Below are 72,089 nucleotides of genomic sequence, written 5' to 3'. Positions count from 1 at the left end.
CGCAGAGCAAGGTATACTGCTCAGTCGCACGCAATATGCAGCCTATGAAAAGTACATGCAGAACATGCTTAGGTTAGAGGAAGAGAAGAGAGTGCACAAAAGAAAGGTAAAAAAGCGAGAAGACGAGGAAAATAGAAAGACAAAGGAATGTAGAGATGAACGGATGAGGGAAGTTGATGAGACTAGAAAGGAAGCGAAGAAGCGAAGAGAAATGGATGAGGAAGCAGAACGTAAACGCAGGCAAAGGGCACGAGATTTAGAATATTTGCAACGTGAAGTGAAAAAAACCAATCCTGTTGTAGACTGGAAAGACATAGAAGAGTTCTTCCCTGCAAGCGATGCGGTACCAGGTACAAGCGGGACAATTATTGATGATGACTTCGACACCAGAAACATCGGGGGAAGCAATTGATAAAACATATGATTAGATGGTACTAGAACGAATCTCCCAAGAGGGAAGGGAAGATGAGCGCTTTGAGAGCACTCAGCTATATGACACTGAGGATGTCACCCAAAGTAGTGGGAGTAGGGACGTTCCCTAGATAGACTAGAAGTTGGGCAGAATGAAGTTGATGCAAGAAGCTGTGTAAACTGGGAGTATTCAGAGTCAGACTCCGATGGAGAAGCGGAGGAAGTGGCGTATGACGAAGGGAGGCGGTGCGAAAAGCAGCACCCAGGGAACCGAGAGATACGATGGTCAGATGCAAGCGGGTCCATAGATAGGACACCAACGTCCGCTGGACAGTCCAGCCGACATGAAGCGACACCTCATGGTCAGAGGGGGGGCGTCGGTACCTGCCTATACAGATAGGCTAAGGGCATTGCCAGGAAGAAGGCAAGGCGGGAACGCCGCCCAGGCAAGAGACTGAGGAGGAATAGAGAAGGAAAAGGAGGATTGCGCATTCCAATTCCCACTGTTAGAAAAGGGGGGGAGCCCCCAGTATATTCCATGGCCACACATGGACCGAGAGAATCTTAAAAATAAGCTTCCAATGCTGACCTCGGGAGCCGGAAAGTGGATACATGAGCAAGAGAAAATGACGGGGGGCGTCACTCTAGCCATAGGGGACATTAAGGGTCTTCTAATTGCTATACTTGGTGAAAGAGCAGACAACGTGTGGAAAAGGGCAGGATACCCCAAGGTAACCATAACTAACACCTTCCATGACGGAGCACCATTTAACAACTGTAGAGCAGCAGTGTGGAAAGCACTGCGTACGCTATATCCAGACACACCTGATATGGGGGCTATAATGACTCGAAAAATGAAGGAGTCAGAGGTTCCTTTGCTTTATATCCAGAATTTTCAAGACGCGAGGGTGCTCGAAATGCATGAGTCTTGGACAAAATCTATCCCGGTATTCTACCATATATTGTGCCAAGGGTTGCCTGAACCAGTGCAGAAACAGTTCAAAAAATTGGTAGGAGTAGAAGCTAAACCATGGGCCGAAATCCAGTTGACGATTGCCCATTACTGTAGATTGTTGCAAGAAAAGAATCGGAAGAAAGAGGCAACACGTAAGGGAGAGGAGGCGAAACTAGTGCAAAGGAAGCTCTCAAAGTATGCTCTCGAGGGAGCCATGCTAACAAGCCCAGCCGAATAAATTGCACAACGTGCAACTAACCCACCGCAGACCAATCAGGGTAACGCAGGATATTACCCGAGAGGAAGGGGATTTGGAGGAAGAGGATGGCAGAACAACCAGGGAGGCTTTAAAGGTAACCAAGGAGGTTTTCAAAATGTTCAAGGTGGTATCCAGAGCGCACCAATGGGCAGTCCAACTATGCCATATGGACAGATGGCCCGACCACCGCCAGTGTGCTGGCTATGTGGAGTGACAGGACATGTGGCGCGCATGTGCAGAAGCCAAGGCATGTGGAAGAACAACCAAGGGATGGGGACAGGCATGGTGAATCAACCTGCTACCCCACAACAGGGTAATGCACAAAATTATACGTGCAGCAGCAGGCAGCTGGCTTGCAGCAAGGTGCACAGCAAGTGGTACAACCACAGAACATGGGGAATGTACCACAAGGGCAACCCCAGCAGACCCCGCCGCAAGTGTCTCAGGGCACTAATTCAGGTGGGCGAAACCCACAGGTATACAATGCACCGAACCTGTATATGAAATAGGACGGCTCACAGGGAACTCTGATGTGTTCTATCCTATCAGTGACACCAGACCCTAAAAGGTAACATAGGGTAAATGTCACCATAGGGGGGAAAGAATATTTCTTCTTAGTTGACACGGGTGCAACACGCTTGTGCATACGAGAAGGCAAGTTCTCCATGTCTGGCAAGGCAATAGATACCCAGAGTTTTACTGGAGCTCATAGCAGAGTTCCCTTTACTGATGCACTCTCAGTCTCCGTGGGAGAGTGCGACATGAATGTACCTTTATTGTATTCTCGTCAGTCCCCAGTAAATATCATGGGTCGGGACTTGATGACAAAGTTGAATATGACCATCTCATTCACTGAGGATGGCATAGTGTGCTCCACCCCAGGAATGCATTATTCAAATGTGTGCAAAATTATTAGAGCATACTCCGGACGTGCAGCCATAAGAGCCATACCACTAGAACCAGAAGTGTTCTCATATGGCGTACGAGTGCTTATGGCGGGGTTGCCAGGCCTCGCAGACAAAACTATGAGAACTCTGGATGAGTTTCTATTCAGGCCAAGAATACCCATGCACGAAGAGGAGGGACAAGTGTTTCCCTTAATGATACAATCTGCCGCAGTGCGAGGAAAAGTGGTATTGGTTGAGGGATATGACGATGAGGGCAGACCATGGTGTACGATTGTCGCCATCGAAGAAGGGTATCGAGTGACTGACGTCACCGATGACGATCTGTTCGAAGAACACCCGACCTAGAAGAGACGCGGGTGGAAGCGAGTCTAATATTTTGGGTGAAAATGATCAGGTGGGAGGTACCGCAGAGGATGATGTTGGATTTAGTACGTCCAGAATACTTTGATAACGACATGGCCCTGGTGCCGGCCAAAGTATGGACTACAGGGCCCTATGATGTAGGTCTCCTGAAGGGGGCCAGCGATGTAAAAATTAAATTGAAACCAGGAGCAATTCTGCCACGGGCACGACAGTATCTCATGTCCAAAGAAGCAGATGAAGGGATTGCAAAGACAATCTCTGCCATGATGGAGCAGGGCATCCTTGTGACGTCAGAATGCTGTGCAACACAGTGATATCCTGTCAAGAAATCAAAGGGAGGGTCTTGGTGTTTAATCCAGGATTTATGAGCATTGAACGGCATAGTCGAAGCCGAATTCCCTCTAGTCCTGAATCCATCCACAATTTTGTGCAACATACCCACTGAGTCAAAATATTTCACGGTGATCGATTTGAAAAATGCATTTTTCTCGATTCCATTGCACTGTGACTCACAAGACCTGACGTCATTTACTTTCAGACAAATGCACCTGAAAAGTACGAGGCTGCCACAGGGGTATTGCGAGTCTCCATCCATTTCAACAGAGTCCTGCAAATGGACCTAAGCAATATTGCGGTGGACAGTGTTGTTTTGCAGTATGTAGATGACATTCTAATCTGAAGCATCACTGAAGCGCAATGCCGACAGGACTCTGTCCGGCTATTGACTATGCTGGCTGAGAAAGGATACAAAGTAGACAAGGACAAGCTGCAGTACTGCCAACGGGAGGGGTTGTACATAGGGCAACTAATCTCACATGAGGGGAAAAAGGTAACCCCAGAAAGGGCCGAGGCTATCATGCACACGGCCATGCCGCGCACAATAAAGCAAATGCAAAGCCTCTTAGGCTTGTGCAATTATGTCAGAGCATGGGTCTTTGACTACAGCTCATATACCAAGCCCTTGTTACAGGCCCTTAAAAAGGCCCAGGCAACAAGAGAAGAAATTGAATCGAATGAATAAATGGAGAAGGGGTTTACAGAACTCAAGGGGGCAATTTGTAAGGCCCCAGTCCTCGGGATTCCTAATTATGCTGAGGAATTCTATCTGTTCTCTCATACCGATGGCAGTTTTATGACAGCAGTGCTCGTGCAGCGAACCTCATTGGGATATAAACCCCTAGCATATTACAGCGGGAGTCTGGACCCGGTCATGAAGGGCCACTTCCCATGCGAACAAAACCTAGCTGCTGCTGCTTTCGCCATTGAGAAGGCGTCATCCATTGTGATGGGATGCTTCAAGACAATATATGTTGAGCACTCGCTATTCGCCATACTAGAAAAGCCAAAGGGCATGCTGACTTCGCAAAGAGCATCAGCCTACGAGGTGATTATCTCTAATCCATCAATCAAAATAGTGCGATGCAAAACTGTGAACCCTGCTATGTTTATAGCCGAGCCAGTCACAGAGGGAGAACCTGTGCATGACTGTGCAAATTATTAGGAATTCTATGACGAGATCCCCTGAGTAAAGGAAAATGCCCTGGTAGGTGGAGAGATCGTCTTTATTGACGGGTCTTCTAGAATCGACCAAGAAGACGGGCAACGGTATACAGGCGTGGCCGTGATCAAACACATGACGAATGGAGAGTTCCGAGTATTTTTCAGTGCGCGAATACCATCTCACTATTCGGCACAGGCTGCAGAACTAGTGGCACTGATACTCGCCATTGAGAACCATACAGACAAGGAAGTAACAGTGTACAGCGACTCCACCTATGTGACATCAACAGTGCACGCAGGATTAGCGCGCTGGAAGAGGAGGGGCTACCTCCGAGCAGACGGCACGCCAGTGCAACACGCAGCCTTGTGGGACAGGCTGATAAAAGCACTACAGCTCCCAGTGGGCATAGCGGTCGTAAAATGCGCCGCTCATACCAAAGGGACAGATTTTGTGTCACGTGGAAATCATGAAGCGGACACGGAAGCCAAACGTATGGCATCCAAAACTAAAACAATCATGGACGTGGAGTTGGCACGTACCCATGAACGAATGATGGTAGCACAAGCCATTCCAGAAGCCTATAGCAATATGGGGCATTCTCAATTGATGGAGCTCCAGGGGGAGGCACCTCAGGAGGAGAAACATTTATGGAAGCGTCGAGGGTGTTCTTTAAACCCCTCTGATGGATTGTGGAGGCAAGACAGCACTGGTAAACCAGTAATGCATGTCGCCCTTCTAAATGTAGCGCTAGAACAGCTTCACTACCCCATTCATATGTCAAAAGAAAATCTTGCTGCAATGCTCACGGAAGACTGGTTTATACCGAATTTAGCCGAGCATGTTGCATTCTTTATGGTAAATTGCATTGACTGCCAGCAATTCACTTCTGGGCACACATTAAAAGTAGTGAGAGGAGTCATCCCCAGACCAAATGGACCTTGCCAGCACCTACATATGGATTATGTCAATATGATTCAGGTGTGTAATGGGTACAGGTATCTACTTGTGGTGGTTTGTCCCTTCTCCAGATGGGTAGAAGCAGGCCCCTGTACACACCATGATGCTGCCTGTGCTGCTAAATTCCTGGTGAGGGAGGTTTTCCCTAGATGGGGGGTGTGTGAGGTAATGAGATCTGATAATGGGGCACATTTTGTAAATGCAGTATTTGAGCAGATTAGCTTGTTGCTTGGTATAAAGCACAAATTCTCATCAGCGTATCACCCAGAGGGAAACGGGATATGTGAACGTATCAACGGCTTGCTTAAGGAAAGGATAGCCAAGTTGAAGCTCACATTAAGAAAGGGATGGATTCACTGCCTACCACTGGCATTGTATGCTCTTCGGAACCAGCCAGGCTCTGACCATCATGTAACGCCGCACAAAATAGTCACTGGGAGAAGGATGAGGACCCCTCTTACCCCCCGAGACAGAGCTATATGTGATGCCCAGTCAACTAGGGAGGTTCTGGGAGAGGAGATGAAGGCCTATCTGGATTGTCTCACATCCAATTCCACTGTCATTTCAGGCCAGATGCAGCCATGGCAGAAAAGAGACGACACAGCACAAACCACAACAGACAGTGCTGATGCCGACGCAGCTCATAGCCTATGCGTGCCTCTTGTCTTCCCTGGAGATCGCGTCCTCATGAAGAATTTCACAAGAAAAAGATGGGACGAGCCGAGGTTTTATGGCCCGTTCATCGTAGAGGACTGCACCCCGTCAGCTGTCAAGCTCAAAGGCAGAAGAGCCTGGATCTTCACAAATGATATAAAACTCTTTATAGGAGAGAGCACCCCTACTACATCTATTGCCGAGGAATCCACAGACAACGGGGAAGGACCGCAGCACGTGCAGACAAGATCTATGGCAAGGAAGAAGGACGCATGCACAGACAAGTTACAAGAACGAGAAAAAAATATATAAAAGTGAGACTTTCAAAACAAGACAGTTCTTCAAACCAAGTGAAAGGTGACAAAAGGACAATTAAATGAACATTCAATGTAGCCAACAAAAGAACTTTTGTGAAAATCTTGTCCACGCTGAACCTTTCTTTAGGCAGAAAAAAGACAATAAGAAGCACGCAAACACACTGTGCAGCCAAAGGTGCAAGGTAAAAGAAGAAAATTGCGTACTCATATCAACAGAAGAGCTAATCTCATGAACATTGAAAGACACACAAAGCATTTAAAGCCTAAGACTCTGATAAGAAGTAAAAGTAGGATCAAGACTTTGTTCATGGACATAAGTTCATCCCAGCAGAAGTCTCAAGTGGGATGTGCCCACATATTTTCAGCTGGTAGTACTGTCCTATCCTTCACTTATAGGCAGAGAAGCCAGCGTTACTGAATTTATTCAAGACCCTGTAAACAAGAAAATAATCCGACAACTACTGACTGTCATAACAGAAACTTTCATTACACTACCCGAACACAGCGGAAAAGACACAGATGCTTCCACCACAAGTAATCATTGACGAGATCACATATACTTTGTTCTTCCGCATCATCGAAGAATGTCCAGGACTTATCGGGAGAACTACAGATACATTGACATTTATTAGAGATCCAAAAAACAATTACATTCTCAACCAAGAGTGGTACAAGCTGAACCACATGGTTGCAAATCATGCAGCAGGAAAGTGCAAAACTTGTTCGCATCAAAAGAAGGGACTGTGATTAGGTCCCAGCAAATGAGGCAAATGTACCTATCACCTGAGGATACACGGCTGGCACACAATGTTTTATTTCGATTAGTGAACATATGAAAAGGTAGGAAAAAATAAGAAAAAGGTTAAAAAAGTTAAAAACGGCAGTGAAGTTCGTGTCTCTGTTCCTTTCACTTGCTCGTTCTGAGGAGATTTCAGTGAGACTAGTCGACGAGGGACAGATCGAAACCCCCCCGCCCCCAAAAAAAAACTACTGATCACAAGGAAAGAAAACAAAATACACAGTTCTTCATGCTTCCAACATAGGACAGATCGAAAAGAGCAGAAACTAGGATAACTACATCCGTTCTTATTTTTCTTGTTTTGTGTTTTCTATTTGTTCATAATTATCGCGCAGGAGAATAAATGGGTGAGAGAGAGACTGTTCATCAACTCGACCTCGAATTGAAGTGAAATAGCAAAATCACTCAATAGAACAGAGGAAGCAACGAAAGAACTCACTGAGAAAACACATGCAGTAGTTGAGTATGTGTTTCCACTCATACTTAGAGCAAAGAAGCTACAGGAGGAGCGGAGCAAGACAACCACCACAACTGTGATAGCGAGCACGCCAGCTCCAACACCAGAAGTAACTACCAAGCCTACGACACAGCCACGTGTTGGATGGATGATAAATCACATGCGGTGGGAGGAGGTCTACAAAAGAATGCAGGAGGGAAGGAAAAGAAGCGCAAAACCTCCCCCTATTACTGCAAGGCAGGAAATGAGGATAATGCCCCTCCAAGGATAATGCCTGAGAGTCTGCCTGAAAGAAAGAGCAGTACAGAGGCATTCAGAGACATAGTGATAGCCAACCACAGAAAAACTCTAAGGATCAAGAGAAGTCCATATGAAACCGATAACGAGTTAAACGATTACTTGGACAGCATGGCCCATCTTGCAAACAACATATGGTACCAGCACATGAAGGAAGTGGGACGAAGTCAATCAGAAGGAGAATGTTTCGTCTGTGCACTCCTGCCGTACAGCATGGGCAAGTCCAAAATCTTTGTGGCTGTAGAAATAGATGACCCCATAGCACACTGCATGTCACATGTGGCAATGTGTAACACAAGAGGACAATTCATGGGGAGAGGCACCTCGTTGATATGGGCCAATGAAAAGGACTACCCTGATAAAGACGGATATGTCCAGGACATCAAAACAAGAAACAGGCACACCAAGAATCATGTGATTAGATATGAAAACCCTGAAGTCAAGGGATCAGGAATAAGGTGGGAAATAAACTCAAGACTGAACGTCCAAGGGAAAATGGCAGAAGAAGCTCAAATATGGAAGAACCAAGGACAAATGCAGATCTGGGGATCAGTAGTCTCCCCAGACAGATGGGAAGAAGGAGTAGTAATCTGCCGAGCTTGGATGGTCCTTGGAGCCTGCAAAGAAGCAATAGAGAACTCACAGAGTCTATGCAGACCATTGTGGCCAAAATTGGTAAAGCTGTTGACATGGGTCAAAGACAGAGGAGGACCCTTGCAGATAGTACCACTTGAAAACCCGAAACTATGCTTTAGAAGCAATGGCACAAGGAAAATGGGGGAGAATCAAACCTGTGAATGAATATATGAAGCCCCAGGGATGATGCAAGGAACCGCAGTCTTAATGGACCATTACTGGGCATGTGGATGCAAGGCATACATACGGCTACCGAGGAACTGAGGAGGCATATGCACACTGGTGAACGTTCACGTTCCAGCACTAGTGATTCCACAAAATGAACTGAATTTGGACAGTTTCCCGAAAGCGGATGCTCACCTGAGGAAAAGGAGGTCTGTGGGAATAATGTCAAGGATGAAGAGAGAGAATTACTTCGCCAAATCAGAAGACGCATTTTACGCCATTCCCTACGAACAAAGGCTGTTCAGCCTAACTTCATCAGTATTTATAATAATACTCTTGCCGCATATCCAAGTTGGTGCAAACACCAAGTGGTTGCAGATAACGAGATGGGAGTTACTGCAGACCATCAACAACACAATAAAAGGATTCAATGCGATCAAAGAAGAGTTGAGAGCAGTCAGACTGATGACCCTCCAGAACAGATATGTGCTTGACATGATCACCGCAATGGATGGAGGTGTTTGCGCAAAAATTGTAGAATCATGTTGCACATTTATACCATCGCACGATGAAGAAAATGGAACCCTCACAGAGGCCACAGACATGTTAACAACCCTGAAAAACCAGAAGTCCGATGAGACAGATGAAGTGGACGATGACAGCTGGTTTGGGAACCTATTCTCATGGGTCCCGCAATGGATGGCAGATATATTCAAGTTCCTGGGAGCTTTGCTAGCAATGGTGCTGCTAGGAGTCTGTGTTATCAAGATAATCATCACACAGTGCCAGAAAACAGCAAAGAAGGCCATTGGGATGAGAATTATGGTCGATGTCGAGCCAGGCTGGATGCCCAGAGACCTGACAGATGAGGAAATAAAGGACTTTGTGAAGGCCAGTGAATTTGCACCAGAAGGAACAAAATTCACTTATCCCAAGAAACGAAGAAGGTACGAGGGTAAATGGATGTACTGCAGTCCAAATGGACAATGCCAGTTGATGACCTGGAACAAAGATGAGCATGTGAGAACAGCAGGAAGCTTGAAAGGGGTGATAAAGATATGGACACCAAAATTGCATACTTTCACGCCTTCTTGTGTAAACCCAGGAGACGATGACCAAGAAGCTGAGGAATCAAAGAAACTGAATATAAAGGAGGAAGTAGGAGTGGTCGATGAACTGACCAGAGGAGGGAGTGTAGAGGAGGTCCCAGATATGACCTGCCCCCCTGACCCCCATTGCGACTTGCCAGTAAGGTACACGCCATGGTACGTGACGTATGAGGAGCAAATTAACCAACAGAGAGCTGCACTGGGACTCTGCCCCTTGGACGTAAGGAGATCAATACCGGTTGAAGCAACCATAACGCGACAACCCTGGGCAGCACGATACCCTATCAGACAGCCATACCCGCCACGGATACGAAATGAGGAATACCTGCACACGGTCCACGAGGAGACCCCTAAAGCCTTGATGGAAGGCAATGAAAATTAACCAAGGGCCTGAGCAGCCCTGAGAACAAACAGACTTGGCTACTACTGAAAGCACGAATGCCAGTACTAATAACTGCAAGGATAATGATAATGGATGCAGGGAAGAGACACTGTTAAAACGTAAGAGAATGGTGCCATAAGTCAAGATGGAAGCAACCGCCCTGCTGAATGTGTGTAAATAAGCTTGAAATGCAAGAGGCTCAGAAATCGATACTGCTTGCAATGCCTAGTAGAAGAGTAGAGCGGCAAGCGCCAACCATACATCTACCTCAATACTGCACAATGTACACGTGCGACTCCATTTTGTGAAAACAGAAATGTACCCAGCCGGCCAAAGGCTGACAGGCCGAGTTTAGAAACCCAGCAAAGACCAGAGAAGGAGCAGAATCGAAACTCAACAAAGAGAGGCTTATGCTCAGACTTGAGAGGTGCTGAGAATTAGTCAAGACACTTGAAAAAACGAGGTTTGGAGGACACTGGAAGATGCAGAACTCACAAGCCTTGAGTTATTGAAGTCTAAGCTGCAGAAGATTCATCCAGTAGGAAGAAACATGAAGTGCAACGCAAGGTTTCCAAGAGCTATACTTTAAATATGTGAATGATATATTGCGCAACGAAATCTCCACCGCAAACAAGTCCATCATAGTAAGAGTGTTTTTCTTTTGTAAGGAGGGCTGTACATTTTGAATCCAAAGAATAGGGGAACAGAAGGAAGAAACCCAAGAAACACAGTGAAAGCAAGTAAGTGGGGCACCAGAGTTAATACATTAAATAATGTAAGTTTAATGGAATGAGACCATATTCTTTGCAAATTGTAAATGTAATTGTTTATTTGTACAGTGCTTATACACAAGTAAAGTGCTTCAAAGTGCTTCAAGGCGGGAAGGGAACAAGGGAATACAGTAGTCATTCTCAGGCCTTGATGTTTCCGAATGATCTAACAAAAAAGTAACTAGGGTACTAGGCCTGATGGCATTTCTCCCAGTGCGAGTGCATGAAGTGAATCAGGCGCAACCAGAGAAGGGCGGGGAGACAATGGGGGGACAAGACAGAATTCACTAGGCCAAGTAAATTCAGGTCAGGCAAGAGTACAGACGGAGGTGCAAGGGAGGGGGGAGGGGGAACAAGTGCGCCCAGTCCAGCAGGGCCCTGGGTTAAGTGCAGAGAGGGTACCCCTCTTATAGAACGGATGCTGAAAGTGCAGCATTAGTGCAGAGGCCTGGAGGCAAGTGCAAAGACTGGCGGGGGAGCCTGGGACCTGTGAGGCTCTGGAGGTGAACCAGGTAACCTGTCAGCAAAAGCTGAACAGAGTTAGGGGAGAGGTGGAGAAGTGAGGCGGAGAGAAAGAGAGAGGAGGTTAGCAGGGCAGAGAGAGGGGGGGGGTAACACCAAAGATGGCCCCTGTTCCACTGTTCTGCTGATCCTGCGGGCAGCCTTCACCCTGTCAAGGGTCTGCCTGCAAGGGCCTGACATATACCCGGGTGGAAGTCTCCAAGTCGCAGCCTGAGCCTTCTGCAACTTCTTTCATTATGGGTCCCATTGTCCTCAGACATTCCTTGTCCTGGTGTGTTGGAGTCTGGGGTCAAGAAAGCTTGCATCTCTTTAAGCAACTCTATCCCCTTTGACTTTATTTATAGCATTTGTGTAACACCAAGACCCGGGGGTATCACGGCATTCGAGATAAAATCCTTAATGAAAAGGTTTCTAGCTTACCAGGTTAATGGGTGGTGGCGGAACCGGTAATCCACCACCTCCACAGCTGGAGGACTGATTGGGAACATTCAAATTCTACAAAAGCCTATTTGATAAAGACACATCTCTGTAACAGATTGAACTCTGAACATGGTAGGGATGGTCTTTAAAAGTATTGCTCTTCTGTGTTAAATCATGCTAGCTATGTTACAGGCATGGGAACCTATGTTTAACCTTTCCACACCCACATTAGCCAATTTATATTGAATATACCCATTCCTCACTACGTGGACTTGTAAAGTGGTAGGTAACCCCATCATGGCCGGTGCTTGGGATATGATATGATATGGTGTTTATAACACACCTATACACAAGTGTTTCAAGGTGCAACGAGGCAAGGGAGGGGAAACAAGGAGAGGACAAGACAACGATCTTACTGGGCCTAGTGACATTGAGATCTTGCAAGTGCTGGGGAGAGGGAAGGGGAAAGTGATGGAGAAGGGGAGGAGGAGAAGTACAAGACACAGGATCAAACATCAAAGAACAAGTAGTGTGGCCAGCAGGTGGCAGTGCAAGGTTAGGTGCAGATAAGTATGTCTGATAAGTGCAGGTAGGGGGACTGTAAGGATGAAGATACAGACCCAAGTACAGGGTTGCTAGGAGGCAGATGCTTCCGAAACCGGAGATGGTTTTGCCCAAGTTTCAGAGAGGCAGGGAGACTGTTCCAAAGGGATTTGTCAGCCGAAGAGAGGGATCTGCTCCCAATTCTTTGCTTGGAAAAGCGACTGACCCTCAAGGAGTTGGAAGTGGAGGCACAGTGCTCGAGTAGGAAGGTACTTCCGAAGAGAGAGTTGGAGCTATTGTGGTCCCAGGCCCCAGATGGCTGTGTGGACAACGCAGAGGGTCTTGAACTTGATTCCTGCAGTCACTGGGAGCTAATGGAGAGGTTGCAGGGCTGGAGAGATAGGATCCGTGTGCTTGAGGCCAAGGACAAGTCTTACAGTCCTGTTCTGGATGTGTTGCAGAGGATGGAGAGCAGAGGCAGGCAGATTTAAAAAGAGGCTGTTGTAGTAGTCACGCCTAGAGAGAATCAGAGCTCTGCATACAGAGAGCTTGTGGGGGAAGGAGAGGAAAGGAAGAATACCTCTGAGGAGGTGCAGTTGGTAGTTTGACATCTTAGAAATGTCAGAGATGTGAGGAGAGAAAGAAAATGTGGAATTGAAGATGGCCCGAGGTTCTTAGCATCACATGTGGGAGCAGGAAGAAGGCCAAGGGAGGCCGGACAGAGAGTGGCAGGAAGGAAAGGTGCAGGTGTGCCGATGAGGGGGATCTCTGTCTTACTGGCGTTCAGAAAGAGATTGTTGGTGGCATAACACTCCTGGATTGCAGAGAGACAATCCAGGATGAGAGGAGAAGAGTCGGCACAGGGAAGACTGAAAGTGAGCTGAGTGTTGTCCGCATAGCACTGGAAGTTGGAGCAGAAAGCAGCAATGTGATGGGCGAGAGGTGCCAGGCATTGGTTGAACAACCATGGAGAAAGGTTATACCCCTGGGGAATACCACAGGTGGAGAGAGAGATAGAGCAGAGGAAGGACCCAAGTTGGACCTGGGAGGGTCGGTCCAAGAGGAAAGACATCAGCCAGGCCAGAACCTCATCAGTGATACCCAGGTTATCACGGAGCCGGTTGGGCAAGATGGCATGGTTGACTGTGTCAAAGGCAGAAGAGAGATCAAGTAGAATGAAGACAGTGGGGAGATTAGCATCAAGGTTACAGAGCAGGATTTCATGGATGTTCAGGATCGCAAGTTTCCATGCTTCTGGATGCTCTGAAGCCAGACATATAGTCATGGAGAGAACAAACATATTCAGTGTGAAGATTAAGCTGGGAGATGGCCAGATTTTCCAGAAGTTTTCCCAGGGAAGGAGGGATGGAGATCAGCGATAATTAATCGGAAGGGAGGGGTCGGCTGAGGGTTTCTTGAGAAGTGGGTGCACAAGAGAGTGCTTCAGAGGGGAAGGGAAGGTTCCAATAGCAAAAGAGTGGTTGCAGAAGTCGACCAAGGCTGCAGCGAGAGTGTCAATGTGGCCCTTGAGGGTTTTTGAAGAACTGGGAAGAACCTGTTTTGAGAAGGTTTTCATAGATCAGACTTGTCTAGAGACCTCGTCAGGGATGACGAGAGGAAAGGCAGAGAAGGTGGTGGCTGCAGGGGGGTCGGAGGAAGAGGATAGAGTTGAGGGAGAAGCAGGAGAGGAGGAAAGGGTGGAGAGGATGTCTTGGGTTTTAGAGATGAAGGGAGAAGCCAGGGCCATACAGAGGACCTGGAAGGGGACAGGAGAGGTAGAGACTGCAGGAGGATTGGCCAGTTCCTTGCAGATTTTAAAGAGTTCAGCCAAGTTTTTAGATGCTGCAGAGACGTGGGCTTGGATGTAAGCTCTCTCCTTATTGAGGACAGAGAGTTGGTAGTGCCAATGGAGCAGGTGGCAGGCCAGTTTGTCAGAAGATGTACAAGATGCCAGCCATTTCCTCTCATCCACGCTACACTTGCGTTTAAGAGTGACGAGGTCTGAGTCGTACCAGGAGTTGCACTTGGTTTTAGTCTTTATGCGGATCCTCATGACAGGGGCAAGTACATCGAGTGTGTTGAAGATAGCAGAGTGGAGCATGCAAAGGGCTGTGTCAGGGTGTGAGTCAGCCAGAGGTGCAGGAGGGGAGAGAAAGATGCAGCGAAAGCTCCAAGTGACACAAACTTCATGTGTCAAATGACTGAGAAGGTGGGTGTTGGCTTGGCCTGATGGGTAGAGGGAGAGAGTGTTACGCTCACCTGGTCTCTGCGGAGGTGTTGGGGCACGGTTGCAGCCCTCCCTGTACTTGAATCACCCCCTTCAGGCCTCTCCCTCAGTAGAAAAGCTGTGAGCGGTGGCACGTGGTGATACTGCTCCTGTGAATTATGGAAGATAAACTCTCCGTCCTGCTACTTCTGGCAGGGGTACGTCGAATGGGATCTAGTTCCTTCACTGATCCCTGATAAGGATTAGTCCAGTCCAGCTGCGACTATGCTTCTCCCTGTGATTGGTAAGTCTTTCTTGAGCTCTTGTGATGCTGTTCGTTCTGTTTAATGTCTTTATATGTCGCTCCTATTTATGCCCACAATAATGTCTCTCTTCAATTTTCTTCCCTTAGATGGAAATGCGGCCTCAATGCAGCTGTGAGACGCGAGGCGCGGACGGATGGAAGATTGATGCTACCACAATGTTCGACAGCAGGTAAGTGATGGTTTAAGGAAAAGCGCGAAGTATGTCAAAGCGCAACCTTAAACTGACTGTTTTTTCAATGTCTAACCTTGTCTTCTGTTTTTCCTTGCAGGCGCTACTGTCGACGATGGAGCGTTTCGTGCTGCAGTGCCGAGATGAAGAAATCGGCGTTCCGGAAAGTGTAAAAATGAATACTTGGTTCCCCGAAGAGATGTACAGGTAAGAACAGCTTCCCCCAGTTGGTAAGTATGCTGGCAGGAAGCAGGATGTCCAGGAAGCAGGATCTTCAAAGGTAAGTCTGACCTCAGGCGACAGTGAGGGTTACGCTGCTTGCAAGTGCAGAATAACGCGAAGCATCTGCCTTGTGGATCGGGGCAGCTTATATAGCTGAGATCGTGGGCACACCCATTAAGGCCAATTTACCAGTCACACTCTGCCACTCCTAGAGAGTGATCTCGTGCAAAGGCAATCCATCAGCAGCCACACCCAAGAATACACGCGGGGCTGCTTAATGGATGGAATGTTCAAGATTAATGCATCCTGCTTAATGGATGGAATGTTCAAGGTTAATGCATCCTGCTTAATGGATGGAATGTTCAAGGTTAATGCATCTGAAGTGCTATGTCCATAATAAAAGCTTTTTGGTGTTAAATGGATGTTCTTGTTTACTTTTGTTCATGAGCCTGGCGCCAAAGGCGCCAGGACAGTGTCCACCCAGGTCTCCTGTGCATGCGATCCCTGCATGCCTGTGCCCCTGACTTTATGACCATGACAGAGAGAGATAAGAGGAGAGCAGACAGTGGTCACTCCAGGAGAGAGGAGTGGTGAGAGGGTTAGAGAGGGGGTGGTCTGAGGAGATCAGAGCATCAAGCGTGTGCTCTGCGAATTAGTCAGGCCAGAGGGAAGAATGGAGAGAGAGAGAGAGTCGCAAGGGGTCACGAAAGAATCCTGTGGTGGGACAGGAAGCATCCAGGTGGAAGTTGAAGTCTCCTAGGAGGAGGAGTTGAGTGGTCGAGGCCAGGATGGAGGAAGAGAGGTCCGCCAACTCAGAAAGGAAGGAGGAGATTTGACCAGGTGGTCCGTAGATAGTAGTCATGGTGAGAAAGTGGCCATGGGAGAGAGAAAGCCTACAGACCAGGCCTTCAAAGGATGAGTAGGCCTACATAGGAATGATAGAGGCAGGAATCCACTCCGGGAAGATCAAGGCAACACCCCCACCGGAACGGTTGGATCTGGGCACAGAGAGGATCTTGTAGCCATCAGGGAGGAGAGTGTGAAAGCTTGTGGCAGAGCTGGCCGTGAGCCATGGCTCTGTGAGACCAAGGACATCAAGGTCAAGTTCTTCCAGGAGAGGGCAGATGTCAGAGGAGTGTTTGACAGCTGAGCGACAGTTAAGAGTGACAAGGTGGAGAAGATTGCCATCCTTAAAAACCGTCCGGGGTGGGGTAGAAATCAGAGGTACTCCCTGTGGAGGTGTAGAAGGAGCCTGAGGGTGGGCAGAAGAAGTAGGAGGAGAGGGCATGGTAGCCGAGGAGAAGAAGAGGGTGCCAGAGGGCTAAAGCCCTCCCACTTTGAGGCAGCAGACATCACTCTGCTTTGATGCCCAGCCCAGGGTTTAGACAACAAGAACCTGTCAAATTTCTCAACTCGGAGAGCAGTTTATTTACTTACTTTTAAACATAAAAGTAAGCAAATACACCACTCTCCTTGGTGAGAAAACAGTCATTAATGTGACTGCTGGCAGCAGATGACATACAGAGGCAAAGGACAAAAGCCTGCCCAGTCGATATCAATATACCCTCTATGTTGCAGCTAAAGGCTTATCTGCTGGCATCAGCTTTTAGATGGCCCGCCCCTACAATAGTTAGCATTAATTAAAAAGCCTGTGAGTTGCAGAGGCGTAGTAGACAGGGTAGGGCCTGAGCAGTCCGGAGTGAAACAGGTAAGAACAAAGAAGTGCTTGTTTGTTGTGATAAACCTGAGGGCGTCCTCACACCTACTTCTCGTGCATCTTCTTCTCAGGTTGCCAGGGAAAGGCCATCACTTTTGGATCCTAACCCTGGGGGTGGAGAAGCGAGGGAGGATCACCGGGGTGCAGGGTCCTTTGGGATTAGGGCGAGGACATCCCTGGGGAGATTGTACTCCCCCTTCCCATTCCATGATTAATCTATAATGCCAGGTGCATGTTTGGGTTGTATGCTAATTGACCTTTTCACAATTGACCTCGGGAGAATTTACCTAATTTAGAAGGTCAATTAGGACATATATGCGGGGGGAAACCCCCCGCAACCCGCCAACCAATCCAAAACCCTCACAACCCCCCACCCAATCCCCTTATATTATTTATAATCCAAAACCAACCCAATACATATATAAAATAACTAAAATAATATAAAGGTCAATTGTGCAGAAGGTTAATTAGGACCACGATAATTCGGTCAATTGTGGAAAAGGTCAATTGTAAAAGGTCAATTTGGGTAATACCCATGTATGGGCTATTGTTACCGCTTTCCCTCTAGGCAGGATAAGGTCAGAGAAGATACTATCATTCTAGGAGCCACGGAAATAGGGTGGAAAAAGGAGGGTTAAGAGTGAGACATGGCATCCCTCTGTAACTTCTGAGAACAAACCTCCCCCTCGCCCGGCCTTTGTGGTTGCGAGAGATCTCCCCTCATTCATCCCACTAAATTACTGGGAGGAGGAGGAGGCGACTAGGAATAATGAACACTAGTAAGTCATTTGACCACTCTAGTCCTGGACACCCATGCAATTACAATTGGGAACTCACAACTGCAACCTGTCAAGTGGTTGCAGGTGTATAAAAAGGGATGAGACCAGCAGCAAAGAGACCAGCAGGGAATCCTGTATGCTAGGAGGCAGCCAATGTGTGTCCTTCAGGAGAGCCAGGATGCCGCAAGATGACCCCAAGGAACTGTGGAGCCAAGGACCAGGCCAACCACGAGAAGGCTGAAGGTGTGAGAGCCTCAATAGTCAGAGGTTCGCAGCAGAGATGCGAACGCAGAAGAAAGAAGCAAAGCAACTGTCAGCAGAGAGAAAGCAGAGCTGCCGACGGGAGACGTAGAGGAACCAAAGTGTAAGCGGGGGTTGCGGTTCAAGGAATACGTGCAGGCGGAGCTGGAATGGAAAGCACAGCTGCCTGGAGGAGACGCCAGGGACCGGTGAAGGGGGAAAGTCACTCAAGCCGAGGGACTGCTGGGGGCTGTGGGGGAACCAAAATGAATGCTGAATGAATGAAAAAGCCGGCTCACGAAAATCCAACCCAACATCACCAGTTGAGAGTAAATTAAGGACAATACAATCTGCAAGCAGCGGAGTAAAAGATCACTGATATTGAATACCGAACTAAATGAAAGTTTTTGGCGAATGTATGACCTGATGACAAGTGTGTGTGAAATTGAGATACTGCCTATTTGAAAGCAAAGTTGAAGTCGTTTAAACACAGAAGAAAGCATTTATGGAAGATTGAGTGAGTGCATGAAAGCAAGGTGGTGAAGCCAACAAAACCACCGCAGTGTGGCAAGACCCAAGACTGGTAATGGATATGTGAACATTGTGACAAAGCCAAGAAGCTGACAAGGCGAAAACAAGTGAATGTGAATCTTCACACAAAGTCAAGAGGCTGGCAAGGAGAAGCCAAGAGAGTGTGAACCTTCACACAGGTGCAGATACAGAAGATCCTGTGTGGGCTAGGGGCGTAGGGTTCCTGCTTGCATCACATATAATGAGTGGACCATGTATCCGAGTACTGCGACTAGACCAGGGAACCCCAATTGTGAAAACCAAAGAAGTTTCTGAAGTAAAGTAAGAAAAATCAATATGATTGAAGTATTAAAAAACTGCAAAGGAGTGTAATGTTGATCTGGAGCTGTGTTGAATACCAAAAGATTGAGAATAAATATAAGTTGACTGTCCTGAACTTGGGGAAGGGAAACCCAAGGTTTTGTGGAGCTGCCTTGAAATTGGGGAAGGTAACCCCAGCTTTTGTGGAATTTATTTGAATTTTGGGATGGGAGCTGAAAAGTAAGCTAGGAGCTGGAAGAAGCTTGGAACTTTATTTCAAACACTATGGGCCTCATTATGAGTCCGGCGGTAGCCGTGCCGGAAAAACCGGCAGGCTGCCGCCGGACCCGAATTACTATACCCAAATTACTATTCTGCCTCCGTGATTGCCAAAATTACTGGGGCATTACAACCCCGGTGACCCGGTAATTCCGGAGGCGGAATTCCGTAAATCCCCATTCCCATGGAGTCCAATAGGACTCCATGGGGATGGGGACAATAGAAACACTGGTTCCGACTATGACGGAGCCGGTATTTCCATTTGCGCCTGCAGGCGGATGGCGTTACCCCCGCCAGGTCAGACCTGGCGGGAGTGACACCTCCCACCTGCAGAACTTGGAATCAGCCAGTCCGGAAACAACAGTGGCAGCGAATTTATTGCCACTGTTGTTTCCGGACTGGCAGGGTCATAATGAGGCCTATTTGTTTTATTGCTGATGTCCCCACACAACATTTAGCTTTAGTTGGGAGGGCAAGCATAGGTTTTGGACACAGACAGACGTTTAAGTTGAACACTGACTCAGACTTTCCTTAGTTTCATTCAGGTAGAGAATTCCCAACTTAGTATAGGGCAAGGTAGGCCTTTATCCATCCTGACATTTGAGTTAATAAAGAGCGAGAGTGTAAGCGCACGTGCGTTTGTGTTGAATTAATGCAGTGTGAATTATGTACATGGTTGCAAGAGTGTGTGTGAACGAGAGTGCAGTGTGAATGTTGTGGGTGCTGGTGTGAAGGACAGTTAAGCTGTATGGGTGCGTGACCGGTGGGTGAATGTGTATACATGTGTGTGTGTCTGTAATCGTACGCAAGAATGGGGAGCATGAACATTTTTTGGCATGAGGATGGCATTACTAGTGTGTTTGGGAAAAGCCAATTTGAGTGTTATTATTTGACGTACGTGGGTTTCAGGGGGGGAGAGGGTACAACAATTCAGCTGGCTAGCTCCTACTGAGGCATGAAATGTGGTACTCGCATTAAGAGCAAAGCTAACATGATGAGTGTTTTCACATGGGGGAGCGGGAGGGCATGTTTCCTTGCTGTGGCAGGGCATTTCATTTACTGTAGTTGAGGGCAAAGACAACATAAGCGTTCTTACATGGGGGGGGACATTTGTTGGAGCCCGCAAGGCAATGTTTCTCTCACTGTGACATGGCATTTTTTACTGATGTGATGGTTAGGTGGTTAGGAGATAAATACAACATGTTGAGTGTTCTTGTTTGGGTGGATTTGTATAAGGATCATGATATTATACTTACATAGTCCTTTCACAAAGTGCTGTACAGAGAACATATTTACATACAATTATCACCAAACCGAAATGGGTACTCATTTATCAACCACGGCAGGATGAAAGACTGAGTTGGCCTTGCTGGGATTTGAACCTGCAACCTGCTGATCACACTCAGATTGCAACTTTACTGCCATTAAAGCAAATCCAACAGGTGTATGTTCTTATGTGGAAATACTGGCATATATAGGAGCACCAGAATGGAAATGTGCGCCCAAAGCCAATATGTTTTGTTATAGTTTCATTACTGGCATTATGGGTAAGGCCAACATGAGTAGTTTCTTATGTGGGAATACTGGCATATATAGTAGCCCCAGAATGGAAATGTGCGCCCAAAGCCAATATGAAATAGTATTGGAACCCTGAGTGTTTGAAATTGTAGTAGTTCCTACCGAGCATGGATGAAATATTGGCTGATTGTATGATGGCCCAAGATGTATGTAATGTTATCTTAGAGGGGGATTTAAATTTGCAATGTTTGCTGGAAATACCCAAAGGGTCTGAGAACTTATCCCGGGTTAAGAATGGAGTGACTACTGGGATCTGAGTGTGGCCAATGGGAATACTGAGGGTGATTTAGAGGGTAAACTGACTTGGAAAAATTGAATATCTTTCTCAACTATAGATTATATTGTCCTCTCTTCGTCTATGTTCGAGTTGTGTATGTTTTTCAAAGTAATAGCAATAGCGTAAAGTGATCATAACATGCTCTCTGCTGATTTTAGGTACAACCTGCTGTCGGAGCACACCTTACTGTATAAGGGCCTTACCGTCAATCAAGGTGGCATCCGAGTGTCTCAGTGCTCAGCTGCTAAAAATGTACCGGCCTTTCTAGAAAATTCATCCTGGGAGGAAAAAGAGGAGGCTTGTATTGCAACTAATTTTGTGCAGTTCCTATGGAACCAAGAACCAATTGGAGATGCTAGTGCCAGCCGAAAAGCCTCGCCTCGCTACTGCTTCGATCACTTAGTGGTAGATAATAAGAGGATATTCGGAAGAGACCTTAGACGCTTGAAAAAGTCTGGTTTAACTGATAACACTTTTTCTAGGGAAAAAAGCATTTGATGCAGGGTTATAACAAATTGGCTTAGTTACCATTGTTTTGATGGTGCAAAGATAGGGGGGAACAGAGGTAAACTGTGCTTGTTTTGAAAAATACTCGTAATTTGTGGGCGTCGGTAAATCAGATGAGTAACCCCGAATCTTCCCCTCAGAGTAATCCCCGACTGAAAGCTCATGGAAACCACATTTTGAGGAGATTTGTAAAAGCCCAGTTGGAGAGGTAAGGGATATTTATGATTGACCTGTTTGGGAACTAGATTTTGAGGTGACAGATAAAACATTATATATTACTAAGTCATCAAACTCTAGGACCCCTGGGCTTAATGGCCTTTCGAATTCAATGCTAAAGTCTGTTAAGGATCTTTGGTCTACTGTTCAAACCCTGCTTTTTAAAGACATTATTAAAAATAGGCTAACTCCTTTCTCATGGAATACCTCTGTTATCGTCCCCGTCTATGAGAAGGGCGATCGAACTGATCTGGTCAATTATAGGCCGATCTCCCTTCTAGATGCGGACAGTAACATTTTTGAAGCAATAGTATTGAAGGATTTGGAGTATTGGGCATTAAAAGCTAGATTGTTGCAGAAATTTCTAACTGGTTTTAGAAAGGACATGTGTAAGGGTATAAATTGTTTGGTGATCAATTGTCTGTGGGCAAACTCCTGGCCGACAAATAATCCACTCTTGCATGTTGCCCTTATTGATTTTACCCAAGCGTGTGATACCATTAATAGTAGTCTCTTATGGCAAAAGCTGGAATGGAGGGCTATTTTTATTTATTTATTTATTTATTTATTGCATATGTATATGGCACCTATACACAAGTGTTTCCAGGCGCCACAAGACAAAAGGGACGGGGGAACACAGCATAAAAACAATAACGGTCCTACTAGGCCTTGTGGCATTCGGATTGTGCAAGTGCAGAAGCAAGAAGTGCAGGGAAGGGGGGAAAAGAGGAGTGGGGGGAGTATCCAGGGATGGGCAAGTGCAATGGGGGGCGCAGGGGGCAGGTGCTGTAGGGAGCTAAGGAGGGCAAGTGCATGAGGGATGACAGGGTCACCAATCAAGGGAGTGGAAGGGGGGTGGACCGGAGATAGGAGGGGTGCCATGACTCAGGCTGGTCAGGGAGTGGGCCAGGTAAGGGAAGGGCTAAGTTGGGAGGGTGCTGAGAAAGACTGGAGGAGGTGGGCCTGATGCCTTGTAGGACTCATATGGAACCAGTCCGCCAGTCACAGCAGATAAATGGTGGGATTAGCACGGGAGGGCAAGAGGGAACGAGGAAGAGAAGAGCAGGGTCTTCAGCTGCTTCCGGAACTTAAGGAGATCTAGCTCAAGTCTGAGAGAGGCAGGGAGGCCATTCCAGAGGGAGGCTCCTGCTGAAGATAGAGATCTACCCCCCACTCTATGCTTGGAGAAACGACGGATCTGCAGAGAGGTAGAGACAGAGCACTGGAGGACTCTAGCATGGAGGTTTCTAAGGAGAGAGAGTTGAATGTAGCGAGCTCCCAGGCCCCAGAAAGCCTTGCAGATGATGCAGAGGACCTTGACTTTGATCCTTGCAGCCACCGGTAGCCAGTGGACAGATTTTAGGGCAGGAGAGATGCGGTCCCTGGGCTTGAGACCAAGGATAAGTCTTGCAGTCCCATTCTGGATAAGTTGGAGGGGCAAAGAGAGGAAAGAGGCAGATTGAGAAAGAGGCTGTCGCAGTAGTCCAGCCTGGAGAGGAGGAATACCCATGCTTTCATTGGTGATCATTTAACATCTACATGATGGCACATGGGTACAGATAAGGTTAGATGGTGAGGGCAACCTAACGGGCATGATTAATACTCAGACAGGGCTTCACCTGGGCTGAATTCTGACCCTGTGTCTTTTTAATTTGCATTTATCGAATATTGGGGCTTTCTGGAGAAAGCAGCTTTTGTCATTACAAAAATTGGTTGGTTAAGAGCTTTCTGGCTGGCCTACGCTGACCATGTTTTCCTGATTGATTCAACCCTGATGGGCCTCCAGCGTATTTTGAATGCACTGGTATCTTATGTGGCTGTAAACGAATTGGTTATCGATGCCAATAGGTCACATATTATTCATTTATCTAAAAAAGTGGTTAAGCCGTATGGATTTAGGTGGATTCTAGACACAGTGGAAATAATTCCAGTGGGAAAGGTGACTTACTTAGGATTTGAGATTTCTGCGCACCCAAACCATAAACTGATCCTAGCTAGAGTACAAGATTAAATAGACCAATTTCTTATCAAATGTGAAAAGTTTTGATTAGATTTTGTAGATTTTCAATCAAGCCATTAATTTACTTTTATAAAGCGAAGGTGGTTCCAGCAATTTTGTATGGACCAGAAATTGAGGAGCAGGCTTATGATTTGAGCTGGGTTCGATTGGAGGGCTGCCTTTGGAAAAAGATTTGTTACTTCCCACCTGGCCTCCAGATGGCTGCCCTATGTTTTTGAGTTAGGGCTAGCTTTGTTCAATGCCTGGTTTAATTGGAAGATTTTAACATTGTATAGTAAGGTAGCCTCACCAATGGAGTCTTCTTTGTATGCTGATTTGAATACTGCAATGAAAGGGGATAAAATATCATTATTAAGAAAACTTAAAACCTTGACAGATTACATTTTGGCAAATTGTGACCGAACCGTGCATGATTTATTAAACAATCCAGGTTCGGTACAGAAATCAATTTGGGAGGAGGATTGGTGTAATACGATTGATAGAACGAGCAGACATACTCTACATTGCTCACTCTCGAAAGCCGATAAACCTCTTGGAATACTGCCTAGACATTTAAATAGATTCGCCAATGCAAAGATTTCATGAGAGTTTGTTGCATACTAATGAGGTTTTGGCCATATGTTGTGTCGATAATGAGAAAGATGGTTTACGCCACTACTGCCGAGAGCTGAAAGCACGCCAAACACTGAAGCATGTTATGGTCACTTCATGACTTAAGAGTATTATTTATAGAGCGCTTTGTTGATAAAATGGACTGGCTCAATACAAATGAATTCTGGGACAGGCTTAACTCGGGTTAATTATTAACAGGCTTAAGTATTGGCCTAATTAAAATTAGATGCCAAGTAATTATGAAGTTTGTTGAATAATATTGTATGGCCTATTAGGCTGAGATATTATTTGTAACTATTTTGTATGCATTGGTTTTTAAGCATGTGAAAACTGGTGAAATCATTATAGATGTTATTTGAAACGTTTAATATGCTTAATCCTGTTGCTCTCTGTTTACTACATTTTATGAGTGCATATAATGTTGTTATGTGATTTTATTTGTACTTTTTTTTCTTCCTTTTGTCTATAGAAATGTTTCACTGAATCTAGTAAAGTCCATGATTTTACATTTGAAAGGTCAATTTATTTGGCCATAGCGCTTTGAATAAAAAACAAGTTTTTTACAATTGCAGAGTACTAGCATTAAGTGGCAAAGACATTATGAAAATTCGTTAAAAATGCTCTGTTGCATTGTTTGTGAGTTGGCATTTAATGGACTTGTTTCCTGTTTTGCCCTACGATACCAGTTGTAAACGGTGTGGTTTTTTACTAAATTAATCACAAAAAGTGTACTGTAAATGCATCATTTTCACCCATTATTTCAAAAATGTTCTCAGTGGGAGAACCCCCGAACTTGCTTGATTGGTTTGCGCTCCCTCCCTGCGCTCTGTCACGCCTGTGCGTTTTGCTGGAGGCAGAAGAAGTCCCCTTCCCTCTCCTGGCTTACCTTCGGATGAGCCCTGCCACATTAGCTTCAGGTCCCACTTGTTACACAATTCTGGCTACGCCTCTGGTGAGCTGGGGGTGAAAGATGCTTCTATTGGGCCAAACAAAAGCCTAATATCTGCCCAGCCTCCTGGGGTGGAGTTGTAGGGGGCTGTCAATAACGCAATAGCTTTAATGGCTCCGCTCGTTACCAGCTTTCAAAACTGCCATCCAGCCCCCCTGTGAGGAACTCGACCATCCGCACCTCGGTGTGCGCTCACCTGAGCTTTTTGGACATTTTTAAAGAAATTGAATGATGGTAGATGAACCTCTGGGAAATGCGTGGGGCTAATCTGCACACATTTTCCTATGCTCACTGCACAACATACACATAGACCCGTGTACTCTGCGTGAACACATCCTACAGGTGCCGTCCACCCTGTCATATTTAGTTGGGATATGACAGCCAAGCACACAGAAGGGGAGGGAAAAACCTTCCTCCTGCCATGGCCAGCCTAATTAACTTACAAAGGCTCCATGGACTCCATTCAGAAGGTAAGAGAATGTGGTTTGCAGAAGTCAGAAAGTCTGGTCTCGCTGCTGCTTCAAGGGAGACCTGCCACTTTAATCAGGAGCCACAGAGAGCTCAATTAACCAGAGAGAGTCATTGATCCACAACAGACAGGAAGATGGGTGGGACTTAGTATTACATGTTTTCACTCCTGTAGAGGAGCAGGTAGATGCATATACCCTAAGTCCCGCCCCCTCGTCCTATGGCACCTATGGCACCAGGCTCTTGGGAAGTGTAAAGAACATTGAAGGACCAACGACTTCCTGGTACTCCAATATGTTGCAGCATTTAGCCAATGTCCCTGTCTACACAAGCAGACCAATGTATGGGTGTGGCTGGCCTATTGTGTGTGGCTGGCTAGATAAGCCACACCCCTGCCTTGCATCGTGTTTCACGTTGCTCTGCTTACAAGCAGCGTAACGCTCACCTCTGTGATCAGCAACCTGCAAAGAAGCCAAAGAAGCATTAGGAGCTCTGATTGGCTTCAGCCGCTTCATCATAGTCTGATTCTACTTACCTGAAACTCTTTCTCGGTCTCCCGATCTGCTGCAGAAGATTCTTCAGTCATCTTCTGAATCATCCCACGGAGCCACGGAGCAGATCGACCGGCACCTGCAAAACGAGAAAACAAAGTAAACACAAAAAAGCAGCATTTGGAAAAACATCAAACTCTTGATTATAACGTCGCACCAGATTGGGCGTACGCATACTTACCACGGAAATCCAGTGCACCAAATTCTCCTTGAGTTGTCATCCACGCCGGACACGACTTGGCACACACGCATTTGCCACAGCCGTAAGTCCAAGATCGAACCCTGCGAACAAGGAAACGACTATTATTCGAACAAGGAAAACACAACTAATCAAGGAAAAGACCATATTCAACAAAGACTATTAACCAGACAAGGAAAGGCTTCTAATTGGAGCAAGGCAAACAGAAGGGCAGATTGAGTTATTGCCGCAGCTGGACATGGGCTTGAACTCTACAGATTTATGAACCAGTGGAGCAACTTGGTTTTACAACAAAGAAACTGCACCCCTGCTGAGAACAAGCAGGATGGATAGCTTGCCCTCAAAATACATAGGGTGAGGAGTATTCTGAGGGGAAAATAAACCCAGAACCCAAGGAACTGAGACACGGGGCAGTGGGAATTAAGGAACATAGACAGTCCTCATTTATCGTAATTTCCTCGTTATAGGTGCTGGCCCCAGAGCAGACCAAGCGAAACATCACAGCTGAACCAACCCCTGAGCAAATGTCCCACGCCCAGCAACGCCTGACGCTCCCACAGAGACAAGGTGAGCCTAACACTCAAGCACCTGGGTTTCGATTTCCTTATGTGATGCTAGCAAGCCAAAAGTCAAAGGTTGGGAGGGATGCCAACAAATGTGTGGGTCTACAGGGCAACATGCTATGCAATGTTGCATAGACCAATCCACTGACATTTTGTCCGCTTTAATCAATATTATACATATTTAGAGGTAGTTCAAGGTGTGTCTTACAGATAAGAGACCACCAATTAAGTACTAACTCATATACTTTCTATTTATAGACATGTTCCCCTAACCAATCCCTCCTGCCAGTAGGTTTTATGGTTTGCTACGTAGGATGATGTTGTAAATGACGCATATTGAGGTATAAAACCACTGTGTAATCAAGTTTGTTTGTGAGTGTGAATGCATCTGCCTGATGTTTGTCAGTTGACCCTGCCTTATTAAAATAAGAACAAAGAAGTATTTTGCCATATTCTTTGATTCTGTCCGGTTATTTGGTCTGAGATAATTTATTGGTAATTCCATCTAGCACAAGAGACACTTCAAGGTGCTAGAGCACACACATTTACCTTTCCTGTTGCAAAGCACTCTGGTTATGACCTCATGCATACAGGAGATTGTTGCTGGGAACCCAAGATTGATTCATTAAGGTAGGCTTGACCTACACCAATCACTGGGGCCCATTTGGCTTTAAAAGAGGGTTGAGCCCCTCTTTTGGGCAGATCCTCTGAAGACTCGCAAGGAGTAGCAAGAAGAACTCAGCATTGCACCCTGGCTGAAGGTACAGTCTGTCTTACTTCTTCCGCCAGTGAGAGAAGGCTAGGAGCTCCAAGAGCGAAGCCCAGATCCCTCCCCTAAACATCTCCCTTGGAACAGAGGGAGATACTGAATCCAGAGGACCCTCCAGCAGCTCCAGAACCGGTACCCAGCCAGCACTCAGCTTACCCTGCTAGACTCTGCAGCAAGCTTCCTTCCTAGGTGAGAAGTGCCAGAGAGTCTCTGAACCAAACTAAGGACAAGGCAGTTGCTTGCAACACTTTCCTCAGCTTTGGGCCCCTTAAAGGATGACACGAGCCCAGTGAACAAGTTAAGAGTGCATCGACAAGCATCAACCAGCGTCCGCCTTAAAGGACATTTTCGAGGCAATCGAGCCCTCGAACTGTAACCAACTGCACCGTTGACTGTTGTTACGCTGCAGTCACTAACGCCATCTGAGGTGCCTCGATCAGTGCTTCAGACCCGCCGATCAGCACTGAGATGATTCCTGATCCCGAGCCACCAGGTAGGCTAGCCTGCAGCTGTCCGTCCAGCCTCGCTCGCCGAACTGCCTGCTGCCTGATACCCACAGCTGTCTCCCGTCTTAAACTCTGTCACAGAAGCTGCAAAGGGCCCTGAAACTGACTCGACACTGTCGAGCACCAAGAATTTCTACAGCACAAGGAACATTGTGGTTCTGTCCACCTGGTCCTTCTCCGAAGGCCCCTATTGACATTTTATGACCCATTCTTCCCTTTGTGTGAAAACCAAGTATCTGTTAACTATTGCAATTAATTATTATACTGACTACCCTCCTGACTGTATCCGGAGTGCATCCCTTTTCCATCTTTGAAACTGTCTGTCCTCTGTATTCCTTTACAGGATGGATTGTGTTTTGTAGTGTGCTAGAACTGTCTGTTGTGATAAAAATGCAGTAGATATGTGTACACAACCTTGACTGAAAAGTCCCTTTTATCATTGGGTAATAATTGTATTTTCACTGTGTTGCAACTAACCAACGATCCACAACCTTTTGGAGATAAGCCTGCCGTTCCGTCCACATTACCAAAATTGGACAAGGAGGTTTATAATTGACTTGTGTTTCCAATCTATTCAGATCCCTTCCGGTGTACTGGAGGTGTGGGGCTGATTGATGGTTTAGAAACCAATATTCATCCCTGGACCAATGGTGCCACGGAAGTTGATTCGTCACACCCTCCACCACCCCACAAAATGTTAAGACTGAACCCATTATGGTGTTAACAAATATAGGTGGTAGCGTCATGCATCAGCATCCATGCTACAATTGCGGTTTGCAACAGTCAAAGATGTCCGCCATGGGTCTGCGTTAAGGAGGTTGTGGTTTCCAATGGAGTCCCTCTTTTATTTCGGCTAAAATAGTGGCCGGTTGCTCTACACCATGTTGTTTAAAAATCTGTGGTTTGATGGGGATGCATTGCTGTGATCAAGCGGTGAGGCAAGCCGCGAAACGTGTTAACGTTCACAACGCGCACGGACACTTTGGGAGAGCCAAATTTTGATGGCTTTTTAATTTTTTGTGCCACATTGTAAGGCATTAATAAAGAGTACTATTATTCTTGAACGTTGGTGTCCGGACTCCGCAAAGTTTGTGATGTGAAGAGTGCTACTCACCCTGCCTGATGTCATAAGTGCTTTGAAGATATATATATATATATATATATATATATATATATACACACATATATATGTTTACTGTCATTTCACTTACGACGTAGTATGGCGAGCTTGACAGAATCTTGTGTTTAATGAAAGACTATTTTCATATTCACCTGGTTCTATCTCTGTTCCTTGGCATACTTTGCTCTTCTCAACTGTGCTTCACTCTAGGCCTACCTCCTCCTGAGTCAAAGCCTGGTGGTTCAGTCCCTCTACCTTTGAGAGTTTGGTCAAAGGCCGAGGTGTAAACCAGTTACACCTTCTGGTTTGCTTCTTTAAACCCCTCACCCGAGTAGGTTCTGAAAAACCCTCTTAACAATTGCTGTGCCATAACACGAGTTTTTCAACAACAACTCCTTGACCTGCGAAAGGGGCAAGCACCGAAACCCCCCTCCTGTTTTGCAAAGCAACAGAAGTATGGACTGGGAGTGTGGAGGTGTTGTAGAGTTTCTTGCTCAACAGTGACAGAAATCTGGGGAGCTCTCTTACCTGAACACAACAGTAGCAATAGGCTTAAACCTTCCGGTCTTTAAGCGACTTGTGTTTACACCATCGCGATCCTTATGAGACCATGAGGCGGTCTGTGTATTCCCAACACCCCTCACTGCAAGAACATTGCCTTTAAAAAGCATCTATCTCAGTATCGGTGCCCCAACGCTCCGTGGGAGGGCTTCCGGCATAAAAGCTTCCCTCGCACAGCCCTGCTCTGATGACGTTCGCTGGCGCCTCAAATGCCAACATCCGATTTGTGTTTCAAGACATCTAACCTCAGCTGTTTAGGACAACAGCGGCGGTCACGAATTTGTACATATCTGTCTCTCCTCTCCAGTGCTTTAAGTGGGGTAAGAGATTGAGGGGGGTTAGGGGAAGGCTCATTTGGGGAGGAGCTTCCGTGGTGGGTGTGGCCTAAAAAGTGCACAAACCATAGTAAGGTGCGCAAACAAATATATAAATGCATGTAAGCATGTATATATGTGTGTGAGTACCTTACTATGGTTTGTGTACTTTTCAAGCCATCTTTTATAAACAGAAATGTTACATATTTGCATGTCTATAAACGATGGCTCGAAAAGTACACCAACCATAGTATGGTAAGCACACTTATAAAAATAGAAATGTTACATATTCCTCTGTTTACAAAAGGTGGCTTGAAAGTGCACAAACCATAGTAAGGTACGCAAACTTGTGTGCTTACCTTACTATGGTTGGTGTACTTTTCAAGCCATCTTTTATAAACATGGAAATATGTAACATTTCCATGTTTATAAAAGATGGCTTGAAACGTACACCATTCAAGGCATCTTTTATAAAACTTTTCCAATGGACAAAGACGTCTGGGCTCAGTGATCACAGAGCCGGAGGCGTCTTTCATCCTCTGCGAACCCCGGAGCTTTGTGATCTAATCTGACGATTTGATCACGGAGCACCCGGGTTCGCTGAGGGTCAGTGACCTGGGGAGGGCAAACAAAGGCACCATAACTTCCTCTTGTGACCCCTCACTCGACGGGTCACAAGAGGAAGTTACAGTGACTGACAGAAGTGCCAGCCAGCCACAGCGCTGTGGCTGGCTGGCACTTTTGTCAGCTTGCCTGACATTAAAATGGCGGGCGCATCTCCCGTCGAGGCTACGTCCGTGGTGGGATAATGAGTGCCGCCGTGGCGTGGTGGGACTGGGGGGCCCTGTGGCGTGGTGGGACTGGGGGTCCACATTTTTGGAGACTGCCGTGGCATGGCCCACTTAAAGCACTGCTCCTCTCCCCATCAATCGCAACTCCCGCTGGTGTCCCGGCCGGGGCTGAGCTCCTGCTGACGGCTTTGAAGGCCCCTTCTACCCCCAGAACCTCGTGTCCTGTCCTCAAGGCTGCAGCACCCACGAGCAGGAGCTCTCATTGTACATACGACTCTCACCGCCCCCAGTGCCTGGAAGGACGGCCTGTTGTCTCTATTCTGAAGAAGAGCTACCCTCTTCCTCTTCCTGTTGATCTGAGGGCTCCATGCCAACTCCGCACTTCCAGTAACTGATACGCACGGCGCCTGCCCACGTGACCCTAGGCCCCTGCTTGATGCTCAAACCATGGCTCTGTTGTGTTTATAAATGGCGGAAGATTACTGTAAAGTCAGTCTGAACCTAGTGCTTTAATTGACTGACAGTGGTCTAGAGCTATGCAAACCTCGCTGCTAAGTAAGGTGGGCACTGAGCAGGTTACCAGACATTTGATCGAAAAAAATTGGTCGACTGGACAAATGGTCGAACCAATTTGGTCGAAAACCAAATGGTTGAATTCATTTTTTTAATTTTACCCCTTTTTTATTTTTTTGGGGGGGGTCCCCCCCAACCCCCTTTTTTTTCTTAAAAACCCTTTTTTTCCCTAAACTACAACCTAAAAATATATATATATAAATAAAAAAAAATTAGACCATTTGGTTTTCGACGAAATTACGTCGACCAAATGCCCTGTCGACAAATTTTTTTCAATGAAATGTCCGGACACCCACTGAGCAAAGAGGAATCAGCCAAGTTCACCCCATATTTTGTCACCCTCTCTGTATTTATCCATTTTGAGTGCTTCACCCACAGAGCTTGTAGCCAATGATATCACCGAATGCTCGTTCTGGAATGGCTTGTTGGATGGTACTAATGTGTGTTAATAATGTGTGGGGGGGTGGTGAGCACAAACAGAGGTGGCAGCGCCGCGGCAAACCATATCGAGGCCAATTGCTCCATCAGTGGCACCCCCTCAGCTTTCACCGTCTGTGGGTGACCCTAATCCCCTGGGAGAGGCTGGACTTGGGTGGCATCGCTCCCAGGTGCCTCCAGAGATGCCGGAAGGTTCTCGGCGGCCTTGCATAGCTTGATATCGCTGTGCCCCACCAGCTTCGATACTACCACCAAGCACTACTCTACCACATCGCAAGATCCACCTGTTGCTATGGGTCTGGTGCGAAACGCGCACTCCGAGGCTTTTTGTGCGGTTCCAGAACCCTACCACACAGGCAATGACCGACAGATACATGTCACGTGCACCGCAGCAGTCCCCGCCCCCCACGAGGAGGCAGAGCTCTCAACTAGAACATTCTGTCCTGTGCTCTTGCTTGAAGGCAAGGAAGAGCTGTCATTCCACGCTAAAGTTGTACAAATGACTCTCCCTCCCAGCCAGTAACCCCCAGTGTAACCCGGCCTTCCCTCCAGGATCCAGGGAGTTCTGCCAGAAGTCGTACTGGTCCTCAGCTGGATGAGGCTTAGGACGCCTTCTTCCTGCCTTTCTCAGGGGTCCATCTCAGCTCCTGACCTCCATTGGCCGATGGATGACCTCCCGATTGACGGCGTAGTCCTTGGCAGGCTGCCTGTGGCAAGCTCGTTCCCGCTGTGAACTTTGGTAGCCAGGCATAGATTGCTCTTACGCTAAGCTTGCTTCTTTCAGTGCAGCGCAGTGGCAGGCTTTAGGGTAAGTAGTATTAGGGGTGCTAGTTCACCCCTGGGATTTCACAGGTACTCCTAGTGGAAACGCAGGGGAAGCCTACTTGGGTCTACTATACATGTATGCAGGGACGTCATTCGGGCCCTCGGAGGTCTCCCTTGCGACCTCTGTGGCGTCCCTTGCGACCTCTAAAAAAACATTTTTTTTCTTTTTTTTTGTAATGCAAGCTCCTGGGCTGTGGCCAGCACCAGGTGGCTCGTTACTTCTGGGGTGGCTGGCTTTCTTGTTCAGGCCCCTTAAAAAAAAGAAGAAAAATAAGAACAGGAGTGACACAAGTGTAGCACTTTCAGCAGTGACCCTAAATAAGAAAGAATAGAAATACCAAATAATGTGTCTTTCTGGAATTCTGTACAATAATTGCTAGACTCATTAAAGGTTTATTTCAGGCACACTTCAGGGGGTGAGTCACTGATTTAGTCTGTTCTTAAACACCTCAACTCAGCCTTTCATCCTTCTGAGGTCGATAAATGAGTACCAACACAGGTTGGGTGATATTGGGTGTATATTTGTTCTATATAAAGCGCTTAAGCGTAAGTGCTATATAATAACACATCATTATCATTTGGTCATGGACGTCTGCTTGCATTCACAGTAATTTGGTAATATGGGCCTATACACACTGATCTTAACGATACATATGGCGATCCATTCTTGTATGAAATGTACATCACATTATGGTGATATCGTGACCATATTTTTCGTAGTGTACAATGCTATGTGATGCCACTTCCTGTTTTGTCAACGGGTGAAAGGTCGTGTTCCATCGCTTCCCGTGATATCACTTCGGGGTGAGGTCAAATGACAACACTTCCTGGGATGTCATCAGGGGTCAAGGTTCGTGTGATGTCACTTCCGCTACCCCTGGCATTTTGGTGAAATGACGTCCCTGCATGCATGTAGTGTAACAAGGAGAATCCAGCCTTTGTACTGGAGGCGTTTCTTCATGCATTTAATGCATGATACATAGCCACTTATCCAAAGAGATTGGTCACATTGTACTTTTCTATCAGCTGAGACATGTTTTGCACGCAAGGCGCTTCCTCTTTGCTGTGCCCTTAGACGGGAGCACTGGTTCAACACTCCAGCCTAAGGCCCAGCAAGCGAACCAGCTCCCATCTCCGCCTAATACGGCAGTTCAGACTTAAAATACCATGATCTTTAAGTGCAATGTGCAAGCAGGTGTCGGCTGATTAACATGTAATAATACCACTTCTTTCATGTCTTAACAGTATGGAAAATATAGGTATGACCCTGACTCTCCTTGCTACACAACCCGTCACTAGGAGCACAGCAGCACCCGGCAACTGATTCCTTGCTGTTTCCTTGCTGTCTCCTATGAACAGCAACACTTCTCGCAAGCTCAAAGGCAGAGGTGTTGCTGGAGGGGGGGTGAGGGGAGTATAGCCCCGGGTCGTTTGCTTGTAGCCCCGGATAGAAGCTCAGGGGCTACCCTCAAAAGGCTAGCAAGCCCCGAGTCCCGACAGTCCCGACACTAGCTTAGCCCCGGATCTTTTCCAGACCTAGCAACAGCCCTGCCCAAAGGCTGCGCATGATCGCTGCCCTGCCGTTCACTTGTTCTTCCCTCAAAACCCAGGTGTCTGGCGAATTTAGCCATAACGGTGGGCAACGCTGTACAAAATAGCAAGCGGCACGAGCAGAAGAGAGTGCAAGAGCAGAGGGCAGGGAGTGTCATCGTTGGTGATCTGTCGTGAAGAAGAGGAGTGCTATTTCTTGAAGAGTGGGGTCTTCAGTATCTTCCTGACGTAGGGGTGTGAGGAGGGCGCCATCCTGGTGTATGTGAGCCTACGATCGTAGCAGGCTCATGCCCTCCTTCTTGCCTCCCCTTCCCTTCTTGACCTCCAATCTGGAGATGTCTTGGCTTCCGGTCTTGCCTCGGCTTCTGGGGGTAGTTACCCTTTTTCGCACAGTAGGATGATGGAATTGGTCAACAGACCTTTCTAGGTGGGGTGGGGTTGATGTGTTTGGATTTCTTCAGTATGGTGATAAAACAGTGCGTGGCCTGCTTGGAAGCTTTGAACGGGGCAAGGGATGCAGCGGCAACAGCTTGAGAAGAGTGTATGCCCGCCATCCGGGTGGGAGAGTACTGGGGCTTGGATGACAGATCCGAAGTCCGAGGTGGGAATAGCCAGCCTAACTCAGAGCTAGCTGCAGGCATTCTGCATTCAAAAGGGTGTGCCACAAAAGTTGGGGGGACAAACACCCCTGTTCCCCCCCTAAAATTACGCCCATGATTACAGACACCCTGGTGGTCATCCGCAACACCCAGCACTTTGGGCCATCAATTAATTCAAAGACTTTGTGGACAGTTGTGGCCAAAGGGAGTTAGTTGGAACTCCATATCCCAAGAAGAAGTACGTCTATTATTTAGAATCCTCCTTTCAATTGAATACATTCAATTGATTGATGTGCTAATGTAGATCCCTTTGTTACAATCTTAATAGACCAGGTGTAAGTTTGTCTGATGCCGTCATGCGCAGTAGAGGCTGCCCGAACGCACAGAATGCTCCACTAGAGGGAGCTGTATCGTTACGATGTACAGTGGTCTTATTCTCATAGCTTTGTCTGTTGTCACCTCTAGAGGGAGCTGTAGGCTTAGGATCTATAATGGTCCTACTGTGTTAATGAAGACCTGCACTTTGGCCTGTGTACACGGGCCTGTACACTAGTACCATATACATTTGCTTGACCTATAAAAGTGACTAAAACAACTAGAGTGTCAGGTCGCGGTTGCCTGTATTTGCCAGTGCCTTCAAAAGTGTGTGCCATCTCACATGGGGATGCACTGCACGTGAGCCAGCGTACATCATGCCCGACATTTAATATACACTTGCATCAATTGAGGGAAGGCATCAAAGTCTTGACAACACCATTCACTCCCCGGATGAACCCAGGGTGCGAATAGCAATCACCCCCACTTAGTGGGTGTACATTGCCGGGAATGGTCCGAGCACTCTCCAAGCCCCTCACTTTGCTTGGGTTTATCTATGCTCGGGCTGGCAGGCCTATACACCGCCCTAAGCAGGGGTGAAGGCTGCAGGAACACTGAACAACTTTCAGGAAAGGAATATGTCTGTGTGGACATGCATGATACGCTTCATATCTCTTAAAAGGTGGCTAAGAATGTATGTCACATGTACAGGTGAATCATTTGTGGTTTAAAAATCTTGTGTCATTGAGAGGAGTTTTCTCTTAGTTTTTACTAAAGTTGGTAGAGTTAACCGCAATTTCCAAGATCTACTGGGCCTTAGAAAAACAATATAAACAATGGTATTCCTCTTCATCCTGTTTTCCCTGAGGACCCTGTGCACAGAAGCTCCCTGGGCATACAGCACCAGGGACCCTTCATGCAAGCCTGGAAGCCATCTGGAGCACTGTGATTGGCTCCAGGGGGTCATGAGGCTGACTGGATATTCGTTTCCCTTTTTTCCCCTTGGCCATATCCTGATTTCCCAGAGAACCATGTGCAACATCTGAGGTCCTGCCTGCAAGCCTGGAAGCTATCTGGAACACTGTGATTGGCTCCTAGAGCATCATGTGACTGATGTTCCTTTCTATTTTCTTTCCCTTTGGCCACAGAATACTTTCCCAGAGGACTCTGTGCACCATCTGAGGGTCCTGCCTGCCTGAGGGTCTACCCTCTCTGAAAGTCTGGATACTATCTGAGGCACTGTGATAAGCTCACAGCGGGCCCTTGGACACCATGCCTCCCTAATTCAGTCTCCCCTGGGCGTTCAGCCTGGGTGTCTGCAGTGACGGGCCAAAAGCAGCAACGGGTTGCTCCCTGTTTGTGTCTGGCAGGGCCAGACCTCTGCTTAAGTGAGGACGTCACCGAGCTCAGCCTTTAGCTGCCTCCTACTTCCAGGCTTTCATCCATTTACTATCATTACCTCACAGGACCCAGGAGCATCACTATTTTGGGCCTATTAACTGTCTTCTGGCCCCATCACATCCCACCCCAGACCTTACACCTGCTTCTTCTGGGCCAACCAATCTGCCCCGTCCATTTCTGCTCACCCACCTCCCCGCCCCTTAGGATTCACCCTTTCTTCTCTGTCTTCACTTGTCTATTTCCTCCACCCTCCATCATGCACCATAACTTCACCCCTTTCCTCCATGTTCTCACTCTTCACTTTCCCTTCTCCCATAGCCTTCAGCCTCAACTCAGTCCAACTTCTGTCTAATTTGCCAGCCTCCACAACTTCCTCCTTCCCCCCTGCACCAGCACCCATCAAACTAGATGCTCCCGTTCTCCAAGGATCCAGAACCTCATCTATCCCTCGCCCACTGCACAGCACCTGATCCTCTCCCCTGCATCCTATCGCTCTTTCACTAGGCCTCTGACATGCGCAATGCCCCTGCAGCAAGTCTTCTTACATCTCTGACCACTTTGACTCTTATCACCCTCAACTTTCACTTCCTGCCAGAGGTGTTGCTAGGACTGGAAAAGATCAGGGGCTAAGCTAATGTCAGGGCTGGCGGGATTCAGGAATAGCTATAGCCTTTTGGTTGTAGCCCCTGAGCTTCTATCCGTGGCTGCAACCAAAATACCAGCGGCTATAGCTCCCTCAGCCCCACCTAGCAATGCCTCTGCAGTTCCTGCTATCACAGAAACCTGAATCTCCCCTCATGACTCTGCTATGCTAGCAGCTCTGCACACCGACTCTGCAACCTTCTCCCACTCGGCCAGACCTGTTGCAAATGGTGGCAGTGTGGGTATCCTTATCAATAAAGCCCACACCCCTTCCCGCCCACCCGGGCCTTAGATGCACCCACCAGGGCGGTTAAGGGTGTCCTGACCACCTGTAAATATGTAATAAGCACTTTAGTCACCCCCATATTCCACCCTACCTTTTCCTTTTCAAAGTGAGTGGGGGGAGGGGGAATTCATGTATAACAGATTCACAACGCATAGACAAATGTTGTCTAACCAAGTATACATGTCTCATTGTGTGGTTTATAGGAATTTTAATGATAGGGTGTGTTGTGGCCTTCATCTGGACCAGAGCAGCGTGTCAGCAGGCCTAGCGGCCCCTGCGGGCCACTGGGGGGCAGGGTACATAAGGATACATGGGAGCCAGCTTCCAGTGCAACCCCCTTTATTTCCCTCTATATCGGTTCTGCCCGGGCTCTTGTAGCCCCTCCTCTTCCTCCCTCAACCCTCATGCCCAGTCTTTCCTTCTCCTCCTTAAGGTCGTCCTTGATTTAAGGAGGCCCGACCTTGTTTACACTCCAACAGGGTGACACATGAAAGATGCACGAAGCCCAGCCTAAGTTACTTGCTCAGAAGGGTTTCGTCCTAAATCACTGTGACAGACATATTTGTCAAATATAAACATCTGTTGGAATTCTTATGTTCCAAAAATGCTCTGCAGTCAGATTGGGAGACAGGAGGAGAAATATGGGTCCTCATTCCTGCTCTGCCTGCCCATCCACCTGGTGTTAGGCCTGCATGAGATTCTCGTGCAGGCCTAAAACAAATGCATTCGTACTGAATCCACCTACATTTCGCAGCGGCTAAAAGCAGGTGGATTTCATGGGATTCCATTGGAAACACTGCGGGCAAAGGGTAATTTGCGCAGAGTTCACATTGCTTACAAACAAAGAGCAAAATGAAAAAAGGGAGAGGTGATATCGCCTGTATTTGCTCTTTCCTCTGGACTCCATTTTGCAGAAGTGGAAAATGACATTGATGAAACCCACTGGCATGTAAGTGTTAATGTTGGAGGTCCACCTCAATGCAATTATCACTGTCAACAAAATGAGCTGGACTAATTGAATGTTTAAATACTAAGTGATATGCAGCCTTGGTGCAAGCAAGACCAACTGAGACCGCAGCGAATGACCAACATAGATATGTGTAGGGTCTCATGATTTATTTTTCGGGGCATGCACCGTCCCTTAAGGCAGCGCGCACCACTCCTTGTTAGAGGCCGGCCTCAATCTTCCATCGGCTTCTCATTTTCATGCACTGCCCTGGAAAGCCAACTCGAGAGCCAAATGAGAATTGAATTGCTCTTTACACGATTTTCTCAAATATTGTGCAGTAAAAATGCACTATATTAACACATAAAGGGTCTCAATATATATCGCAGCGCCCGGTCCCTCACACTAATTCATAGAAGATGTTGATGTTCCTCCACTAAAAATATTCACCTGCTGCAACTGACCTTAAATCATGCACAATGCCAGTGCCCCTTCAGGCGGCATTTGCCCACGCCGCACCAACAACTACCTCTACCACTAGTGCACATGCGATTGGATGTGCACCGTGCAGGCGTGTGCGGTGGGTGCCAGTGGTCATGCACCCACACCCCTTGTTTACATGATAAGTGAAAGATGTGAGGTTTGATTAAAAAAAAGCAATTGTATCTCTCACCTGGTGCAGCACAGGGAGAATCACCATGTCGATTGTGCCCACGTAATGACCATTGTGGTAAATCCGCTGTAATATGTGTGTGAACCTTGGGTAACCACAACAAAGATCTCAGGAAGCAGACTCCTACACCAGCATAAGCATTGAAGATGCTTTATTACCCTGTCCTTTACAATTCTCCAGCAACGGATTGCCAGGAGGCAGAAGGACTCAGAATATGACAGTGTGACGATGCTCAGGTCCCCAAATGTCGGAATAATAGTTACTGTAAGTGTCAGGAGGAGATGGTCTACAAGTGACCACGTGATATGCTCCAAGGGTCATGATAATAAGAGAATAGGGGATAGGGAGGGCCAGTCTCTCAACAAAGCATGGTTCTCCTTCTTGATCCTAAGGTTTCCTCAAAATCATTGGCACTCTCACCACAGTTCTTGCAATCAGTTCAAAGCAATCCAAAACAAGCGATGGTTGCAAAAGAAAATGTGTCGACGTTCCTTTAACTCCAGGCGCCTTATAAATGACTTAGCATATCATATGTTAACAAGTGGAAACATCAAAGCAAAAGGTTTATTTCTCACAGAGAGTGTCGGTGCTTCTTTCAGAGTACACGCGGTGGGGTCTTAGCAGTCCTACGCCCATTAGATGGGGTTGTAACCTTTCTTATGCACCAATGGATATCCTGCAGGCAGCTGCTGTGGGGTCGTCCCGCTTGTTCACTCTTAAAGTCTTCTGACAGAGATGGCAAAGAACTGCAGTCAAGCTGGTGATGGTCAATGCAGAGGCCTGTGGCTAGTCTCCTGTTTCTTCCTCTGCTGCTGTCAGTTTCAACCTGGACCACTTTCCTGCCCTGTTTACTCTTGGGCCGCCCTTACTGTCCCCCAGCGTCATCGGGCGGCCTTGTTCCTTCACTCGCCTGTTCACTCTCCCTTGAGTCAAAATGGCTCTCTTGGACTTCCCTGTCTCCTTTGTCTTGGTAGACTTTCCCTTCTTCCCTGTTTATGAGAGTCTGCACCTCTGCCCCTCTTAAGGCCTTCAAGCCTCCATTGACTCTATTGATGGCACCTGCCTTCCAACTCCCTCCTCCTCACTTTCCAAATCAGTGTCTCCCTTCTAAACCAGATCTACACCTCCTCCCCCCCCTAAAAAGCTTGAAAACCTTTCCATAGGAGTTTCAGCTCTGGGGTTTCCTTCCAGCCACAATTTGTTTCTAAACTACTTTATCCTTCTATCCCTAACTCCAGTTTTCATTTTTATCCCACATCAACAAACATCTTATTTTATTTTAAAATGTTTTTATTGGCATTTATGATATACAGTGCATTATTAGTCACATTTTATTATCATTGCAATGTGCATATGTAAGGGTAGAACAAAAACAATAAACAGCTTTGCAACAACTCCAAACAGTCTTCATCTTTGGTTTTCGTTTGAAGGTAATTGGCGCCGCCATCACCAAACATCTTAGCAACCAAACATATTCCTTTTCTCACAACCCCCCTCAAACCTTTAACACACTTCCCTTTAAAAGTTCCAGCATGCCCCACACTTATCTCTTGTAGCCACACACCAGTAGCCGGTGCCTTTCTTCTTGCCAAGTCTCCACGCGCGGGGTCTCCCAAGGCTGGCAGTCTTCTAGCAAGTGACCTTTCCAGGATTGACATACTGGGGGCTCCCCACAACAGGACTACCCAGGAGCCCTTGGTGTTTCCTGCACTTCTTTGAGGAACTTGGGAGGACCCTCATTTTATTTTATGTTCCTGACACTCAGGCCGTAATCCTAATTAATGTCCTGTGATGTCCTCGTGATAACACTTGAGATGGTCCATATGCGATCATCTTCCTTTCAATGTGCGTCTGCTATATTTTACTTATGATGACTGACCCACTGCTGCAGCTGACTGCCAGTTTGCAAACTCCATACACAGCACTTTGTGCACAGGCCTGCCACGGAGCGCCTGCCTGGCCCGGGTAAAATATATACACCTACCTGTTTCTGAGCTGGGCCGGATCATGTCGCTTTGCCCTGCTGGCATGCATGTGTCAGCCCACATGCTAAGGGTGCCCAGCACCTCAGTGACATGCCATTATGCCAGCGGGTCATCGGCACCGCTAGCCCAGTCAATATGAATGTGTCCTTGAGTTGAAAGAAACACATCCCAAATCTTTGAACTGCCTGAGCACAGCATCCCTTAGACTCGGAACTACTGTGGCAAGATCAAATGCACGTGTGTGCTTCTCATGATATGATGTGTTATTTATAATGTGCTTAGTACCCACAGGTTTCTAAGCGCGGACGCGGGGAATCAAACCTGTGTTGCCACGTGTCGTCTCGTTTCAAAGGCGAGAACGTTGCCCCTGAGCTATCCTCCCGACACGAGAGCTCACGAGAGCGAGATCTTCTCTGCAGTACACTGTGCAGAGCACAGATGACAGCTGAGCGCATAAAGTAAGACTGCTAGGATATTAAAGGGCTGGAGTAGTGAAGTGGGAGAATGGAAAACCAGGCTCCCGTCCTTCACCTCTCGCGCTTGGCCTAGAGGGTCACGACCCAAACACCCGCCACGAGAAGAGTTTGCCCATTTACCAGACGACCAGATACCCTGGTACAGAAACATACGGATGTGTCCATCTGCTTGCCCAGCAGCCCGCACTGGCCATGCCGACACCTGCGGCGCGGATCAACTAGACTAAAATCTACACGTCGTTAGAGATGCCATGACGACCTAGACAACGGGAAGCACATCTGTACAAATATACACACTGGACATTCCCACACCAACCTACACGAAGAATATACTCAGTGCTATGACGTAGGCGACAGGCATATTCACGGACGTGCATCTTTATTATTTTTATATAGGCTTTCAGAATGCGGAAACGCAAGACGCGTCATGAACTTTTTACTAGCTTGCTCACGCTTCTCTTTGAAACCAGTTACCACCATGAGAAATATAATAAAGACAATACTGATTATGGAATTATATGCTCCTATAACCTAAAGCACCTGTACACCAAACGGACAATTTATGCACCGGGCCAAAGTAGGCCTCAAACAAGAGCTCCCGTGGACATCAACAAGACAAGAGTCAGTTGCTGATCCTGCAGAATGAGCTTGGCGAAGCAACCAGCCAAGGTCGCAATGTTGCAAACCCACGTTCCAAGAGCAAATCATCAAAGGCACGATGTTGCAACCTCGCACTCCGCGCACCAACGTTAAAGTCACACCGACAAATTAAACCAGACGCACAGTAGAAAAACAATATTAATTGTGCAGAATTATGCCTCTTTCACGGTCCCTCCCCACGTGATCAAGCCGAACCTGACGAGATGCCAAACCCGGGAGAACAGAGGCGTCTGGATCCCTCGCTACGAGACACTGGCAGATACACTTGAAAGGCTCAATGGACATCTGCAACAGTGGGAACGGTATCCCGTCTAGCTATGAATAAGTCCTCACATTGTCTGCATGTACCCATAGTGAAACATTGTTGCAACTTACAGGTACACCGAGAGCTGGGAACGACGGTGGTCCCAGGCTGGGAAGCTCACGGGCGCACCAATCAGAACATGGGGCTCTTATCACTGACGCCAGCACATTTAGCCAATCCTCAGGAGCCTTCATGTAACAATTTTCATGTATCTAATTGTAGGGACAACCCAGATATACCACCTGACTACACCTTGTCCACTAATATCTTTCTCTATATGTATGCTATACTAACCCTACCACTCGAACACCCAATTAAGAGTGGCGATAGGTTTTTTGTTAACTTTCTGAAGTGACGCAAGTAGCGCGTCATAATACAGTAAAAAGGGCCTGCGAGCCCCACGATTGTGTGTGTGTCAGGACGAACACGTGCGATCCTTGACCCATCCCTGCCGTTTTGTCTAATAAACAGCAGAGTCACCTTGCTCCTTGTGTGCGTCTCATACTCTATCTCATCTTATCTGGGATACACACGGGAGGAGTTGGGGCCTCCCTGCCTGGAGGTCTGCGGACGGTCCGGCCGACCCCGGCAGAATTTCCCCCCCGACAAGTTGGAGGCACTGCTGAGATCTGTTTAAGATCGACTTTTATTTTTACTTTTTCCAGGCACTCCCGTTGCGAGGAGGCCCGGCGGCGCGGCCCCCTCTGCCGTTGCCCCCTTCTGAGGACTACAGGACCATCGCGGAGCTGCGAGAAGACCGGACAGCGCAATCCGGATATTGGCCCTCGGGAGCCGGTTGAGAAGTATCCCGCCCGCGGTTGGCGAGTGTCCAGACGTGGTCCAGACGAGGGGAGGTGGCGAGCCGCTTGGAGGGGTGCACGCAGTCGAGCGGCCCTGCATCGAGAGAACTTGGTGAGCATGACACACACAACGAGCAATGCGAAATTGTGAGGGAGGGGGGAGGAATTAAATAAGGGAGGAGGGAGGTGTTGCACAGGTGCGCGGCGAAGGTTTGACAATATAGTGTTGGCAATGGAATGAAAGGGAGTGAAAAGAGTGCGAGAGCAGTCACGCGAAAGAGGGGGGCGGAGCACGAAACATCACGTGTGGCCGCTCGTAGACACTGATTGGCCTAAATCGCGACTAACGTGTAGGGGTGGGCGTGTGTGGTTTCCTACGATTTGGCATTTATTGATCAATGAGTAGATGAGGTTCCCTATTGTTCGAGCAAGAAACTCGATAGGTAGATGAGGTTTCCTATTGTTCGAGCAAGAAACTCGATAGGTAGATGAGGTTTCCTATTGGTCGAGCAAGAAACTCGATAGGTAGATGACGTTTCCCTGTAGGGGGTAGCTAGTTGCATAGTTGCCAAATACGGAAGATAATTGGCTGGTTAAGCCCTCCTGTTGAGGGGCGTATCACACGCGAGGCGACGCAGCGTGTGCAGTCCGATTATATTATTGATGAGATTACCTTGTTCCAGGAGAGACAGGAAGACAGCTGTAGGGTTAGCGGGGGTAAATTGCAAGTGTATTTTGAAATTAATAATGAGAATGTACTAGTAGCGTAAAGACATCGGTGACGTCACCAGTAGGGATTTTATAGGATATCACGAGCACAAGGAACATTGAGTTTTGAAAGTGGTGGGGAAGAGAAAAATGATGAGGGAGCGGATACGAAGATAAACAATAAACAAGTGGATTGGAAGAGGAGAAGGGGAGAGGGGCGTGGCTGAGCACGGAGAACGCCGGCCACGGCAAATGTAAAAGGGGGAGGAGAACGAGGAATAAGGACGACTGTATAAGATCGTCGTAAGGGGTACGCAGTCACAGGGGGCTGCGTGCGCTTCGGCCGCAGGGGGCCGTAGGGGAAGGAATATACAATACAAAATTATACATATATATATTTGTGTTTTATTATTATTATTATTTTTTTTTAAATTATTATTATTGCATACTTTGTAAAGGATTGTCGTAAGTCCCCACACTTACGGGGCCAGGTAAACAATATAAGGTTGTAAATTGCAAACTGATAGCGAAGGGAGGAGTAACAAGTGGGGCACAACTATGTCATATGGGACAGGGTCGGGAGGGTGGGGGAACACCCTCACTACCCCACTACAACACATATGCACCACACTGCCACCCCATAGGGAGAAATTAATTAAGTACAGCATAGAGTGGACCCAGGGGACGGATAACAAAATGTTAACACCATGGCCGCCTAATGGTAGTTTCGATCCATATGCCCAACATTCATTGCTAAACCATCTGCACAATACATACAAGGGGAAGAAGTTGGCGAGCCATATGGAGGTGTTTAACTTATGGAGGATGTTCCAGGGATCCCGACCAGGACCAAATGGAATGTTTTCTATGGGAGAAACACCGGAAGTAAAGGAGATTATGAAAGAGGGAACGGATGGGGAAAAGGGGTGTGAAAGGAAAAAGAATGCGGAGAATGAAGGAGAGGGAAGAGAAAAGATTGATAAATTAGAAGACATAAAAAAGGAACCGAGCAACGAGATACCCATAACACCGGGAGTGAAAACAGAGGGAGAAGGGTTGTACCCTTTAAGAGAACTAGGAGAAATAGAAGGACAGTTAAGGGCGGCTGAAGGATACTCGAACCCGGCATACAGCCCTCCACCATATGTGGCTCACAGGAAGATAGTGGGGGAGGGGAGGATTGGAGAAGAGCAGATTGTAGAGATAGGACATGATGAGTGGGTAGCTGCACAGATATTATTAAAATTACGGGGTTCACTAACGGGAGAAGAAAGGGAGGCAGTAAAGAGAACAGGCGAGGATAGTACAAGGGAGAGTGAGATGAAGGGGGAGGAGCTACTACGACAAAGAGAAGAGATTTTGGAGGAAAAATTGGCAAAGCTAAGGGATGAGCAGAATGAATTACTAACACAGCTTGAGAAGGGGGAAAAAGAGAGAGTGAGGAAAAGGAAAGAGGGTAAAAACGAATTGGACAAATTAAGGGAACGAAATGAGGAGCAAAGGATAGAAGATGGAAGGGTAAGAGCAGCAGCAGAAAGGGTGTCAAGAGTAGTGTTGAGAGAAAAAAAGAAGGAAGAAGAGGACAAGGAAAGGGAATTGGAAATATGGAGGAGGAGGGTAGTATCAGAGGCAGCTAAGAAATATGAAGAAGGGAAAGCAATAGAAAGAGAAAGGGTGAAATGGGAAAGAAAGAAAGAAGATGAAAGAATATTGGAACAGATGAGCAACGAAGTAATGGAGGAATTAAAAAGGAAAAGGGAGGAAAATAGTAGGGAAATGGAGGATAGGAGTGAAGGGGAAAGAGGAGGGAGAAATAAGGAGAGTGAAAAATGGGGGGATGTATATAGAAGTAGAGAAGTAGCAACAACATCAACACCAGGGGGAACAGTTGGTAACAAAGGAAGAGGAGAAATGGAGCTAATAGATTTAGAAACAGTAACAGTAAAAGGGAAAAAAACAGAGTGGGGGATACCATCTATGACTGATTTTTGCAGTGAGGAGGAAGAAGGAGTAGAGAGGGTAGGAAGAAAGAGTGAAAGGGAAAGCTTAGATAAGCTGTACCTCACTAGAACAAACATAGACTCGCCATGGATCCGTAAGAGAAGGGAGGAGCTGGAACAAAGTGAGGAGAGGGTGCAACAACTAGTGGAAAAACAAACCCATGAAGCCACACCATCGCCATCTCCATCACGCCCTCCCCCATCGCACCCTACATGCTCAACCACCACACGCACGCTGCGCACAATAAAGCTTGCGCCCTTCATGGACGAAGTGACTCCCTATGCATGCCGGCTTAGAGACCTTCCTAGCCGCAGGCAAGGCAGACAGATAAACATACCAATATTAAACACAGGAGATGACGAAACAAGGGGAAGGGATGGAGAGGTAGGTAGGAGGAGGGGTAGTAAGGAAGAATTTGAAGTGGTAAAGGAAACGGGGGAGGAGGAGGGGTGTGAGGACTCAATATTATGGAACATAAAGGGTGACACAAGACACAACTTAATGCCACTGTTGGAGAGAGGAGGGGTTAGACCGCAGTATGTACCATGGAAGCATACGGATAAAGAAAATATAAAATGTAGGCTCCCATCACTAAGTGGAGGTGCGGGTAAGTGGATATATGAAATGGAAAAACACACCGCAGGGCAGAAACTAGCAGTAGGAGATGTGAAAGGCCTGTTAATATCAATATTAGGGGATAGAGCGGACGACATCTGGAAGAGAGCGGGATTCCATGGGATAACAATAACGAACACATCGCATGATGGGGCGCCATTTGCAAACTGCAGACATGCGCTATGGCAGGCACTGAGAGTACAGTACCCAGACACATCAGACATAGGAGCAATTACTTCCCGTAAGATGCGTGAGAATGAGGATCCTGTTGATTATATACAGGATATTCAAGAGAAGTGGCGCATGGAAACTAGAGAACAATGGGATAAAACACCAGCCATATTTTATCATATACTAGTACAAGGGCTCCCAGAAGGAGTTCAGAAACAACTAAAGAAAGTAGTGGGAATGGAAGTAAAACCATGGCCTGAAATACAGCTGACAATAGTACATCACTGCAGGATATGGCAAGGAAAAATGAAACAAAAGGAAGAGGACAGGAAAACAGAAGAGGCCAAACTAGTACAGAAAAAACTAACTAAATACACAATGGAAGGGGCACTAATAACTGCGCCCACAACAATGGCCCAAAGCCCCACACAAGTAGTGGCTGCACAAGATCCAGCTCTAATAGCACCTCCACAAAGTATAATACAGCAAATGCCGCCACTACAATTACACGCACCAAACGTGGGAGGAGGGTACCCAATGCAAGGAGCTGGGTATTATGGTTATAACAGGGGGAGAGGAGGATTTATGAGAGGGAGAGGATACGGATATAATACCCAACAGCAGGTGGGGGGAGTTGGAAGTTCCTACCCCACAGGGCAACCGGTATACCAGGACAACACAGGGAGCTTCCCATGGCAAAACAGAGAACCACCCGTGTGTTGGAGTTGTGGACTACTAGGACACATGTCACGCACGTGTAGGGTCAGGCCAGGAACACCAGCATGGAATGAGCAGGCACAACCTAGGCCACCACAAGAACAGCCACTGCAGCAACAGCAATTAACACAACAACAGCCACTGCAGCAACAGCAATTAACACAACAACAGCCACTGCCACAACAACAAGTAGTGATAACACAACAACCCCAAACTGAACAAACGCAATTGGGTAGGGTGACGGTATTGGGACACAACCCTTACACAGGAAATGGCCAATCATTGTACCCCCAATAGGACAGCCCACAGACGGCCTTGGTGTGTCCCATCCTGTCAGTAACACCTAATAGTGCGGAGGAGCCACGCATTGAGGTAACGATAGGTGACAAAAAGTTATCGTTCCTTGTTGACACCGGGGCAACCCGGTCTTGCATAAGGGAAGGTAAATTTAAGATGTCAGGCGAAGCCATGAACACCCAAGGATTTTCTGGGGCTAAAGGATTGGTTCCTTTTACTGATAACGTTCCCTTATCTATCGGAGATTACGATCTGTCAGTTCCACTCTTGTATTATAGTGCCTCACCAGTAAATATACTGGGGAGGGACATAATGAATAGGTTAAATATGACAATCTCCTTTACAGAGGATGGTATAATTTGCTCTACTCCAGGGATTAACATGCTAGCAGCACGACAGATTATGCAAGCATACTGTGGGCAGACAGCAATTAGGGCGGAACCAGTAGATGGCGAGATATTCCAGTATGGAACAGACATGGCATTTGCATGGATGCCAGGGATAGAAGGGAAAATATGGAGGAGGCCAGCAGCTTATCTGTTCCGACCAGAAACACCTGTTAATGAACAAGAAGGAAAGGTGTTTGCAATAGACATTGAAAGCATTATTACAACAGCTGAGTATATTGCTGTGCACGCCCAAGACAGAGAAGGAAGAGCATGGAGGGCAGTGATAGCACTAGCAGAAGGATGTAGGTTGACCCAGGTGTCAGATGAGGAACTGTTTTCAGAAGAAAAGGAGGAGGGGGAAATGGTGTTCATGATGAGTGTAGAAATATGGTTACGAGTGGCTCACAAACAAATAGCGCAGAAAATTGCTATGGCACTTGAGGCACCTGCATGCACCCCAGTCCCTTTCTTTAAGGAGGATATGTCAAAGGTGCCCAAATCATTATGGACCATTAGCCCTTATGACGTAGGATGCATTAAAAGCATAGGGGGTGTACGGATAAAATTGAAAAAAGGTGCAATACTACCAAGAGTAAAACAGTACCCATTGTCAAAAGAGGCAGATGAGGGCATATATGAAAGTATAACGGCCCTTATAAACAATGGCATATTGGTCCCCTCAGAATCACCATGTAACACGGCTGTGTACCCAGTGCGCAAGGCTAAAGGGGGGTCTTGGCGCTTCATACAGGACCTAAGGCCCTTGAACAACATAGTGGAAGCAGAATATCCAGTAACAGCAAACCCGGCCACAATATTGTGTGGCATTCCAGCAGAGGCATCACGATTTACAGTAATAGATCTTAAAAATGCATTTTTCTCAATACCATTACACCCCGACTCACAAGATTTAACAAGTTTCACTTACCGAAATACTAAATGGAAACATACCAGGTTACCACAAGGGTATTGTGAATCACCCTCAATTTTCAATAGAGTAATACAGATGGATTTGGGTAACGTTGAGGTGGAAAGCACAGGGTTACAATATGTGGATGACATAATAATTTGCAGTATAAACGAAAGTAAATGCAGAGAGGACTCGTAAAAATGTTGACTATATTGGCTGAAAAGGGGTATAAGGTAGACATGGAAAAAATACAATACTGTCAGGAACAGGTACTCTACATTGGCCAACTGATATCCCAACATGGAAGAAAGATTGCACCACAAAGAGCACAGGCCATCTCAAGCACTCCCATGCCACAGACTGTGAGAGAACTGCAGCAATTTCTGGGGTTATGCAACTACTGTAGAGCATGGGTATTTGATTACAGCTCATACATAGGACCCCTGCTTGAGGGGTTGAAGGAAGCAAATAAAGGGGAGAAAAGGTTGGGGTGGACTATGGAAATGAGGGAGGCATTTGACGAATTGAAGGACGCGATATCAACAGCTCCAGTACTGGCATCCCCAGACTATGAGCGACGATTTTTTATATTTTCACATTGCGACTCAGCAGTAATGAAAGCAGTATTGGCCCAAAAAACAAGCATGGGCTATAAACCAGTAGCATTTTATAGCGGTCACTTAGACCCTGTGATGTTAGGCCACTTCCCTTGCGAACAAGGCCTCGCTGCAGCTGCTTTTGCAGTAGAAAAGGCATCAGCAATAACCATGGGGTGTCCAACTACACTGTTTGTGGAACATGCATTATTTGCAATATTGAATAAACCCAAGTCCACACTAACGACACAAAGGGCATCAGGTTATGAGATCATTTTGTCTAGGGCTGAACTAGCGATTGTTAGATGTAGCACTGTTAACCCTGCAAGATTTCTAGCAGAAATAATTGAGGAGGGAGATTACGCCCACGACTGCACCCAACTAAATGAAATATATTCATGTACTAGAAAAGTTGAAGAGAATGCACTAGAGGGAGGTGAGCTTTTGTTTATTGATGGGTCATCAACTATTGATCAAGGAGATGGGATACGGAGAACTGGGGCAGCAGTGGTAAAAATGATGGAGGCTCCGGTGTGTGTGGCTATGAAATGTGTACAGTTACCACAGCATTACTCTGCTCAAGCCGCTGAACTAGTTGCACTAATATTGGCATTGAAAGAAAGTTTTAACAAACGTGTAACAATATATTCCGACAGTGCATATGTTACATCCACTGTCCACTCAGGGCTAACAAAATGGAGGAGAAGAGGGTTTAGGAGAGCTGACGGCACTCCAGTGCAACATGCCCTCTTGTTGGCTGAATTAATTGAAGTAATAAACGACCCCCAAGAGCTAGCCCTAGTAAAATGCACCGCACACACCAATGGTGAAGACCACGTCTCAAAAGGGAATGCAGCAGCAGACGCACATGCGAAATATGCTGCATACTTTGGTGAGATATGGGACCCCACAGACTCACAGAGAGGGAGAGGGAGGGGAATGGCTAGGGAGATGTTAATAAGAGAAGGGTATACCCATCTCCCAGCCACACAGATTATGGAATTACAAGCAGCAGCACCAATGGCCGAAAAGGAAATATGGGTAAAAAGAGGATGTACAATGTCACCAACCGACGCACTATGGCGCCAGAGTGGTACTGGGAAAGTTGTAATACCGTTGGCACTTTTAAATACCGCCCTGAGCCAATTACATCACCCAGCCCATACAGGCAAGGAAATAATTGCAGCACGAATTAGAGATGATTGGTTTTGTCCCGAGTTAAATTCTCATGTGTCAAATTTTATCAGCAATTGTCTCACATGCCAACAGTTTACGGCCGGTCATACCCTAAAAGTGATAAGAGGTACCATACCCCGGCCAGAAGGACCTTTTCGGCACCTCCACATTGACTATGTTGATATGATCAACATATGTCAAGGGAATAGATACATGATTGTAGTAGTATGCCCATTTTCTAGGTGGATTGAAGCAGGGCCCTGTTCACACCCAGATGCATTTAGAGCAGCCAAATTCATAGTAAGGGAGGTCTTCCCCAGGTGGGGAGTGTGCGAAGTATTAAGATCAGACAATGGCCCACATTTCGCAAACGAAATGTTCCAACATATCACAGCCCTGCTGAGCATAAAGCACAAATTTGCATGTGCATATCACCCACAGGCTAACGGTGTATGTGAACGCCTAAATGGCTTATTGAAGGAGGCAATTGCAAAGATACAACAAACAACAAAGAAAAGTTGGTTGTATTGCCTTCCGTTAGCCTTGTTCGAACTGAGGAACAGGCCAGGGTCCGACCACCACCTCACCCCACACGAGGTGGTTACTGGACGTCAAATGCGCCTTCCCCTAACGCCAACGTCAAGGGCATTCACTGACCACGAAAGTTCAGCGAGTGTACTAGGTGATGAAATGTATCAATATGTGTCGTCTTTGATTACTAGTGTTGTGTTTGTGTCTCAATAGCTCGAGCGCACGCGGGGCGGGTCCACCAGAGATAAAGAAGAAGGCGCCAGTACAGAATTAGAAAAAGAGAACTTGTGCAAACTAGCCAAAGGTGACCACGTGCTACTTCGCAATTTCAATAGAAAGTGGAACGACAAAAGGTTCACCGGCCCACATCTGGTAGAAGACGTATCAACAAGAGCAGTAAAACTAAAGGATAAGCGTGCTTGGAACCATCTACATGATGTAAAGATATACAAACTGCAGACCCGCCCCAGCGCCAACGACAGGTCCATTGGAACAACAGCAACAACATCCCTGACAGCGGAAGGAAGTTCTACCACAGACAACGACCCAATTGTTCCCTTACCTTCTCACTACCCAGGCACCCCAGAGACAACAACTGACGAAGAAAGGGGTGATCACTACACTGCCCACCCCATGGTCACATGTTCAAAGAGTAAAAATAATTACGCCATCTCCCCCCCCGCCCATTAATTGCAAAGGACAGTTGTAACTTAAACTGAAAGACATTGGCCGCACAAATACACATGTAAACACGTGAATGTTCTCTTTTTTCTCTCGCACATACAGGAACTGCGTATTATTGTATTATTAAGTAGAAAGCTAACTAACAAAGTCCACTGTCCAGGCGTAGATGGTACTCCCAGACGATAACTACCCAGAAGAATTGTCACACCAATTTGTATACGAAATAAAAAGACCAACATACCTAAAAAGAAGAAGGGTACGTGTTTACTACACAGCCTTCCTCCTGGCCATAGAATATTACATGCCCCACCTCCACCCATACTTGCCGGTCTTAAGAGACCAATCACTTAGAGTAGCGTGGGAGCAGCTCTTCGCCTGGGCACTGAATGACTATTTGATAGGGAGAGCTTAAACAAAACAAAACTAACATTTAAAAACGAGCATTTCTGAGAATTTTTAGGCGGGCAACTTTAACGTCGCAAGAATAAGCTGCCAGGACTGCAGCAAGGTAAGAGCAAAATGCCGGTGAGATTAGCAATTGTAATAAAAATAATAGGGATTTTGATGATCACCGGATTTTTGGCTGCTTCTGTATGGCAGTATAGCTGTGCTATCAATTTTGTTGCTGCACCCAAACCTAATATACCCCCGTTCCTTGCTGCAACAGGTGTTACGTCAGGTGGTAGTAGTAACATTGCACCAAAGAAAAATAGAGTTAAACGCAGCACATACTCAGACAATAAAGGTATTGATAATTATGTACAAGATTCAGCACACGTCACAAACAACATATGGTACCAACACATGACCCGCATTGGTAAGCAGACAACTGAGGATAGCTGCTACGTCTGCTCATTAATACCATACGCCATGAGTGCTTCACGAACATTTGTTGCCACAGAAATAAATGAGAAGATAGCGCAGTGCATAATATACTTGGCACTGTTCCAGACGAAAGGAAGATTCCAAGGAACTGTAGTGCACATGACATGGAAAACACGAGACTCATACCCATATGAAAACAACTTCCTCAAGACCTACTTGAGTTATCACAAGACCAGTTTACATGCTGAAGCATTCAAATATATAACAAGTGGCCCTGCAAAAGGAGAAACACAGAAAGTAACACTGCAGTATCTACCATGTGATTGGTACGCCACTGAAGTTCCGGGTAAACAAGGATGCTGGGAGAGGCCGCTACTGACAATAACAGGAAAGGTGTATCTGGATAACAGCTGGGAGATAGGAGTGATTGGCAGCAACATGGTAACAAAAGAAACTATCTCAACCATCGAGACACACAATCACCGATGTTGGACGACGTGGATCAAGTATGTACCAATGCTCACGTGGGTAGAAGAAGATGAAGACCCAATAACGATACTACCATTGACTGCGCCCAAGGTATGTTACCAGCATAAAGGAGAGGTGGACGTAGGATATAACACCAATTGCGCAAGTGTGACGGAGTTACCTGAGGGGGGAGCGGGAACAGCAGTAATAATGGACCATTATTGGGCCTGTGGAGAAAAGGCATACCATACACTGCCTCCCCTGTGGAATGGTGTGTGCACAATGGTACACGTCAATGTACCATCACTAGTGGTACCTAAGAAGCACGTCGATGTGGTGAAATTTCCTAGAATGAATGAAGGGGATAAGAGAAGAAAGAGATCTGCACCACTCCAGGAGGAGCAAGGGAACAGGACCAACAGCAATGACACTGTCCTAAATAGAAGAAAAAGACAAGGAGAGCCGCTGACAGGAAACTACCTGTGGGGAAGGTCGGAAACGGCACTAACATCAATACCGCCAGAACACAGACTATTCAGCAGAGCAGCAATGTTCTTCTCCTCAATAATACACCCGGGATTACAGGCTTACGCAAACGCAAAATGGCTCCAAATAACTAGATGGGAACTAATGATGACCATCAATTCTACAGTAAATGGGTTCAACGCAATAAAAGAGGAGCTGCGAGCTGTAAGGATGGTAGCACTACAGAACAGATATGTATTGGACCTTCTCACAGCAATGGAAGGAGGAGTTTGTGCAAAGATAGGACAATCAAGCTGCACGTTCATACCTGCCAATGATGCTGACAATGGTACACTGACAGAAGCAGTTTCGCAATTAGCTCAGATGCACTCCAAAATGACGGATGAAAGCAATGGTGTGAACAAGGATGAGAGCTGGTTTTCACTATTATGGTCGTGGATGCCATCCTGGCTGTCAGATGGACTGAAAATAATAGTGGGCTGTACTATATTGGCTGGAGCTACCCTGATCATAATTAGATTTTGGAAGGCACGAAAGGCACGCACTACTGACGAGTTGCTGGAAATGGTGGGAATGCACCCCTTGATGCCAGCAGATGACGGCCAGCATACAGGTGTAATAATACAGGAAAGGGAGAAGCTGCGCACCCAAATAATTACCAACCATCTAGACCCACCATCAGTAAAGACCGAGAACCCAAGAAACCCCAGGAGCTACATAGGAAGATGGGTATACTGTACTCCTGGGGGTACCTGTGAATATATGTATTGGTCCTTTGAAGATCATGTAAACCACTATGGACATCTCGGAGGAATAACTAAGATATGGCGAGTAAGAGGAGATAACGAGAAGGATATGTTTGTGGTCGACAAGTCGACCAGAGGGGGGACTGAAGTGGGAGAATGGAAAACCAGGCTCCCGTCCTTCACCTCTCGCGCTTGGCCTAGAGGGTCACAACCCAAACACCCGCCACGAGAAGAGTTTGCCCATTTACCAGACGACCAGATACCCTGGTACAGAAACATACGGATGTGTCCATCTGCTTGCCCAGCAGCCCGCACTGGCCATGCCGACACCTGCGGCGCGGATCAACTAGACTAAAATCTACACGTCGTTAGAGATGCCATGACGACCTAGACAACGGGAAGCACATCTGTACAAATATACACACTGGACATTCCCACACCAACCTACACGAAGAATATACTCAGTGCTATGACGTAGGCGACAGGCATATTCACGGACGTGCATCTTTATTATTTTTATATAGGCTTTCAGAATGCGGAAACGCAAGACGCGTCATGAACTTTTTACTAGCTTGCTCACGCTTCTCTTTGAAACCAGTTACCACCATGAGAAATATAATAAAGACAATACTGATTATGGAATTATATGCTCCTATAACCTAAAGCACCTGTACACCAAACGGACAATTTATGCACCGGGCCAAAGTAGGCCTCAAACAAGAGCTCCCGTGGACATCAACAAGACAAGAGTCAGTTGCTGATCCTGCAGAATGAGCTTGGCGAAGCAACCAGCCAAGGTCGCAATGTTGCAAACCCACGTTCCAAGAGCAAATCATCAAAGGCACGATGTTGCAACCTCGCACTCCGCGCACCAACGTTAAAGTCACACCGACAAATTAAACCAGACGCACAGTAGAAAAACAATATTAATTGTGCAGAATTATGCCTCTTTCACGGTCCCTCCCCACGTGATCAAGCCGAACCTGACGAGATGCCAAACCCGGGAGAACAGAGGCGTCTGGATCCCTCGCTACGAGACACTGGCAGATACACTTGAAAGGCTCAATGGACATCTGCAACAGTGGGAACGGTATCCCGTCTAGCTATGAATAAGTCCTCACATTGTCTGCATGTACCCATAGTGAAACATTGTTGCAACTTACAGGTACACCGAGAGCTGGGAACGACGGTGGTCCCAGGCTGGGAAGCTCACGGGCGCACCAATCAGAACATGGGGCTCTTATCACTGACGCCAGCACATTTAGCCAATCCTCAGGAGCCTTCATGTAACAATTTTCATGTATCTAATTGTAGGGACAACCCAGATATACCACCTGACTACACCTTGTCCACTAATATCTTTCTCTATATGTATGCTATACTAACCCTACCACTCGAACACCCAATTAAGAGTGGCGATAGGTTTTTTGTTAACTTTCTGAAGTGACGCAAGTAGCGCGTCATAATACAGTAAAAAGGGCCTGCGAGCCCCACGATTGTGTGTGTGTCAGGACGAACGCGTGCGATCCTTGACCCATCCCTGCCGTTTTGTCTAATAAACAGCAGAGTCACCTTGCTCCTTGTGTGCGTCTCATACTCTATCTCATCTTATCTGGGATACACACGGGAGGAGTTGGGGCCTCCCTGCCTGGAGGTCTGCGGACGGTCCGGCCGGCCCCGGCAGAATTTCCCCCCCGACAGTAGTGAGTCCTTGCTCAGTTGGCTTCACTGCTCTGTATGACATCCAGTTCCTTACTGGAATGATTAAAAGTCTTTCTTCATTCAGTTTCTCTTGCTTTTACCTGGGCACCTTCTGTTGGGAAACGCTCATTGGTAGTCGATCCCATTCCCATAGACCATCTGAAGAAAGAACCTCCCTTGTTTGCCCATGAAATTGCGTGATTGCATCGTTATTGCAAGCACATGCACCGTAGTTTCAAGCATAGTGGCCCCTACGAATTGATGTCCTTGAATAATGGGTGACGGGTCTGTTGGTTTTTGGGCTTGTTCCTCTTCATCAAGACCCATTTGTATCTGTGATAGTACATACACCTTGCCATTCTTTTATCCAGGGCAATAGGTAATCTGGAAAACAAAATCAGAAAATAAGACCATCCACCGGAGCTAAAGGGCTGTCAGGGCTCTGGCTGGTTTATAAACTGTAAGTGTCTGTGCTCTGTAAAAAAACAGTAATAGTGTTTTTATCTCCTAAGACGTGGTGCTGCCATTCTTTAAACACCACCATTATGGCTAGTAATTCTTTGTCCATGACTGCATAGTTTCTTTCTGGCAGTGTGAACATCCAAGAACAGAAGGCAATGGGGTGTAGTTGACCATCAGGACCTTTTCTGGGATAGCACTGCACCTATAGCAACATGTGAAGCATCTGTTTCCACAGTGAATGGCAGTTCCGGCTTGGGATGGGCCAGGATTGAAGCTGAAGTGAAGACTATTTTTCGTTCTGAAAAAGCGGGTTCTGCCACGGGAGTCCAGAGACACCTCTTTCTTCTCTTCAACAAGTTGGTGATAAGGTGTACAACCTTGGAAAATTCAGATATGAAACACAGATAGAAGTTTGAAAACCCCAGAAAACTCTGCACTCCTTTAACCGAAATTGGTGACGGGCACTGTAGTATGTTTTCCACTTCGCAATTGCCCATGATTATACCGTTTGTTGTTATAATGAATCCCAGTAATTCGGTTTGTTGGAATGAAACGAACATTTCTCCAATTTGGCAAAGTGCTTGTATTTTTGAAACTGAGTAAGAACTGCTTCTACATGGCTGATGTGTTCGGGGCGGATCAAGAATGGATAACAATGTGATCAATGTGGACCACAGCACATAAATCTATGGACTCCCGGAGAACATCATTCATAAAATATTGGAATTCTGCTGTGGCATTGCAAAGCATGAAATACATTAATTGGTGCTCATTTAGTCTGAATTCGGTTCGTAAAGCTGTTTTCCACTCATCCCCCTCCTTTTCAAGCACCAAGTGGTAACTACCCCTGAGATTCAATTTAGTGTAAATGCTAGCATCCTTAATTCGGTCAAACAGTACAGGGATCAGGGGGAGCGGGTAGTAGCTCTTGTTTGTCACCTTGTTGAGAGCACGGTAATCTATGCATGTTTGCAACCCTCCCCCCTTATTCAAGATAAAGAAAAGAGGGGAAGCAGCTGGGGATGTTGAGGTGTTTGACATAAAGAAATGAGGGGAATCAGCTGGGGATTTTGAGGACCGAGTGAACCCGTTTTCCAGGAACAGATCCAAATATTTCTTCAGATGTTCATTCTCGGGGGAGTTTAACACATACATTCATCCTCATGGGATTTGAGCAATAGGAATCAAATCAATATGACAATAGTATGGTCTATGGGGTGGTAGCGTATTAGCTTGCTCTTTATGAAAGACATGCTCAAAGTTTCAATATTCATTGGACAACTCTCTTTCCACTCTGAGGATTGTATTTGAAAGGGATGTTTCCTGAGTTGTTGCACACAATTCTTGCATCCTGGTATTCTGACCACTGGGAAAGCAGTATGTTCTGCAGAATCTACCACTCTCTGCTTCCAATAAATGCATGGATTGTGTACCACCAAACACAGCATCCCCAGGATGAGTTTTAACTACGGGGCATCAATGAGGTAAAAATTGATTCTTCCTCAGTGTCCATTGCCTCATAGAAGTAATAGGGTTTGGGTGGAGTTGATTACCAGGCCGGAAGCAAAAACAGTGCTGCCCACTGCTCGAAACATTCTGGGGGGGGGGGGATTTATTGAGGTAGGCAGCTGACGTTGGGCCGCAAAAACCCGATGTCTAAGTAATTGCCTGTCGTTCCACGGTCAATGTAGGCTTTGCTCCCCGCCATTACCGTTTCCTGTATCACCATGGTCTCCCGTATTGTTAAGTGTAAGGTCTTTATTTGTAGTCCTGGGCAATCAACCCACTGGGACTTCTATGGGGGTGTATATTTTGTCTGGGATTGTTGTTTAGCCCCAACCACTTTTTATCTTGTTTTCGGTTTCGCTGGGCACTCCTTCCGAAAATGGCCTGCCTTACCGCAATAGAGGTGCAGTTGTTGTTGTCGGTGTCTGTTCTGCTCCTCCTTTGTAGGTGGGCCTTGGAGTACCGGAATCTGCATGTTGGATCTAATATAGAATGGACGTTGGTCTCCCCGTACCCTATCCAGCTTCATTTCGATAAACAATGATGCCATTGCAGCACTTACTCTATGAATCTATGATCAATTTAACCACTTGTGCTAACACTTCTTTGAGGTTGTTATGCAATCCTCGATAACAGAGAGAGGTGCTCTTTTTCTCAGGTCAATGCGTTTCAGTGAACAGTTAATATAGAGAGGCAATGTAGGCTAACAGGCCTTGCAAATCTTGTTATAAAGTCAGTAACTGCTAATCCAGCAATTGTGCATGTGCCTTTCAAGAAAGCAGCTTCTCCAATTCTGTTTTTTAAACTCTACAATCCTGTAGGATAGGGTCCTCCTAATTCACCAATGGAATTGACCATTTGGCTGCATGCCCACCTAGGTAGGATAGGACTAAGGCCACCTGTGTGCTGTTCTTGAGAAAGGTGTTGGGGCGACATGGAAAATGTTGGCACTGATTCGTAAGGGACCCCTTGTGCAATGTTTCAGTGGTGCTAATGGAATCAGAGACAGGTCAAAACTTTATGGGATACCTTAATCAGGCTGTGGGGTGTGCTGGATTCTGAATGGGTAAGGGTAGAACTTCCAACCTCGGTAAAGACGTTGCCTGTATTTGCCATGTGTACACTCGTTAGGTCTGTGGTTTCTGCTCTGTTTGCTTGCGATTCAGATCCAAAAGCCTGTATTAATGTGGCTAAATCAGCGAATGAGGATTGGCGTGTCCATGGCATCCCTGGTAGAGGTGTATGTGGATTTAAGCTTTCCAGGAATGCTGTGAGTCCACCTACTCCACTAGGTTACTCTTTGCCTGATTAATAAAAGACAGTCAGGGATTGTGGAATTTCCCCTGGGCTCTCCCTGGGTGCCTGGTCCTGCAGACCCTAGCTGTACAGTTTCCCTTGTGTTTCCCTTTCAGGTTGTTCTTCCCTATAGCCGCTTCTGATGTGGTGAGTAGCAAGATGTTGGGCATTTAGGTAAGTAATCCTTTTGACCTTAATAAGATGGTGCACCTCATGTTAGGAGCACAGATTTCAGTGTCCGGTCAAGGTACGCGGTACATATATGCAGTGGTTCAGAGTTTAGGTGCACGTTGAGTGTCCACCATGGTAGAGTTTGGGGGTGCTGACTTCATGCCAGGTTGTAGTGAGCAGAGCACAATTTCAGTGGTAGAGTTCAGGTGCAGATTGCGACGCGCGACTAGAGCGATGTAGAACTTGGTTGAACGGTCACAATCACAGTGCAGAAAGAGCTCAGGTAAGTAGTACTAATGTGTACCTGTTTTTCTACATCTGTTACAGATGAGGTTCCCACCGAGGAGCGGGACACAGAGGAACACGCAGCTGAGCAGAACAGAGCCATGTGGTCTAGCGGGTACAGCGCACATGCAGGGTAGGCACATGTTGATAACTGCAAGGCGAAGCATTGGCCATTTCCCTGGTTGCAGTTTACATACCTTGCCAGGTTCAATTGCTGCCATGGTTTCTTTTGCTCTCATTTCATGGCTTGCAGGGATCTCTAGTGCTGGTCTCCCCTGTCTCCCTTATTGACTAGTGAAGCCCATGAGCTCCCTTCTGACCCCTTCTGAAACCTTGATTCTTGATCTGTGTGTTTCTCTCACACTGGGATAGAGGTGTTGGCTGACATAAGGGTCCCGGCACTGGCAAATAATGGTCGCGAAGGTTGAAGGCAGCAAGGGGATGAGATGAGTTATCCACTGATGCATCATTCATTGATGCTTGAGGACCCACAGTGTGCACCTCACCCTTTTGATGAGATGTCTCCAGAGTGAGAACAAGGGTTGAATAGACATAACTACAGAACTCACCCTCTCCAGAGGAGCGTTTGCAGTTGGGGTCCAGGTACTCCATTGGTGTAGCATCCAAAGCGATTCATAAAGTTAACATTCTTAGTGGGAAGTCAAAGAATGGATGACCACGGAATGTCAACAATCTCAATGGAAGGCCTCCAAAATGAAACCAAGGCCGCATGACTGGCCAATCCTTGACTTGAACATTTAAAAGGGTGGGTGTGTTGAGTATCTCCAGACAATTCCCATAAACAAACCCACTCTTAATTATGGGTGGGGTTGATAAGGGTCTCGATCCATGTGCCAATTTGTAAACCACAAGTTCCTGTGAACATCTCTGAATCCTTCATGTCTGAGAGAGAGGCAGTTCTGTTTCTTTGTGAAATCCTTTGCCCCTTTATTTTATTTATTCATACATTTGTGTAACGCCCAGACACATGGGTATCACAGCATCTGTACAGAAGGAAACAAGCTAAGTGTGGCAGACAATCTAGGTAGTACGATAGTGTGGCTGTCGGGTAATGCATCAGTGTCAGAGGAAAGTTAGTCATATTTGTCGATCAGCCATGTTTTTAAAAGTCTCTTGAAGGCTGGGTAAGAGGGCTTGTTTCTAATGTATAGTGGGAGAGGGTTCCAGAGGGATGGAGCCGTGACACTGAAGCTCATGTCGCCGGACCTGGCTGGTTTGAAGCATGGGAAAGTAACAGTGTATTGGTTAGATGAGCTAAGGGAGTGAGAATGGTGTTTTCTCGTGATCTAACTTTTCACGTTCTGGGGAGGTTCTTTATGGATGCAGCAATGTGTAATAGACATGGTTTTAAAGTCAATCTAGTCTTTTACAGGCAGACAGTGGACCTCACAACATTGTGCGGAGATGTGGTCTGATCTATGGAGACCCAAGTCCACCTGCAGAGCTTTGATTTACAACTGTAGCTTTGCCAGATTGGCTGTTACTATACCCTTGTAGAGGACATTGCAATAGTCCAGTTTGCTCAGTATGATGGCTCTTGAGAGGGTATGGAAGTTGCTGGGTTTCAGAAACTGTCTACTTAGTGCGATGAGGTTTGCGATGTGGGCTGTGGACAATGCAAGGGCATTTATGTGCCAGTCATAGTTAGTTCTGCGTCAATGTTTGGACCTCAAGGGTTTTGGCATATTTGAGAACAGGTATGGTGGTGCCATCAATGAAGAAGGATGAATAGGCAGGGTCAAGGGATTTAAGGCGATGGGGTTAACCAACAATGAGTAGTTCAGTCTTCTCCTCATTAAGACATAGGTAATGTGTGGCCATCCAGTTCTGAATGGTGCTAAACACTTTGTTGATGGTGTTGTTGTCATTATTGTGGTTGCCAGAGATGGGAATGAGAATGTGGATGTCACCCGCAGTGTTTGTGTAGGTGATGCCAGAGTATCAAGGATGTCAAAGAGTGGGTTGGTGGAGGTGTTGTAGAGTGTGGGATTCAAGCATGAGCCTTGTGGAACACCGAAGGGGCCGGGAATAGGATCAGCTGAATGGTTGTCGATGAAAATTCTGGAAGATCGATCAAAAGGAAGGATGTGATCCAGCTGACAGCATCCGTAGAGAAGTGGAAGAGGGAGGAGAAATGTTAGCGGAGCTGATCGCGGTCAACCAAGATGAAAGCAGCTGAGATTCAGAAAGAGGATCCCTTTGCTCCAAGCAATTGCTAAATCAGGGGGTCGTAAATGGCTTCCTCTTGGAAAGAACTGGGAGGGGCACTGCCTCTGTGAGCCAGCTGAGCTTGGAGGAAGTGGACAAACCAGAAATTCCCCCATGTGCTTTGGGAAACCACACTCCTCTGGGCCAGAGAATAATTTTAAAAAGATGGATAATTCATAGTACAAAATTGTCAAAATTATATAAATAATATCATTATTCCTGTGATTTTTCTGTGCACATTTTAAGAGGTGTTAGGACTCTGTGGTATGTTCTGGGGGGTAGTAGCGGAAAATAGGGTATTACTCCAAATGTCTGTATGTTAAAAATCTGACACTTCATCATCTGATGCCCATATTCCTTGCGCACATTTGTGTACATTCTGGAAAGGTTTAGAGGTTGTGTTCTGGATGAAAAGGGCAGAATTCTGTCAGAAGTGAACACAACATCTTACAAAGAAAGGGATCGAATGGTTTGGCGCTACAGCAAATATGTTAACTGGACATATAATATTAGAAAAATTGTACATAGATAAATATGCATTTAAGTCAAGAATAGATTTGTTTGCAAAGTGACAAGGGGAGTGTTCTTTCTGTATGCCATAAAAATGATGTCTCATGACATGGGTTGACTCACAGCTCAGTTCCCCAGTCAGAGGATAGAAAATCCTCTAACCTATCAGGATCCTTAGAGGGTTGGGCATAGAAAGTCAGACTTCCCACCCATTTTCAAAAGACATAACAAGAGCCACTGAGACCCAGGTAGACACATTCACTTTCCACTTTCTTGCGAAGCACTTTGACGGACGACATCCAAATTCAGGCACTATCCAGAGACCAGAACTTAGAAAACGAGTGCATTTTTTTAGCGGCTGTTTGGCGTTTGCGTGACTGATTCCCAGTCATTTCTGTTTCCTGACTCTTAGCCTTCCTGGTTGCTGTGGAGCAAGACGGCGTGCGGCGTGGATCTAAGCCCCGCCCCCTTCAGGAAGGAACACACTTAAACAAGACCCAAGCGCCCTCGCGGCGTTAAGCCCTCGTGTGTGAAGGGCGAGTGCATTTTTTTAGCGGCTGTTTGGCGTTTGCGTGACTGATTCCCAGTCATTTCTGTTTCCTGACTCTTAGCCTTCCTGGTTGCCGTGGAGCAAGACGGCGTGCGGTGTGGATCTAAGCCCCGCCCCCTTCAGGAAGAAACACACTTAAACAAGACCCAAGCGCCCTCGCGGCGTTAAGCCCTCGTGTGTGAAGGGCGAGTGCATTTTTTTAGCGGCTGTTTGCTGGTATGTTGGTACGCCGCTGGAACATGGTCGACTCCCCAAAGGTAGCGGCGCCCACTCCAGCTCGTGGCCCTCAGACAAGACACAAAACATTACTACAGCGACGAATGCTGAACCCATGGACTGCCATTCCAGGAAAAATCAAGACTGGTGCAAAGGTAAGCAAGCAAGTGGTTGATCTAAACGCACCTGTTGTTTCTCACAATATAACCGCTCAAGTACACCTTGCAGCAAACCTTGACCTTGTCTCTTGTGATTCAATTCCCTCAACTACTGACATGCCACTGATTAATATGCTCAGTGACTCAATTCAAGAAAAGGTATTACGCTCAATACCACTACTCTCTCTCGCAAATCTAAATCCAGCGCCGCCTGTGGAGGAAGGGCTAGAAGACGCATCCTCCTCTATGCAAACTGTCTCTAGCGACATCTCCTTCTTCCCTTTCAATTTAACGGATGCGGAAATCATGTGTGCAGATACTTTGGACCAGGAACAACCATCTAATGCTCCTTCTCTTGCCCCTTCTCAAGTTGCTAAATTGAACGAAGTTATACTTCCGACAAAACATGCAGGAAATATAGAGGCTTCATCATCCATCACGCTTTGTCCACTGAATTCTGCTTTCCACTCTGAAGGTCTACGAGCAAAAGACGACTCAATCCAAGAGTCGAGAATGCTCTCGCAAACTTCCGCCTCTAATATTCACTGGAAGCTACAGCCAGACCCACGTTGTGGCACAATCACTTCATTAAACCCTATTTGTGTAGACTCACCTACCGCCAGTTCTGGCTCTGCTTGTTCATCACAACATGAGTGCCCAGAGAGGCCCAATGCACCTCATAAAAGTCATATTCCTAAAGTGCCAGCAAAAATCTTCCCTACTAACAGGCCCGATGCATCTCTGCAAGCTCCCCTGATGAAGGACACACCCAGTCTAACATTGTGGAACCCAGCACTGAACCTGAGTGGTCAGCCTTAAGATCCTGACATTAGTTCACTCTCAGTTCCGGCACGGCTGTCGATGCAGTTTTCTCCTCAGAATGGACAACAAAAGAAATCCCAAATACCGCAACAGGCGGGCAACTGTTTAGATGGGAAATTGAGCAAAAAAAGAGTGAGTGCTAGTATGCCTCCAGTGTCCTTACCTGCCCTTTACACTCCAAGCAAGGACTTATCACACGAATCAAGCTCTGCCAATGAATCCTGCAAAACTCCAAGCTCAAAATCCAGTCTATCAGTTGCCGCTGCAATTCAAATTCATAACAACGTGCTTGCTGCTTCCTCGCAAGCAATGATTCCTTTTGTAAAACTGTACGAGTCTATAAATGAAACCATTCGCGATCAAGGAGCGATGCTATTGAACCTTATGTCAAAACTTGAAAGAATTGATAACTTCATCACATTTTCAAAACAACAAATGCAATCTGAAGAAGGCTCATGTGTACGCTGGCAATCGCATATTAGCGATGTCCTCTCAACTAATCAAAGGAGTAATGAAACCCTGTTCACAGATCTCATGGATGTAACTGCAGACATAGCCAACAGATTATTACCACCTACCATAATCGGAAAAGCTAACGTGAGTAAGCACACTTGTTCATTAGCTAGGAATACTCATTTGATGCCTCCTTCTTTGGTTGTAAGTTCACAAAACTCTGACTCAAAAGATGCAGCAAATATTTCTATACCCAGTGCACGTACTGCAACTTCAAGCACAGATGACTCGGCAAAGGTAATCCCACAACCTTCATTTGATGTAATTCAACCTTTACTAGAAATTGAGTCATCTGTAGCTACCGACGCAGGCCCTCTAAAGGATACTGGCTTCTCAAAGCTTCCAGTGCTCCAATTCGCTCCTCTTAATAACCCATTTTCATCATTTGGCATTTTCTCAGGTCCAGCCAAAACAGGTGACCTGGGTGCGGTGCCAAAAAGGAAAGTTGGTACGCAGAATGCAAAATCTACAGCCCCTTTAAGAAAGGGAAAAACCACGACATCATGCCCTAATCCAAAGCAAGCCATACATTCATCCACCAAAAGCTTCATCAGGAACTTATCCACTCCACCAAGATTAGGCCTATTTAAGCGTAACATGAAATCCTGTACTGAAAATGTACAGACACAACGCATTGGCCAACCTTCATCCTTGAAACCTGGAGTGAAGCGGCGGCGTATAATCTCAGAAGACCGCTCTTCCGCCATGTCAGTTAAATCCTCTTCGACTGACCTATGTGACTTGTCAACTTATTCTATCTCAGGTGACGACGAAATGTCTCAATTGTGCGGCGAGGCAGGCTTGCCCTCGCCTCAGCCTCCACGCCATATGTCTTTTCCGGCTAAGAGTGTCATATCCAAGCGGCGTGATGCTGAGCTCTCTTCAAGGCGGAGTGCGACTGAAGGAGGGCCTGCCGACTCTGCCCTGGAGAGTCTAAGTCTCAACCCAAAACTAACGTTAAATCAGCACAAATTGCAGCTCACTTCTAATCTCAAGGGTCCTGAAAGAAGTTCTCAGCAAACATCAATAAGCAATCATAAATTGAGATTACAAAACATTCTGGGCGATGACAACGAGTTAAACTTGAACCGGACAAATGTGTTAAGGTTGTTCAAACACATTCCTCCTCTGCGGTTGATTGTCACTGAGGACATCCAAATAGTTGAATATGTAACAGAGCAATGCTCTGATTCCGTCCTGCTACACATCGCTTCAAGTGGAGTCCGTAATACTCTATTGAAAGCTGCAGATGACCTCTTGATGTTTGGCTTCGAAATTTCAAGTGAACCTGAGACTGAAATCGTAAATAATTCCGCTAAGAAGTCCGACAAGCAACTGCTTGCTAAAAAAGTTGAAGATGTTGCAAATTTTCGAAAGCTTCTAACTACAGTAGGTACCCACGGTCACATAAAGCACCAAAAGAAGAACTATGTGAGCTGTTCGAGAGTACATGCTCAAGTTTAGCCATGATTGACATCAGTGGAGGCTCCTCATTCAATTCTCTCTTGGAACACTCGAGGGTTCAGCCATCTATTCAATGACTTTGAATTTGACTTTGAAAGAGCATCTTCATAGTATCATCGATTATTTTTGGATTTCAAGAGTGTTTGAGCCAAAGATTAACTCACTGCCCGTCCAACAAATGTCCAATAGCGACCATAGATTATTAAACCTTGAATGTCTCCTGACTACTGCAACTTCCACAGATTTATACAACTTACCCGTTGAAACAAACAGGAGCGGAAATCGGCTGCGGATTAGTTTTAACCAGATTGGCTGCTTAACTGAGAAACTTATGAGATTGCCTATTGGGGTGGATTATACCCCCCTTCTATCGATACATACAACCGATTCTAATGGTTTGAAAACACAACAAAAAAGTCATAAACATCTGTTCTGCAAGCTCTTGCATGAGAAAAAAAAAGAACTAAGAAGAGACTTGAGGTGTCTAAAAAAAAGAAACATGTCAAAGCAAAAATTATCAGTGGAAGTGAGAGACAGACGTACACTGTTCAGAAATTGGGTAACTTCCAACCGCATGATAATAGAGCAAGACCGGGCCGAATTAATGATGAAATTTATGCTAACTAAAAACACACGCGACATATGGCAAATTTTAAATATAGGCCACGCAAATAGCATGAATTCGACACAGAACATCATTTCAGCCGACGTCTGGTGCGAACATTTCTCCAAAGTTTTTAATAGCCAGATTTTTGAACCGGAACTACAGTCTAGGTCCAAAGGTGAGCTATGGAGCACAGAAATGTCGCTTGATGACATAACCTGCGCCATTAAATTGCTAAAGAACTCACGTGCAGCCGGCCCAGATTTGATCAGTAACGTAATGCTAAAAAAAACACGCTGCTATGGGCTCCTTTCATTGAATGTCTGTTCAAGAACATCACCAAACATAAATCATTGCCTGAGTCTTGGTTAACTGCAATTGCTGTTCCCATCCACAAAAAGGGGCGTTGGGATTCTCCTGATAACTATCGCCCGATCGCCCTACTTGATTCGATTGGTAAAATCTTTGGATCAAATTTGAGATCAAAATTGGCAACCTGGGCTTGTGAGGCTGGTATTCTAGATGACCGCCAAACTGGATTCTCAAAGGGCGTTGGTGTTGATGTAAACATCTCAATATTAACCATCTTGAAATCAGAAGCCTTAAAAGCAAATACCAAGTTACATCTGGCCTTCATTGACACGAAGCAAGCCTTTGATGGTATAAATCGTAATCTGCTGTGGCTAAAATTATTAAGATGGAAATGTCCAGCTGGTATACTTAATCCTATCATGGCCCTACACTCAAATACTTCAATTCGAGTACGTCTAAATAAGGCTGGGGAACTATCCGATAAAATCATAACAACAAGAGGGGTAAAGCAAGGGTGCCCCTTGGCAGCTGATCTGTTTAAATTATTTTTAGCAGATCTACAGCCCCATTTAGATCAAGCCCACTGCTTCCCTCCTAAAATACACAAGACTTCTGTACGATACATCGCCTATGCTGATGACCTGGTGTTGTTGGATCGAACTCAAGTTGGTTTGCAGCGACTACTTCACTGTCTTTACGATTACTTATCGTCTAATGAGCTTAAGTGTGCGGTCGGTGGCCAGCTCTTGTCATCAGTAAACTCAATACGTTACCTTGGAGTGCAGTTCAACAATTCGTTCTGCGAAAACTCATGGGTAGATGCTTTGAAAGTAAAATGTCTAGGATTGGCTCTTCAAGCGGCCAAAATAAACAAAAGCTTTGGCAAATTTTCGCTAACTCCAATCATAATGTTCTATCTACAAAAGGTGGTACCGATTCTGACCTTTGGTGCAGAAGCTAGCTGGCACATAAATGAATACACCTGGAACCAGCTTGAAGGTTGCTTCTGGAAACGTGCATTAAACCTTCCGAAGTGTGTACCTGTTATCACGTTAAGACATGAATTGTCCTTGAACTCTCTTTATAGCCATATGATCTGGAAATCTATTGCATTGATGCGAAAGATGACAGAAAACAGCAAACCAGCGGCCTATCGTATCTTCTCAGGTGAGGACGACTCCACCAGGGCCTGCTTACTAGATCTATGGCGATCAAGAGTGCAACATTGGGCTGATGCTGCGGAAATTGGTAATTACGATCTGTTCATACGACCACAACATGCGAAAAGAAAATTTGATATCTGGGTATGGATTATCAACTTGGAAGCACACGAGAAATTGGCCTCTTCAAAATGGCTGAGTCCGGATAACAAAAAATTAAACGCACAATCACCTTGGGCCTCATTAGGACCCAGGCGGTACGGGGTTTACGCCGGCGTAAACCATGGCGCACCTTACCGCCTGAGTACGAGTTCCCCTAGCGCCATGGTGATTTTAACGCCTGCTTTTAGCAGGCGTTAAAATCCATGGCGCTAAGGGACCTTGTTGTTAATTACGCCACCGTAATTTACGGTGGCGTAATTAACGCCTTCCCCACTCCCATTATGCCCTATGGGGCCAGAAATGGGAATGGGGAAGGGTAAATGGGGATTGGGGACTTACCGCCCCGCCAACCTCGGAATGGGGCGGTAAGTCCGCCAACCCCCATGGCGGAGTTGGCAGCTTAGCGCCATGGACCATGGTGCAAATAGCGCCATCGTCCTCCGCCAAGGTCCTAATGAGGGCCCTTATCTTTTGCGATGCTACTCGAGACATTATCGTGAGCAATTCCTAAGATTTCGTTTAAACATCTTGAAAACAAAGGAAATTCTATGGCAAAGAAAGGATGCCTCGCTGAAGGACAATTTATGCCGTTTTTGTCGAGGGACCACTGAAACCTCAAAACATCTAATTCTTGATTGTCTAGCCACCTGCGACTTACGTTCAAAGCATCTGAGCCAATTTGCGCCTCTTGATGGAGACATGGAGGCTTGGTGGCGACTAATTTCCAGTGGCAATAATGTTAAACACGTATGTGCCATCGTAAATTACTTAAATATATTGCTTCAATCTCCATGTTAACCTGTGCTAGCAAGCTGGGCGTGACTCACGGGGGCCGGTGGCGTGACTTCATCACTATTTGCCTTGAATCTGTTGGGAGCATTTGTGCTCAGGCTTCAACTGGACTTGAAACTTGTCTGATAGCAGATTGAGGCTAAGCTTGTTTATGTTGCATTTGAATTTTGCTCTTTATTCTTTTTATTTTCCTTTCTGTCGACCTTAGTCTACTCATGAATGAAGATTCGTGTTAGTTCTAGAAAATTTAAATTAATCACCTCAAAGAAATCTTTGAACCTTTGAACCTTGAACCAATTGTGATGAATTTTTAGGATGTTGTTTTGTTTTGTTTGAATCTTCGAAGTGACCATTTGAAACAAAAGTTTTCTCTATATGTTAAAACTGTAGTTTTCTATAAAATAAAAAAAAAAAAAGAAAACCAGACTCCAGACTCCAGAACTTTGAAGCAGAAGGCCTACTGCAAGCTAAAAGTATTCTCAGCTGGCCTTACAATTTTGCAAACTGATTTACCCCAGACTTCCAAGGGGCACATCAGAATAAAACAGCCGGGCTGTGCTGTTTGATTCTAGCCAAGAACATTTGCCAGAACCAGAGATCCAGACCAGCAGAGCAGAGCTGACCCAGATAGCTGTGACTTCAGAACCACCCGCTAGAAGTCCAGTCTAAACCTGTTGACCAGATCTTGACGGCCAATTTCAAATTTATAGTGTGAGTATCCAGCCAGAACTGTGCAGAACCAGTCTCTTAGTTTAAAATAATCTAATTCAAACCATTTACACCTACCTAGAACTGCATCATAGAAATTGTGTGTCCATTCTGTGATTTCAAACCTGTGAAAGTGTCATTTGTCATTTGAATCTTACTTTATTTCTGAGAATCTACCTCCACTAAATCGGCCGTATCTTTTGAACTACAGGAGCGAGATTTAACTTTCATTTTAAAGCTAAGAACCTAAGCTTTCCAACAAGCCCAATACCAACTTTCTACTCCTTATAGTTTTTCCGTAATCGCGATCGACGCACTCGGAAAAAGTGCAGCGAATTGCAATTTGACTCAATTTCTCCACCTATCAAAAATAGCTGTCTTTTGCTTGCAACTGCTGAAATTCGTTTTCAACCTGACAATCCCTCATGAATCACTGATAGTGTTGACCTGAACCAATCTTAAGTAACTATCACCTACCCTGAATCTCCTATAGGGAATTAAAATCATTTTTAGCATATTTTTACTTCATTGCAAATCACATTTCCAAAGTATTTCTGCCTGTTTTAAAGCATACCGGTTGCTCTAAGCTTGCTAGGGGGGGACTGGAATTTGTATTGCATTTGATTGTATTCCTGAAAACTGTGTGCTCCTCTTCCATCTCCTTATATCGCATATTGGGGAGTGAATTGTTAAAAGAAAAAGTGATCATATTATCTCTTGTTGAAACCATATCAGTTTATTTCTGTGCTGCATTCTTTCCATCATTGCTTTTCCTTGAAACCATAAAAGTATTCTCTGCTAACTTATCCTTTCTATACTAACTCCTCACTGATTGAAAAGAGTGTGCAATTGTAACATTACCCATTGTTGATCAACATTATATTCATAATTGTGCTATCAAATATTAATTTATTCATAAAAGTGTGATATATATTGTTTAATTTTTCAAATAAATCTTTTAATTTGTAAAACAAACCTACTTCTTGGCTCAGTGAGGTCAGGGGGATTCAAAGAGATGGGCGTTATACAAGGGTTTATCATCCAGATCTATGAACTTGTCATAAAAATATATGAATAAGGGCATCCCAGACTAGGCATTGATTTAGTTGGAGTGCTGAATTGAAGTCACTTAACAGACCTCTCCATTTACCCCTCGCTCTGATCACTCCATTGTTCGCTACAACATCTCCGTCCCTCCACCTTCTACTCCATCTTCCCCCCTTTAATGACTAAGAGGACATTCAGGCAGGACTCTCTTGTCTCCTATCTGGCTACTCCTATTCATGCCTCTTCCACTGACCGTGCTTTTTCTGACTTTGAATATTCTCTTACGACTCCATTTGAATAACACTATTCTTCTCTCACAGTAACACCTCCCCATCCCTGTTCTCAAGTCTGGATCACCTCTGAAATTCAGACCCTCCAAACAAACATTGTGCCCTGACCTATGAAACTGTTGCAAATTGTGGACTCCTACTC

This window comes from Ambystoma mexicanum, chromosome 6p, assembly GCF_040938575.1.
Source record: "Ambystoma mexicanum isolate Mex_15411 chromosome 6p, UKY_AmexF1_1, whole genome shotgun sequence".
Lineage (NCBI taxonomy): Eukaryota > Metazoa > Chordata > Amphibia > Caudata > Ambystomatidae > Ambystoma > Ambystoma mexicanum.
The sequence above is the reverse complement of the archived record's forward strand: the minus strand, read 5'-3'. Positions refer to the sequence as shown.